The following is a 72,089-nucleotide window of genomic DNA, read 5'->3' as shown; positions in this document are numbered from 1 at the left end:
TCCAGCATCAGAGTGACACATCCGTACTTGACCTCATCTTCCTGACACCGTCTTTCCAGCATGTCCAACATCATTTTATTGAGACCAGGTCTGGCATCAAGAGAGCTCAGCCACCTTAGTAAAATTAAAAAGTAGACATTTAACCACTAACCCAAGCATCCCTATTGTGGACCCTGGACATACAAAAAATAGCTAAAATATCAACATGTATCAGCATGAGACATGAGCTGTTAGATCAGTAAGTTTAACCATTCAGGTTAATATTGTCTGGAGTGCTTAATGTAATTCAGTATAAAATTAGACATCATGTAGAATACCTTTGCAATGAACTGGGATGTGGCAAGTGAATATGCAAGGTATCTCTCAGGTAATGATATGCCTTTGGACCATGCAGATGGAGCGTAAGGGCAAAATCTCTCTGGGCCTTGGTATACTCTACACCCTGCCTTGACAGGAGATGAACCAGAAGATCTGAAATTCAATTAGCAAAAGTGAGTCAGTAGGTATCCTAGGAAGTCAACAAAGAACATAAATATTCAATATACAAAATAAAATGGAAATATACAAAATATTCAATATAATATTTTTATTTTACCTGAGTAGCATTCAAGGTTGTCTTTCAGCTCTTCGTTGATGAGATTTTTCTCCTTCAGTTCTTCCAGAAGAGCCCGCATGTTCATCTTGGCCCTCTTTTCTCTCCTCAAGGCATTACTCTTCTCCCGCTGCAGTTTCCTCACTCTCACCGAGGCTTTTTCAAGTTTGGCCTTTATAGCCTTAGGGCAAGCAGGCAATGAATACAAGTGGTCAGTGGCCTGCCGCTTGCGGTTCAAACTCCTCTCTCCCTGTTGTTTTTCCAAAAATACAAATTATATATGGAAATTAATAAGTTACTTTAACAATTCAATCTTCACTTTTAGATGATGTGAGCCTTAATACATGTTTAGGTTCTCCAATTCCCCAACAGAAAACACAACAGCATACATTTAAGAAATTAAATGTTGAAGCGACGAAGCAAGTGAGATAGCCATTAGTTCTCAAACTTTTACACAGAGTACCACCTCAAATAATATTGGGCTCTTAGACTACTAACAACATATGTCTTTCTGGGTACCACCAAGATAATGGATTTATTAAAAAAAGACACATGATGTTCTCACTTGTTTGCAACAAGCCATATGAGGATCTCATTTGTTTGACATTCCACATGCAAACACTCACAACATCAGGTTGAGGTACATCCTGAGACAAGTCCATTGGCAGGTTGTCTTCCGCTCTTCTAGAGGTGGTTGTGCTTCTTGTTGCCGCCAGCTGAAATAAAGTAAAGAAGTTTTGAGTGTCTAAAATGTGTTGTAATAAACTACACATTATATAAAAAAACTAAAGTGACATTTAATCACATATTGATATATCAATCTTATACACCTTGAATTATTGTTGGCCAATGATACACATACCCTTTGAAGATGAGCTGGAAAATCGAAAATACTTGGCACAACACCACCTTTAAGCCGGACAGTCTGCCCCGTCCTGTCAAAGTCCTCGCTCCTGAAGTGTTCTCTTAGAGGCAACAAATCCGTCCCTTCTCAGGGCAAGTTCCCATTGCCTCCTTATCTGTCCAGTTTTGGGAAACCTTAAAACGTGAGAAATGTACCCAGAAATATAAATTATTGTCTACATTTCCAACCCTTTTTCCTTCTTTCAACATTAAGGGTAAGGACAAAAATACACACCTAACTTATCATACGTTTAGGGTAATTGTATGTAGTCTATGTATGTGTGCGTGTATGTAACTTACTTAAGAATAAGAAAACCACACTAAACAAGTTATAAAAAGATGTGCAAAATAAACATTCAGCGATTGTGTAAACAAACTTTAAAAAGTTTTGGGTCAAAAACAAAACTATTATGTCATAGCCCTGATGTTACTGTGTAACAGGACCTGTATTGTACATACATCCACTAAGTAAATAACGATTATCTCAAATATAATCATAATATTGTCATATCTTACAGGTGAAAGGTGATCCCACAGGCTCTCGTTTCGATACCGCGTTCATTGGAGCATCCGTAGGCTGCACAAAAGTCTGGCATCTTCTCTAATAATCCTGTATCATAATGCAAGATGTTTTTAACTAACCAACCTGATTGAAAATCATGTGCAACTTGAGTTATATTTAAAAGAAAACGTTAGCTAAGCTTATTGTTATTGGCCAGCAACTAACTACAAACACATCAACAAATATTGTACTTTTGACAAAAGAGATTAGTAAAATCATTATTGGTGTTAGTAAATACTTTATAATCGAACAGCACGATTGTGATCTCTGCCTTGATAACTTGCGCGCAAGTAACGTTAGCCGTGATACACAACTATGCTGCACGATTAAGTCGTTTTTCGAAAAGAAAATCTGCAATTTCAACATGTTACAGCATTCAGAATTATAGCCACGTTAATAACGTTTGTAAGAAACCAAACCGTTTGTAAATCCGTCAAGATTTCAGCGAGATAAGAAGATTTATGTTCGTGCTGATCACTCATCTTACCTTAGATACCTCAGAACTTGCCAGAAAGCTTCCCTGTGGCAAGATGGCCGCCCTATGATGCCGGAAGTGACTCCGCCTTAAGAGATCTAGTGTTTATATATATATCTATGCTCAACAGTGCCATTAGATCAATGGGTTCTGTCAGTGTTTTGGCAAGGTAAGGCTTTTTTTTTTTTTTTGCCGTGCAAGTTCAAAGGCCAATTTAAAATACTGGTACTGGTACTGGTGCAAAAGTGTGCAAAATCAGTATTTTGTTTAGGCAGTCAAGAAATCATGTTTCATGTGAAACTGGTCTAAAAGGTGTGCGTTTTTGCGCAAATTGCACGCCTAAAGGTTCAGTGTGTCGTGTAATATTCCCATATACAACTTTTTCAGCCAATTAAAAAAATATTGGTGTAGTAAAATTCGCTAATTCACAAGATCAATACATACTTTATTAAACCGCTTTGTCAAAAAAAAGGGAGCCGCGACAGAGGGCAGAGCGTCACTTTATTTAAAGGGGAGTTTCACGCATCAATGAGTAATAAAAGCAGCTGCATTCTGATTACTTTTATGTCACTGATCAGGCTTTTATAGGCCTTAGTTTGGGGTAACAAACAGTTTTATATGTTTGACTGAAATAATAATGCAATAGGCCTAACTGACACAACAACAACAAAATAATTGAACAAAAAAATAGATAAAGTCAAAAAGTTGCCGTTGATAATATCTAAACATGTATCCGAATCCAAATGTAATAAAATGAATTGTATGTGTGATGACAATTTCTTAGCAACTAGGTATTGTAACATAGAGCTATACAGGCATCCAGTGCATAATGGTATCACAGATAATAAATTGTGCAAAATGTTTTAACAATCAATTTACAAATTGGCCTAATGCATTCAGATTTGTGGAACTCACAATGCGCTGAATTTCCACAAATTAGTGTCGTTATTATGACAACCAATTTGAATGTGACAAGAAACTAATGTCTGAAAAGAAATTATATATATATAATGCAGAGATTTGCGCAGGAAACTTTGCAAATTATATTTGTGTGTATATATATATATATATATATATATATATATATATATATATATATATATATATATATACATCAACCTGTCCTCCAACCAATACGCCCGTATAGGTCGTTTGTCCAAATCCCTGAAATACGACCCATCAGAGCGTATGCTACAATTGCGCCCCTATCGGCAACAGGACATTTTCATATTAATGTTTTGTACTCTTTTATCTGCGTCATCATAGTTTGGGTTTCGTGTAGCTCGGTTGGTAGAGCATTGCGTTATATGACGATATGTAATTATGTGATCATGGGTTCGATCCCAGAAAACGCACGCGCTCAGAAAATGTGCACTAAAAATCATGATTTTGCATGATTCCTGTAAGGGGTAGGTTTAGGGGTAGGGTTAGGTGTGGTCATTCGTACGAATTAGCCGCCTAGTAAAATATGTACGAATACTGTGAGATCGGTGTAAAAAGTCCACATATTGCATTTAAATAAACACGCATTTTGATTGGTAATGACAGTCATACGTAATTTCATGACGACAGACGCAACACGAGACTGTCATTATTTTTACACGCGCTAGAGGGCGCTTAACTTTAAAACGTAAATATAGGTCGTAATAAGGGCTTGCACAAACGACCTATAGGGTCGTTTTTTGTTGGAGGACAGGCTAATATATATATATATATATATATATATATATATATATATATGGGTCATTCTACAGAAACGTCCACTTTTGGTATGGCAAAATGTCTTAAAATGTATTTTTATCTTTTACATTTAAACTTAGACCACATTATTAGATTACCTTTTGACTTTATGAATACATATAAATGACAGCTTAATTATTTTAATTTTTTTTTAGCTTTTTTGTGCAATTATTTCAATACCACATGTATCATTTTTTGTCACTGGTGTTACCTTCTTTAGCAATATTAAAAGTTTTTATGAAATATTATTTCTAAAAAAAAATTTCAGCACATGTAGTCAGAGTTACAGAAAAATAATGAAAATGCAAGAAATAAGGAGATTATGTTTTATTTATTTAATGTGACAGACAAAAAAACAGTACAGTAACACAGTAACACAGCACAGTAACACCAGTGACATACATTAGGCCTGATATACCTAGTGTTTGGAGACTTTGCACACTGGCAATGGATTAGAAGTGGCATTATAATGCATTATAAATGTACCAAATCCTTGTTATTATACTAAATAAAGAGTGTAAGATTGTACCTTTTTTGCATCCTAGTCTACATTTTAATATTAGAAACAGTTAGTATTAGATGCCAGATAGCCTATTTATTAAGACTCTGGATAATTGATTTTTAGAATAGAGATCACGGTTCTCCCAAGATTCTGAAGCAAATCATTAGACAAATACAAAATAATACGTAGGCTAATTCACATAGGTTTCTTACAAAATGTTTTATTTAAATGAGTGTAAAATGTTATAAATGAGCCAATTAAAATAAAAATATGTAAAATATTATTTGAACTATATGAACTTGTTTCGTTTTTGAACGAATCTCTTGAACGAATCTCTTGATTGAATGAATTAGACATTTTGCATTACATTTTAACGGTAACTGTTCGCTACCTTCTGGCATAACGTAACATTTATAATATGCAGGTGCTCAGAGGATGCTAGATCAATGACAGGGGGAGCTGGACAATAGTAAATATGACCAAATCATGTTGTTGTTATTATTATTATTATTATTATTATTATTATTATTATTATTATTATTATTATATTAATAATAAAATCGCTGTAGGTGTATTTCAAGTGTTTATGAGGAGAGTAGTAGGCGGCAGGCCTATTGCGCTTAATTTATGACATGGGGGCGCCCGCGCAATCTTTTTTTTTTTTTCCTGCGGAAAGAACGTAAAATACTTATTAATTTTTGGATGTGCTTTCTGTCGTCTCATGCAGTGTCTGTGGATGGAGCGCGTCGCAACAATGAACCGGCTCACAGACATAAACTAAACTGAAACAAATCTATAGAAAGCTTGAAATGTCTAGGAACTAATTCAAATTAAAAAAAAAAAAATTCTTTAATTATGTAGTCCGTATGAAAATGTGCACGTTACATAGTATTCCATTGCACGAGTTATGCATGTGTAAGTAGACAAATGTTTTTGTATAATTTAATCTTTCTTAAACTATGGGGGTGCTTTGGTCTTTTTAGGGGTGCTGGAGCACCTGCTAGCCCCTCCCTAGCGCCGCCCATTAAAATCATCTGAAGCGTAATATCAGATCCAAAGGTCAGTTTCTCATTTTGAACGTGGCTGCCGCAACATCAGAGTCTATATTCGGACTATAAACTTTTATCCCAATACTTTCATTATTATTTAATGTTTGCAACACAGAAACGTAGCCTACTGTGTAGACTGTTTGTAAAGCTGTTTCAAACATAAAGTTTATGATGAGCGCTGCTCTCTCTGGATCAGCAGGTTTAAATATTCCGATGTGATTTTAATGGTTTAATAGACATGGTCTCATCAACATAGCAATAAGATTGAGTGTGTTTGAATCAAGATCGCGATCTTTTAATGAGTAATCCATGGGCCTGTAGCCTATTTACTTTTGTATGTCATAATTTGTAGGCCCGGCGCCCCGGTTCCGCGATCCATGCCTACAATCATCAAGTGTGCGGTCTTGCGGTCTGCTCGAATCATCTAGTTTGCGTGTTCAGAGGATTATAAGGCTAAAAATCGGTTGAACTGTCTTCATGTCTGTGGTCTTCCGTGGTTTTAAAATCGGTTAAGATTTTAAAATCGTCTAGTGTGCGGCTAGCCTTAGTTGTGATTCTCATGTATTTCTCATTTTAGTCTCAACAGTGTCTCAGATGTTTCTCCTAAAAATCTTTAGTAGAAATAAAAGTAGACACAACTGAGACATGAGAAAGTTCTGAAAGAAAAGAATCCAAAATGAAAATGGGAAAGAAACGTGAAAGAAACATGGGAGAGAAACTTGAAAGAAACATGGGAGATCTCTTTACTGTTTTGCTGTAATCTCTTGCAAGACTCCATTATAAAAATGTTTTACTGCTCAGAGTAAAAACATTTTTTTTTTGTGATTGAAATGGGGTTTTTCACCTTTAATGGTCAGGACAGTAGGAGTAGAGGCAGGAATCAACAGGTGAGAACTGAACAGGAGCAGGAAAGTACCTTTAGCTGGGACTCGAATTCATGCTGTTGAGATAAAAAAAAAAAAAAAAGTTTAAAATTGAAAGTTAGCTGAGTTTAAATGCCTGTTTAATTAGAAACACCACAATAAATTGTGTCGTCTGTTAGGGACTACTGAACAGTATTGAAAATCAAAATAAAATAAAAAAATGCATTTTTAAAACACTAGTGTGTCCCATCGGGTAAGGAAAAGTTCTAGACACACTTGTGATCTTCATGCCAACTTGGGCGAGGACAGCAAGTTGTTGTGCGCTTGTATCCATAGGTGGAAGGTGAACCAAATCCAGGGTAAGGCTAAAAGTAGCCTGGTGTTAGTAAATTAGTGTTTTTTTTGTTTTGTTTGTTTGTTTGTTTGTTTCCCATGCCATTTTTATTTGTATGGATTCAAAGATTTGTATGGATTATATAATATGGACAAATATAATGAAATCTACATTTGAGTATTATTTAAAAACTATAATAATTTTTATTAAAATTTATAAGTTTTTGTTTATGAAACTATAGACAACTTAGAACCTCTGCCAGCCAGTTAGAATCAGAGGTGGACAGTAACAAAGTAAATTTACTTTTTACCTATTGTACTTAAGTACACTTTTTGAGTATCTGTACTTTACTTGAGTATTATTTTTTCTGGAAACTTGCGACTTTAACTTCACTACATTTGAAAGACAAATATCGTACTTTTTACTCAACTACATTTATATCAAGGTCCCCAAGTAGAAAGTCGTTATATGTAGCAGTTTTTACAGTGCGTGTATTTTCAGATGCCAAGTGTTACAGTATTTCTAAGCCTGCAGTTTTCCGCCTCGCTTTGAATGGATATTTGGGTGATTTTTTTTTACGCAAATCTGGCAACCTCAGGATCTTCCCCGCTAAACTAATGTAAACGTCCGCGCTAATGCACAGTTAAAAGCGCTAAAAGGCATGTGTTAACTCATTAAAGCCCTTTGGAAAATTAACCATGTTTTTACTATAGTAACCACTATGGTATTTGCAGTAAAATCACAGTATCCACTAATTTACTATTATCGCACTATAGTAACCATAGTCTATTTGTAGTAAAACTTCAGTAACCACAAATTTACCATAGTTTCATTATATTAACTAGTTTGATTTTTGTAGTTAAACTATGGCAATACAAATGGTAGGCTAATATACAGTGAGGAAAATAAGTATTTGAACACCCTGCTATTTTGCAAGTTCTCCCACTTAGAAATCATGGAGGGTCTGAAATTGTCATCGTAGGTGCATGTCCACTGTGAGAGACATAATCTAAAAAAATCCAGAAATCACAATGTATGATTTTTAACTATTTATTTGTATGATACAGCTGCAAATAAGTATTTGAACACCTGTCTATCAGCTAGAATTCTGACCCTCAAAGACCTGTTAGTCTGCATTTAAAATGTCCACCTCCACTCCATTTATTATCCTAAATTAGATGCACCTGTTTGAGGTCGTTAGCTGCATAAAGACACCTGTCCACCCCATACAATCAGTAAGAATCCAACTACTAACATGGCCAAGACCAAAGAGCTGTCCAAAGACACTAGACACAAAATTGTACACCTCCACAAGGCTGGAAAGGGCTACGGGGAAATTGCCAAGCAGCTTGGTGAAAAAAGGTCCACTGTTGGAGCAATCATTAGAAAATGGAAGAAGCTAAACATGACTGTCAATCTCCCTCGGACTGGGGCTCCATGCAAGATCTCACCTCGTGGGGTCTCAATGATCCTAAGAAAGGTGAGAAATCAGCCCAGAACTACACGGGAGGAGCTGGTCAATGACCTGAAAAGAGCTGGGACCACCGTTTCCAAGGTTACTGTTGGTAATACACGAAGACGTCATGGTTTGAAATCATGCATGGCACGGAAGGTTCCCCTGCTTAAACCAGCACATGTCCAGGTCCGACTTAAGTTTGCCAATGACCATTTGGATGATCCAGAGGAGTCATGGGAGAAAGTCATGTGGTCAGATGAGACCAAAATAGAACTTTTTGGTCATAATTCCACTAAACGTGTTTGGAGGAAGAAGAATGATGAGTACCATCCCTACTGTGAAGCATGGGGGTGGTAGCATCATGCTTTGGGGGTGTTTTTCTGCACATGGGACAGGGCGACTGCACTGTATTAAGGAGAGGATGACTGGGGCCATGTATTGCGAGATTTTGGGGAACAACCTCCTTCCCTCAGTTAGAGCATTGAAGATGGGTCGAGGCTGGGTCTTCCAACATGACAATGACCCGAAGCACACAGCCAGGATAACCAAGGAGTGGCTCTGTAAGAAGCATATCAAGGTTCTGGCGTGGCCTAGCCAGTCTCCAGACCTAAACCCAATAGAGAATCTTTGGAGGGAGCTCAAACTCCGTGTTTCTCAGCGACAGGCCAGAAACCTGACTGATCTAGAGAAGATCTCTGTGGAGGAGTGGGCCAAAATCCCTCCTGCAGTGTGTGCAAACCTGGTGAAAAACTACAGGAAACGTTTGACCTCTGTAATTGCAAACAAAGGCTACTGTACCAAATATTAACATTGATTTTCTCAGGTGTTCAAATACTTATTTGCAGCTGCATCATACAAATAAATAGTTTAAAAAATCATACATTGTGATTTCTGGATTTTTTTTTTTAGATTATTTCTCTCACAGTGGACATGCACCTACGATGACAATTTCAGACCCCTCCATGATTTCTAAGTGGGAGAACTTGCAAAATAGCAGGGTGTTCAAATACTTATTTTCCTCAATGTATCTGTGAAAAATCGCTGCCCTCACTTTACTATATATATACTTAGGCCTACTGGTAAATTGCTGCTAAAAACTGGTCAGGGAAGTATATAAATCTGAACATTATTTTATTGTCAAAACACTGCACATAAATGTATATATATATATTGGCAAACAAATGATCAAAAAGTAGGCTAAATGTAAACTTTGGAATCTAAACTGGGAATCAATAAGAATTGAAATCAATAAGCAGAATCAGAATGGATAAAATTCAAACAATACCCAACCCTAGCCACATGTTGTGAAGTTCACTGATTTCTGAGCATTTTATGAACACAGAGCAGTTGATGGCAAAATTCAAAAAGACGGTTCTTTGGCGCAACCTGCTCACCCATGGCCTACTGAGAGAGTATGATCCAGTTTTCTGAAGAGACTAAAGGTTTGTTTTCTTTTCAATGTTTGCTTTGTTTGCCTAAAATGAACCATATCATAGACTTCAGTATCTCTTTGAAAAAGAACTTCGTAACTTTTAAACAAGTATTAAAATGAGTTCAATGTAGTTGTAGGAGTGTTAAATAAAAAAAAATAAAGATGATTATCTTCATTCAGTTGTTCCATTTCTATAGGTTTGGTAACATAAAAGCTCTTAATTCCAAAGATAATACAAGCTAATCAGTGTATTCAGTAGGTTGCATTAGTGGCATAAGTAAATTAAAATACTAAATAAAGGCCTCAAATTGGAAGTACAATCTAGGCTGTCTTTGTCTGTCAGTTCTTCAATAGGTAGAACTTGTAAAGGCAGAGGTCAGGGATCTTGGGTTTAAAAAGGTTGGTGACCACTGCTTTAGATAGTAGCAAATTAATATTAGGCATATTCTTTATAAACCTATAGGCTATTAATGAAATTCAAGCTTAAAGTTTCCAAAATGTCAGAATGGGTTATGGATTTATTGTAAATTAAGGTAAAGGCATTTGATAAGTTTAAAGCTACTGTAACTACTTCTCATAAAGATTTAGTTTTATAAATATTTGTTCTATAATTACAAAAGTGTAAATAATAGAGAACTGGTAATCACGAGAGGAAGTTTTGCTCATCCATGATCTCCATGAGGGGAGTTTTATGAGGAGCTAATGTCCAGGGTGGGTGTTTTAGAGTCATATTGGTATGATATAATATTGTCTCATTTTGTCCCTCTGTCTTTATTTCCTCTCTTTGCCATGTAGAAATCCTTTAAATTTTTAAGTTTTAAAGTTTTGTTTTAATACATCTAACCTGTTCCTAACAGAGCATTGTTGTCACTTCCTTCCTTTTTTGTCTTATTTCTCTTGTTTTATCAGTGACTGTTTTAGGTGTGTATACCTACAAGTGTCATTTTTACAAGCATGATTGTTTTCTCCCCTTTCCATCATAAGTTGAAGTTCACAAGTTCTCTTCCAGATGCACTCATGACCTTTTACCCAGAGACTTTTTTTTTTCACGGCACAGCTGAGCTGCAATCCTCCTCCACACTTCCTGCAGCAATCCTCCTCCACACTTCTCTTCTTGAAGTGGCTGGAAATCTTTCAATGAGTGCCAAACCGAGTAACCCTTCACCTAATTCCCAAGTAGCAAGAACGTTTGGGCCAAATGACAGTGAAAGGGTGTTGAGATTCAGTGGTCCAATAGAACTCCAATAAAAGTGCATCCATCCATCTTAAAAAAGTACTCCACATGGAGGCCTTCTGATGTGAATCGATGTGGTTTTGTAAGAAAAATCCATATTTAAGACTTTATAAACCGTAATCTCTATCTTCCGCTAACTGTTGTACTGTTCACGAGAGTGGAATTCCAGTGTATGACGCAGGATGTAGGCAAACATAGAAGTGCAGTGGAGAGAGTCAAACAAAACACCGGTCTCTATTTAGAAGTACAAACAAGGATTTGTAAAGAAAAATGTTGGAGGAGTTCGATACAAACCATGAGAAGACTGGTTTTCCTTTTCTGTGCACAAAACTTGGTTCTCACGAGACTAGCATATTCTCAATGGTGATTTTCAGTTTCTCAAATTTTCTGTGTCAGTGGGCACAGCATATATGAATATTCGTGAGTTTCCCAGACATTCTCACGCTCCTTGTATCCAAAGACTTTAGAAAACCCAAGACATGTCACTCGTATAGCTATGAATGGTGAAAAATGCAATGCTCAATATGGCCGCTATCAAAGGAAGCCCTGCCTTCTGAATGAAAGAGCCAATCGCTAATCCATAAAGTCAGCTATAGAAACAGTCAGCGTTCTGAGAGGGATTCACTAAATTCCAGGGGTTTCATTACCACAACGTAAAATGGGCGTTTCTGGAGGTGACGGGAAAACGCCCCCTTTCCAAAAAAAAAAATAAAAAATTAAGAGGTCACCGATCATGCGCAGAATGCAGATTTTTTTGTGCAGACATTTCCAATCTAGGATCAGCTCAGATGGATCATGAAGGAGAAAAGCATACCTACGATGGATAATGAAGAACAAAACAGTCATACAGGTTATTTTTTATGATTTTCAAAAACAAACTAACATTACCAGAAGAAATGTAAAACGTGCAGTAACCGTCAATAGCGTAATTTCGTTTTACTGTAAAGTTAAGTTGTAGCCAGTCTCCTTACGAAAATTAACCATGGTTTTACAACCACAAAATAATAATGGTTGTGGTAAACTAACCATAGTTTAAACGTGTTATTTGTAGTAAAACTGGATAACGTATACAATAGTAATAAATCCAGTAAAAAAAAAAAAAAATTAAATAAAAACATGGTTACCACACTTTTACTATAATAAACCATGATTAATTTTAGTACTGACTCTATCTGAATGAATTAATTGGTGTTTATATATATATATATATATATATATATATATATATCTTTCCTCAATTATTCTGAGTCAATACAAAGAATAAAAAGATTGTGTAGATGAAAGTATGAATCTCTTCAAATTAATATACTTAGTTTTTTTTTTATCAGACTGGCTCCCATCAAATTTCAAAATATGTACATCATCAAAAGAATACATCAAAGGAATTGTTTCTTCAGAAGAAGAACTGAGACATCTACTGGAAAGCCACAAGCGTGCATCTGGCACATCTTACACTGTTTGGTAATTTAGCATTCATATATTTACTGCATGTTTTCTCCTTATGGCAAATATTTCTGTACCTATTACTGTATTATGCACATATCTAGTGAATTTTATTTGCCATGATATTAGGAATTTGTCTTGTTTCAGATTCACTACAGAAAACACATTAACACAAATACAGTATAACTCTGTATAGAAAAATATGCAATGTAAGAAGATAATATGTAGCAGAGGGTAACACTTTACAGCAAGGCCTCATTTAATAACATTAGTTAAAGCATTAATTAACATGTATTTATTTATATTAATAATTACATTATTTATTAATGCTGTGCTTGTCCTAAAATTTTCAGTTTTTCTTAAATTTTTAACGTTAATTGTCTTTTTCCTTATAACAGGTCTGATGACAGTAACAAAAAACAGAAAGTGACTCCACGATGTCTATGGCAAGTGGAAGACTATTCAGAACACGTCCCACTCTCTGTGAAAAGAATATGCTTGTCAGCACGGAAAGAACTACAAGAAGACTCCCACAACAAATGATTTGGTATGTATCACTCAGAGGTCGCGTTAACCGAAAATTCTCCGTCATTGACGGATTTTTTTTAGCAGTGACGGAAAAATCTGAAGGCCGTCCGTCACTTTGGCAGATTACACACACTGAGGTTTATAACTGTAATTCCCAGCCCTGTTCAGTTGGTGGCGAGTGCGCTCCAGTGAGGCAGCAGAGCGCGCGATCGTCTCCAGAACAAAAATAAAGGTATTTTGCTGTGTCTTTGATCACAGGCGAGTATAGTAAAGCGAATCGCTTGATCTGAGGTGTCTACAGCGATCTATCACGCCACATTAAAGCCAAAACGGTATTCATTGCTTGAATTTCCTAATAAAATGGACAGAATTTGAAACCTGAGACTGCATTTCATATCAAAAGTAACAACGCACAAAATTTAGCCGATTGTCTAACGTTACTGTGCATTCATCAAATGAAAACAGCATCGATTGGGAGTTAAGAAACGATATTGGTTCATAAAAATAACAATCTATTAAAACAGAGAAATCGGTTTTATTTCATTTTTAATTTTTTTATCCAGCACTAGCATATTTTGTTGTTTTAAGTGTCCTCCGCTGTCACTGACGCAGTCTCTCTTCATAAAGAAATAAATGCATAAGCCAATATGCTCGTCCTTTAGGTTCATTATTAAAAATGAAAACGTGAACAAAAATAAAACCAATTAAATGGGTTGTTATAATTAAAATACGAAAATTAAAATGACGGTTAATAATAGATTATGAGGAATTTTTACGACCCTGTCCGTCAAAATGACGGATAATATTAAAGTCTAACGCAACCTCTGGTATCACTATCACCCTAACATTTTGCCACATATTTTAGTGGTTTTGAAGACCTTTCAATCACAGCTTAGGGCTGTAAATAAACTTCTGTAAGGTGGCCCTGCAGGTGCAGGTTTGGACACCCCTGGTTTAGTTTATGTTATGCTAAAGTAGGAAAAAAAAGTTTTACACTACCCGACAAATGTTTGAGCACACCAAAAGTGTTTTTCTTATTTCCTCTCGTGTTTAGAATAAAAGTCATAGAAATTACAGTACGAAATAACAAATGTAAGTTTGAGAATTGTTAAATGGTTAGTTTACCCAAAAATGACAATTCCGTCATTAATTACTCCAAGACTTTTGTTCATCTGAGAGATGTCTGGCCCTCCATTGAGAGCTATGTTATTATCAAGCCCCAGAAATATAGTAAAGACATCATGTAATCTATGTGACTCCAATGGTTTAATCTCGGGTGTAAATGTTTTCTTTTTTCTTTTTGGCTGTTTGCACAAAAAAAATGGCAAAATACAAAATATTAATCTATAACATGTTAACAACATGTCTTCTCTCGCATCAACACAACACCCATGCATCATTGAACTATGAGACTATGAACTAGAGATGAATTCCCTGCATATAAAGAATTTTCATTTAAAGGTACACAATGTAATTCTTGCCACTCTAGTGGTTAATAAACAAAATCGTATGTGTCTTGTAGAAGAACATTGTAGCCAGAGCTATTCCACAGCAGTTGGCGTCTCGCTTTGTCTAAAGTAGCTTGAATATATACACACTTATTACAGGAGTACTGTAGTGATTCAGGATAAGACAAAAACATGGTCTGGAAGTTGTGTTCATGGTATACTCACCCATTATATAAATGTTGTAAGTAAGGTACATGGTGTGCCTTTAAAATGTAAGAAATCCATACATTTCCACAATTCATATTTGTCTACATAACTATTCTGTACCATTTGAACGTAAAACGTTTGATGATTTTATTTTTTTCTGCAGCCAGTTTCTACAGTCATTCTGCAGAACGAGAAGCATGTCCACATTATAAATTGATATATGCCATATGAAAATTGTTTGTTCACTCACAAATGAATGCTAGTGCCTGGCACTGAAAATATGTCATTAAAGCTTTATTTTCTTTTGTTATGCAGCATACTGAACATGAATACACAAGAAGAAAAATGTTCCATATTCAAAACAGCAAGAAAGTGGATTGCCCAGCAAAACTTTACGTCCGATATGTAGTAAGGTAAGCATTACATTTGCATGGCTTTATATACAGTATACATATAGACAGGAACACATCTTTAAAAGGAATTCAGATATGCACAAATGTTAGGTGAAATAAAAGGCAGTTTCTCTTTAAAAGAATACTCCATATTTATTAATCTTTCAAATACAAATAGCTGCACAACTTAATATAGCTTTAAAATAGTGGGAATAGGGGGTCTCATTCACTAATAATTGTGTACACTATTCATATTTATTTGCACATTTTAATTTCTCACAAAAACTGTCTAATTCACAACATGTGCTTTTGTACATTAATTTATTCTTAACCTCGTTCTAATGTTGATGAATTTGGAGTATTCTAAATAAGCAACTGCGTGCCTGAGGTAAGTAATTTACATAAAACGCACCAAAACCATGTCCGTATAAGAGCATTTAGCTCACCTTTTCTTTCCTAACTCTCAGCAAACATGACATTCACTAAAAATGTGTTCTCGCCTGAGAGCACGCACATCAAGATCTGTTAGCAATGCCACAAACACCATCATTCAAACACAGTAAACACCTACTATACAGACATAACAGACCTCTGATTAGTCAGCTGTACAAACGCATGTCTGTCTTTTTGCAGAGTTGCCTCACAGCTTGAGCTATAACATACCTTTTCTTATGCTTATAAATTTTCATCTTAGCATGTTCATAAGGCCAACAAATGTTTTTGATTTTTATTTGTTCCTACATTTTTCTGTACATTTAGAATACATTTTAGATTGAAAGTTATTGATGAATCATGATTTATTTGTGAAAATGTTCCTACACAAATTTCATGCACAAATTTGTGCTTGCACATGCTTAGTAAAAGAGACCCATGTGGTTCTCAACTGTTGAGATCTGTCACATGTTGTTGTGAGTGTCTCCATATTTTTGCAGTTGTTTTGTGGTTTGATTGTTCATCTTCTTTGAATATCTGGATGTGCATGTTTTATTTAACAGAAAGTACCTCACAAAGGAGTACAGGGTCAAGAAAGGCTGTGTTTTGGAGGGTTCCAGGTGGACCGTAGCCCGAATGAGAACTAATGTATGACACCGTTTAATGATTTATATGGATCTTCTCTGAATTAAGTGTAATTTTAAGGCTACTTGTTCTGCTTAAAATTGTGTCTAGGCAATTCCTAAGCAGGTGAATGGAGATGACTGTGGTGTTTTTGCCTGTAAATATGCAGACTTCCTTTCTCAAGGAAAGCCACTCACTTTCAGAGAGGTACATGATCAAGCAGCAGTAGTTATGTTAACAACATTAATTCTCAAACATTTTATTGTATACTTTTCATTTCTGATTTGTCTCTGTTTCTCTGTAGTGTGACATTCCACTGTTCAGGAAAGTGATGGTTTGGGAGATTATACATGAGAAGATCCTGTAAGTCTTGAACCAGTTCTTCAAATATCTTCATGTCATGTTCTTTCTGTGTAAATTATATTGACTATGGAATCATGGATAATTCTAAGGTTATTTTTTTACAGGCAAGAGCTGTGGAAAATATTCTGAGATTTAGGGGTGTCGCGATATACCGGTATCGACGATAACCGTGATATTCAAAGCAACAATTATCGTTATCGTGTTAATTTAGTGTGTGACGATATACCGGTATTGGCGATAACCGCAATAGTTAAAATGAACAGGATTGATAACACCACATGTAAATACTCCAGCGCCAGTACCTGGTTGATCTCCAGGTGGCAGTATTGCGCCTTAACCCTGACACCTGTCAAACAAGAAGAAGATGCAGCGCAAGCAGCTATCCGTGAAGAGCCATGTTCATCAGAGTAAGTTGCTATTATTTTACTAGTCATTAGATTGGGAAATGTTACATTAACCTGCTAACAGAGGTTTTCTGTGTTCATATTTAAGTAAAGGGTGATTATTTTAATAAGTACCGTGTTTTCTTTACTTCTTTGACTTTGCAGTCAATATGGCCTGTGCTAGTTACACTTCATTTCTTTGTTCAAATCTGTTAACAGTTACACGATTAAAACTGATCTTGAAAAACTGAGCTACCACATTGCTACATTAAACTCTGTAAAATGTTCAGTTGGTCGCAGTGCCATGCACTTAATGCCTCATCTGCAGCCGTTCTAGATGCACATTAAAACTGAATTAGCAGCCCTCTTACTGCATGACTTCAGTGGCGCCGGCGCAACTATAGGTTAAAGAGCTTAAAATACGGGTATACAAGCTAGCTGTCACGAATCCGGTCTATGAACTTCTGTTCACTCACCACATTGACTCTCAGCACACATCACACTGGACTCAATTTCCCATCATCCATTGCACTGATTGCACACACAGCTGATTGCACTGATCACATACCCTACTTAAGCCATGGACTTTCTCTCCCTCACTGCCGAGTATTGTATTCACATATCCCTCTCCTAGTGATAGCTACTCTACAGAGCCCTTGTTAGTTATCCTAGTCTTGCCTTGCCTGTTTTCCTGTGTTCATATTCTAGCCTGTGTTTCCTGGATTAACCCTTTCTGTGCCATTCTGTGTTTCTGTTCAGTTCCTGTATTGTTCTGCGCTTTTCACTCCCCTAGTGTTAGCTACGGAACGTTTGTTGTTTTCTAGTCTGTGTTCCCTGTATTTACCCCTGTCTCACTGTTCGGATGCTGTTTATTCCCTTGCCTGGATTATAGCCCGTGTACCTGGATTATCTCTTTGCCTTGCCCTTTTGGATACTGTTCGCCCATTGTCGACCTTCGCTTGCCCTAGGATTACTCTTTGTCTTGTCCCTGCCGTACCTGTTTGCCATTGTTTCGACCCTGCCTGTATATATGACCATGCCTTTAAATAAAAGCTTGCACTTGGATCTGCACGTCTCACGTCTCGTTAGCCACGTTACAGAATACTCAGCCACACGAGGATCCAGCGGCTTTTCTAAGGAACCCTGGTCAGGTATGGATCCATTCAACCAGCTGCTCGACCTGAGACAAGGGAGTTCATCTATTGAGGAGTATGTCACTCAATTCTGTGAGATATCTTACAGGGTAAACTTTGATGAGGTCGTATTAAAAGACATTTTTCGTTTTGGATTAACTGAGCCCATTAAGTCATGTTTACCTGAAGGGAAGTTCAATTGTAGTTTAAAGGACTTTATAGACTATGCTTTGCTGTGTGCTGACTCTTTGTTTACTGTGGGTGTCGCGGAAGAGGAGCGCAACACCGCGTCTGTGACTAAAATGGCAGCGACACCGGAGTCCGTTCACAAAATGGCGGCCACAACAACACCCCGTCATGTCATTGCTGCCAGTAAAGAGCTAAGTCAAGTCACCGTTGATCTTCATGAATCAAGGCAAGTCACAGTTGATGCCAAAAAGGCAAGTCACAGCTGATGTTAAAGAGCCAAATCAAGTCAGAGTTGATGTTAAAGAGCCCAGTCAAGTCACAGTTGACCTTAAAGAGCCAACACTGCATGAAAAGACTAATTTCCGGGATAAATCGGACAATTGAAATGTCAGTGAAACTTAAGGTGTATAACAATAAATGTAAAAATATAGCCCTAACCAGTTAATATTAAAATATTATATTAGTTTAATAATAATAATATACATTTAATACTAATAATAATATACAATTAAATAAAAAGACATGATCAGTTAATAGGGTTGTGCGATTCATCGAAATCGCATCGAATTCGCGATTTGAGACGTTGCGATTTTCTAATCGCAAAGCCTGCGATGTGGACGCGATATTACTCTGTTCCAGAGCATATGCGTGACAGCCTTGAGTGGCAGTCTTACTAACTAATAGAGTGAGCACACCTCCGTCTGTTCTCCCCAATCAGCACTGCTCTATCCAACTGCGCAAACACCCACCATTATAAAAAAAAAAAAAGCGAGAGGGATTATGGCATCTACAGGGTCAGATCGATAGTTAGGCAAAAACGTATGTAACTTCAGTTTAGAAATGACAGACAACGAACAAAAAAGGTAATTTTCAAGAGCTGCGTCACAACGCATATCAAGAGCTCCTTTATCGGTTCTGCTTTCAGTACTGGAGCAGTGGCGGTTCTACATTGAATTACTCCCCGGGCGAGACCCCCTCTGAGCGAATTCTATTTATTCTATGTTAAAATTAAATAAAAACATGGCGAAAAACATTATTAGAGAAAAACATTACTTATTGCAAAAATAGTGGTAATTATCTGCACTTCTGCATTGTAACACATTATAAAATAGTATGCAATAACTTATTGAGTGTAATTTTTTAATTTTATTTGTAATTATTAAATTATTAAACCAGGGGCGGATCTAGAAAATAATATTTAGGGTGGCAAAGGGGTGGCATGGGGTCTATGAGGGGTGGCAACACCAAAGCAAGCATGCATAGATTTTGGGGATTTATTGTCTGACGTGCACAGTTATGTTCACAAATATTGCATTACCATTAAGTAATCATCTATACTGTTAAAAAATGAAAAATAAATAACAACATTTCAATATCCATCATTGCACCAAGTCAATACACAATATGAAAAACTTCAACAGGTTATAAATGTTTCTGAGCTTGTATAATTAAAGAAGACATTCTGTTATTACCAGAGGTGGGAATGTCTGTAATCACCCAGAACACTATCAATAGTCTAGCAACACCCCAGCAACTGCATAGCAAAAGCCTAGCAACCATCCAGAATATCCTAGCAACCAACTAGCAACACTTTAGCAAACATCTAGAACATCTAACTGACCAAACTATTTATGTTTCTTAAACAAGACTTTAAGACAAGCCAGCATAAAATTGTCTTTCAAACTTTTCAATCTAGTTATTACAGGTATTCTTAAATGCTTACAATTCAAATACACAGATGACTTTCCTGCCCAGTGAACACTCATGAGATCAATAACACTTAACAAAAAGCTCTTATTAGGATTCAGGAATTATTTTTGCAGCTTAATCATGTCTATTACAGTATACAACATAAATTAAATTACAGATAATAATAATAATAATTCAGCAATTAACTTTTGGGAACGGATAATTTTCATTTTACTACTCTAAAGTAATCTTGCAGTAGATGAAAAACACTAGAAAAGTTAAAATACCAAAGAATTGTATATGAACTTGGTATGCACCACAATACAGTACAGTACAAAATAAAATAAAAAAAAAAGTAAATTCAGCATCCTCTGCACATTTGGTCAATTCACGAGTTCACACTTACATATAATAAACTGAGTAAAGGTTTATGCGTATCTGGCGTGCTGTCCAGGGAGAGGGCTCCGAGCTTGGTACTTACCCCCGAGCCCAGGGTACTCCCCCTGTACGGGGAGAGGGGTCCGAGCTCTGCATTTAGCCCGGACCCAGAGCGTTCCCCCCATGCTGGGGTAGGAACAGGCTGAAGGTGAGGAGTCGGGGTGGTGGAGGGATGCTGAAAGACTAGAACTGATGGAGGTAAGACTGCTTTGATTATTTATAGGGGTTCTCTCTCGAGCTGATTGGATAGATGGTGTGATTGCTGATGATGAAGTGGCTGTGTTAATTATCTGCGCGTGCTCCTCCCGAAACTTGTTAATAAAACATCACTTCACGAGTTCACACTTACATATAATAAACTGAGTAAAGGTTTATGCGTATTTGGCGTGCTGTCCAGGGAGAGGGCCCCAAGCTCGGTACTTACCCCCGAGCCCAGGGTACTCCCCCTGTACGGGGAGAGGGGTCCGAGCTCTGCATTTAGCCCAGACCCAGCGCGTTCCCCCCAAAGATGCAATAAGCACGGGACAGCAGCCAAAGAGGTGTGTTGATACCCCCAAAATCGGCAGAGCTTAATGTTGGTGGGGTGCTGGACGTCGCTTGGAGTAACGGCACTGCTGTGGCCTTTAGAGAAGAGAGTTTAGCTACTGCGGGAGCGGACACTGCTGCGGCATCTGAAAAACAAAGGAAAGTGGCTTCTACAGAAGCGGGCACTGCTGCAACATCTGAAAAGAGAATCTTGCTTCTGCAGAAGCGGGCACTGCTGCAACATCTGAAAAGAGAATGTGGCTTCTATTGAGACGGCACTGCTACGGCATCTGAAAGAGAATGTAGCTTCTGCGGAAGCGGGCACTGCAGCGGCAGTATGAAATGAGCAGGGCACTGTTACGGCCTCTGGAAAGAGAAGGAGGCTTCTGTGGAAATGGTCACTACTGCAGGAGCCGTCACTGCTGAGGCATCTGAAAAGAGGAGGCTTCTGTGGGAGCGGTCACTGCTATGGCATCTGAAAGAGAAGGAGGCTTCTGAGGGAGCAGTCACTGCTGCGGCAGCAGAGGAATATAGAAAAGGCTCCTGCGGGAGCAATCACTGCTACGGCGTCTGAAAAGAGAAGGAGGCTTCTGAGGAAGTGGTCACTGCTACGGCATCTGAAAAGAGGAGGCTCCTGTGGAAATGGTAACTACTGCAGGAGCCGTCACTGCTGAGGCATCTGAAAAGAGGAGGCTTCTGTGGAAGTGGTCACGGCTACAGTATCTGAAAAGAGGAGGCTTCTGTGGGAGCGGTCACTGCTACAGCAGTAGGGAAATACAGATGCAAGCTCCTGCGGGAGCAGTTACCGCTACGGTACCTGAAAAGAGGAGGAGGCTTCTGTGGAAATGGTCACGGCTACGGTATCTGAAAAGAGAAGGCTTCTGTGGGAGCAGACACTGCTGTGGCAGTGGAGGAATATAGAAAAGGCTCCTGCGGGAGTGATCACTGCTATGGCATCTGGAAAGAGGAGGCTTCTGAGGAAGCGGTCGCTGCTACGGCATCTGAAGAGAGAAGGCTTCTGCGGAATCGAGTACTGCTGCGGCAGTGGAGAAAAATCAGATAAGTCTCTTGCGGGAGCGGGGTGTTGCTGGGATGGTTGAAGTGGAGATGAGCCGCTATGAGTGGATTTAGTGGTGTTAGAGAGGATGGCTATGGCGGGTCCGAGGGTCGAGTGAACAGGGATGGACTGGCGTTGAAGGGGTCTGCTGATGAGGGTTCGGTGAGCTTGTTTGATATGGATGGGTCTTCACCGCTAGCGGAGACAGCCTCACTCTAGCGTCTGCTATGGAAGCTGGAGGTCACTGAAAAGGAAAAGGATTTATTAGTGGTGGCAGGAAAAGACTAAGATATGTGGGCCTGTGTTGCCAACAGAGGCGGCCACACACTTGCTTCGGCTGCTGTGGCTCATTCATGGGAAGGGAGTGGAGTTTGTTACATCCTGAAGAGCCTGTGGTCTGTACCACTAGCGGAGGCAGCCTCACGCTAGCGTCTGCTATAGGAGCTGGAGGCAACTGAAAAGGAAAGGGGTTAGGAGTAAAGCCGCGGTCACACTAGACTTTGATCATGCGAAATTGTTTCGCATGCTGCAACGGTCGTGATATGACGTCACGCTGTGCAGCGTCTTTTCTTTAAAAACCTAAATTCAACATGTAACAAATTGTAATACATCTAAAATGTAAAAACATGCAATCTACTCCACTTTCCTGCAGCGCTGCAGTTTTAAATTCATGTTCTTTCTGAATTAAAAGGAGGTCATGCTGTTATGTATCAATCTGCCGTCTCACGGTGTCACGTGATGCGAATTCGCAGGGCAGAGTTCACCAAGCTTGAACTTTGGAACGCAGCGAAATGCGAAAACTTTTCGCACAGGCTTGCGTTCCGGTCTGACGCATTCGTGTGAATGGAAGTCAATGGAGCGAAAAGAGCAGTGTGACCACCCCTTAACAGGAGGAAAAGACAAAAAGACATGTGAGGGCCTGTGTTGCAAGCGGAGACAGCTTTGCGCTTGCTTCAGCTGCTGTAGCTGCGTGACACAGGGGTTTGTGGCATTCGGAGAGAAAAGCTGTAAAGCCTGTGCAGCCTGCACTCCTAGCAGAGGCGGCCTCGCGTTAGTAACTGCTACAGGATCTGGAGGCTGCTGAAAAGGAAAGGGTTAGGGGAAGTAGAAGGAAAGTTTGAGATGGGTCTGCAAGCGAAGGCAGCCACATGCTTGCTTCTGCAGCTGTCAGCTACGGAAAAAGGGGGAGTGGTTTGTAACTTTGGCGGGACATGCTGAAATGTCCGGGTAGTCTGCAGCATTGCCAACTTAGCAATTGTGTTGCTGGATTTAACAATTTCTCAGACTACCCTAGCAACTTGTTTTCAAAGCAACTAGCAACAAATGTAGCCATTTTAAGAATTATTTGGAACCCTTAAAAGTGATAAAAATGGTAAAAGGCATGCGGTTTTCTCTTAACCCCACAAAAGGAAAACATATTGAAACAGCTAGCCAGCTAAGCGGCACATCGGCTGGTAATGTTAGACACTGAGGGAGGTGCCTAGCATATGCACTTCATATAAATTAAGTTGCAGGTTGCACTTGTTCAGTGATTGTTTATTTATGGTACGCCTTAATTTTTTCATTTGTACTTATGATTGATCATTACTGTTGGTCTACTGAGATTAATTTTGTTTTCTGGTTAAGATCGTACAAACCCGTTTGTTTGTTCTCTGCGAGAACGGAGCGTCGGAATTCATCAGCGTTTGCCTCTGGATTAAATACTCACCACTTCCGATCGGAGGAATTTATTGGCGCAGCCGAATGATACGAGGATGCTGGGGAAGATGGAAGTTAGGCAGTGGAGGCGAGGTTAAACCTTGGTGTCTGGGGATTCTTGTGGCTGGTCGAGCAGAGCGGCGGCCGCGATGGAGCCTGGGGCTCGGCGGCGATGACTGGCGGAGGAGGAGTGGTCCTGGGGCCGGCAGATTTGCTGCAGAGGATCCGAAAATCTTGAGTATAGGTCACGTTGTTTGGATGGGAAAAAATTGGGTCTGTGATATAATGGCAAAGGAGCGAACCGAATGCTGAAAGACTAGAACTGATGGAGGTAAGACTGCTTTGATTATTTATAGGGGTTCTCTCTCGATGGTGTGATTGCTGATGATGAAGTGGCTGCGTTAATTATCTGCGCGTGCTCCTCCCAAAACTTGTTAATAAAACGTCACATTTCATTACAGTGTACAGTACTATAGCAGTTTCCTGGTCTCCTGACACAAGACTATATCTCTAGGCAGTCATTTCTCAGTTCTGCAAACATGCAGTACACATAAAAAATGGTTACAGATAAAATTTGACAGTCACACGTTTGAAGGTGTACAACACGTGCTACAGTTTACTGTACATATAGAATATTGAAATTTCCATCATGTACTGGTACTGTACTGTAATTATACTGAATGTGTAAGTATAAAACCCATGTATATTATTCGTTCAGCTCTCGCCGTTGTTAGGATGCAGAGATTCTGATTGGTGTCATCAGTTTTGCTGCCAAATCTCATTGTTAAACTTTTTGAGAAATGTGTCTTTGTTTTGAGAATTGAATTAATGGTTTGGGAAAATGGGCCAACTAAAATCACTTATATTAAATTAACAATAGAGAAAACTGCAATACAAGATTCTTACCTAACTCTGCTATTAGTTTTCGTGATCGGCTCATGTTATTGTTTCATCCGATATGGCAGAAAGGCCTCTATATCCATGATGAAAGTGGAGCGAGCGGTCGGAGAATCAGATCACCAAACAATTACGGGATGAATCTCGGAACACATCCGGACGGGATTAGATTTCTCAGAGGACTTCTGAATAAACCGAGAAGCAGTATCTGATTCACGAACAAATGGACTGCGCTTTGTATTTTTGACTAAAAAAGAACCGGTTCTTAAGAGTCATTTGTTAATGAAGCCGACCTTATGGCGTTATTTTTTAGTCAAAAGTTATGAGCGTGTAAGACATGTTCACGAGCACATTATGTTATTTCACACGCGCAAAAATGAACCTTCAGCTGGCATGATAAAAGTACTCGCGCACAAATTCAACAACCGAGAGGTGTACAGGTAGCTGCGCGCGAGCGCCTGGCATACTCTCATAGGTTAACTCTGCTTGTACAGTGGAATCCTGCTTGCGCGCAGAGGGCTTCTGCTCGCGGAGTGCTGTTTTGCTCGCGCAGTGGATTTCTGCTCGCTCAGCTGATTTCTGCTCCCTCGAGTCTACATGACTTTTGACAATTTGGGGGCGGAACCAAGGGAGGGCACTGACTCTCTTATGATTGGTCAACTTTCATCGTAATCACACCCACAGGGACATCCTTGTACCTTGATTGACAGCTCTCATTACAGGAAGCACGGAGTTGGGTTAAGTTACCACCGAAGAAGAGTGGGAATGAATTAGAATGAGTTTTCTAATATACATAAAATGTCTCTGCACGTATAAAATGCTACGCAGATCATAGTTAAATCAAAACAAAATAAGCCTGGAAGTAATCTCACGTCTGACTATTGTTACGTCCAAGGACGTATTCATTTTTGTGTCTGTTAATTAAGAGTGTTATGTGCGTTCGTATTTCTCTTTCTCTCTCTCTCTCTGTGTGTGTCTGACTGATTAGGTAAGGACCACCACCTGTGCTCGTTTACCTGTGAGCGCTGTCCGCGCAGGCGCGCACTGATTGAGTCTAATACAAAGCAGCAGAGAGAGTGCTGAGGAGGGGAGAGACATCGCGGCGTGTGAGGTTGTTCCGCTCTCCAAGCCCAGACGAGTGAGAGCTGGTCGCGCTCTTTGTTGTATGGTCACAATGGTTGTTTTAGTGTTTTGTTTTCATTTATGATTACTTAAGTATTTATGGGTAAAGTAGGGTGGAGGATACCCATAAACTTTTCTCCTGTTTAAGGGTTAGTTAGGGAGTGAAGGAAGTTATATGTTGTTTTGTTTTTGCTTTGTTTTGTATAGGTTAGTTAATATTATCTCCTTTTTAGGTAGAGGTCTCTTTGTTTTCTTTTGAATTGGGCCCTCCTCCCGAGGTAATACTTTTGTTTTGGATTTATTTGTTATTTGTGTTCCTTTTACCTCATTAATATTTTCTCTTCTGAACCTTCCACTAAAGAGGAAATAAAAGGCAGACATGCCATTTTGAAAATGTACAACGTGTTTGGTTGTTTGTGACTCTGGGACTGGAGAGCTGGAAACCCTCAAGGTCTCTTCTTTTTTTTTTATTTGTTCGTCGTTCCCTATTTACCCCTAGACTAAAGGGGAAGACGTAACAATTGGGGGCTCGTCCGTACGACATAGTTGAAGATTTTCTAGTGAAGGAAACCAGTGGTAAGTTCAAATTTACTCTCTTCTCTCTTTATTGTTGTCTGGTATGTCTTCGTAGTAGGGGAGGGGAAAGAGTGATCTCTTGTAGTTGGAGAAATGGAATTTGATTTAACAACCTTTACTCTTTCTCCTACCACAGAGGTTTTTGAACGATGCAGGAAAAAAGATCTATTATTGATAGCAGATTTTTATGATGTTCGGGTGAAGAAAGAGACTACTAAGCAAGTTATAAAAAAAGAGTTGTATGACAAGCTAGTAGAGGATGGTATTTTGGCAGGGGATTCGGAAAAGGAGAAATCTCAGGGTGGTGCGCATATGGATTTTTCAGAGGCGGAGCAGGTGCGATTTGATCCCAGATTGGAGATTAGACTTCGTGAATTAGACTTAGAAATAAAAAAACAAGAATGTGAGTCTCAAATGATTAGGCTGCGTGTGATAGAGGCGGAGAGGGAGCGTGAAGTTCAGTTGCGTACGTTAGATCGAGAAGCATTGAAGCCGGTGCCCGTACCTCGTTCTCGACTACCTGAGTCCCCAGGTTTACCTAGCTCCGTTCCAGCTTCTAATGTTTCTGCATTTGACATTAGTAAATATGTTAAACTCGTGCCTCCTTTCAGAGAAGCTGAAGTTGATGCTTATTTTGTAGCCTTTGAGCGAATAGCTGGTAAGCTCAACTGGCCGAAAGACATGTGGGCGTTATTACTTCAGTGTAGTCTCGTGGGTAAGGCACAAGAAGTTAGCTCAGCGTTAAGTCTGGAGGATTCGCTTGATTATGATGTGGTAAAGGCGACAGTGCTCCGCGTATACGAGTTAGTTCCCGAAGCGTATCGCCAGAGGTTTCGATCTCATACGAAGACATCCAGACAAACGTATGTTGAGTTTGGAAGAGAGAAGAGAGCGTTGTTTGAAAAATGGTGCCTTTCTAGTAAAACTGACTCTTTTGAACAACTTTGTGAATTGGTATTGCTAGAGGATTTTAAAAAGAGTATTCCAGAAAAAGTTGTGCAGCATTTAAATGAACAGAAAGTAATCGCGCTTGCCGAGGCCGCGGTATCCGCTGATGAATTTGTGCTTACGCATCGTAAGTTTTTTTTGCAAGAGTTACCAACTCCTAATTTTTCGGCAGGCGCTGATAAATTTATGGGGGAGGAGTCCCCTTCTCAAACTTTTTCTCGCTCGTGGAAAAACGGTGTTCGTCCAAAAATGACTGGCAAATATTCGGCGCGTCAAGGAGACAGGCGGGCTTGTTTTTACTGCTTGGATCCTGGTCATTTAATTTCCGAGTGTAGGGAATGGAATAAAAAGAATGTGAAAACAAAAAGTGTAGCACTCACGCAGACGCTGCCAGGGTTGCGAGAGGCTGAAGTGTCTGGTTATGAACCTTTTATTCTAAATGGGCAGGTGTCAATTTCTGATTCGCAGCTTACGCATGTGTCGATCTTGCGAGATACGGGATCTTTTCAGTCATTCGTATTAGAGAGTGTTTTACCTTTCTCTGAAAATTCTTATACCGGTACTGATGTGTTAGTGCGAGGTATAGAAATGGGCTGTGTACAGGTACCTTTACACGAAGTGGACTTGAAATCGGATCTTGTCTCTGGCATGGTTAAGTTAGGTGTTCGCAAACAGTTGCCTGTTGCTGGAGTACATATTATTCTAGGAAATGATCTTGCAGGGGGCAAAGTTTTTTCTAGTCCAGTAGTAATGCATAAACCCATGGTTAAGGAGCAGCCCGACCTAGGTGTTCAGTTCCCTGCTGCTTTTCCGGCATGTGCAGTGACACGGGCTCAAGTTCAAAAGTTTCCCGATGTTGTTAATCTCTCTGATTTGTTTTTAAACACAGATTCCAAGACTGAAGAGTCAGAGTCAGGTGACGTGAGCAAAGTGACAGAGACTTCACTGATTCTTGAAACTCAGCTTAATGTTGGAAAGGAGAAGTTGGCAGCTGAGCAAAAATCAGATATTTCCTTGACAGAGTGTGTTAAGGCAGCAGTCAACGTGAAAGACAGAGCGGATGCAAAAGTAGGTTATTTTTGGGAGAATGATGTGTTAATGCGAAAATGGAAACCGCGTTATGATGAAAAAGGTTTGCAGGAGACGTTTCAAATTGTCTTGCCTGCTAGCTATCGCGTTCCAGTTTTAAAATTGGCACATGAAAATCTAATGGCAGGTCATTTAGGAGTGACAAAAAGTGTTCGCCGCATTTCGAAATACTTCTTTTGGCCTGGTCTTCGATCATCCGTTGTTAACTTTTGTCGCTCGTGTGATGTGTGTCAGCGCATTGGAAAGCCTAATCAGAAAGTCCCCGTTGCCCCTCTATATCCCATACCGGTGATTGAAGAACCATTTGAACGACTTATTGTTGATTGTGTGGGCCCGCTGCCCAAGTCCAAATCGGGACACCAGTATGTGCTAACAATTATGTGTGCCGCCACTAGATTCCCTGAAGCCATTCCCTTGCGTTCGTTAAAAGCACAGACGGTAGTGAAAGACTTGGTTAAGTTTTTTACCACGTTTGGTCTACCGCGAGTAATACAGAGCGATCAAGGATCTAATTTTACTTCTAAAACTTTTACACAAGTATTGAAGGAATTAGGAATTAAGCACAGAGTATCTAGTCCTTATCACCCTGAGTCGCAAGGTGCCTTGGAAAGGTTCCATCAAACCCTTAAAACTATGATTCGTGCATATTGTTTGCAGACAGGAAAGGACTGGGTGGAGGGGCTGCCTTTTCTGTTATTCGCGGCCAGAGAAGCAGTTCAGGAGTCCTTGGGATTTAGTCCCGCCGAACTGGTGTTCGGACACACCGTGAGGGGTCCGCTTAAATTGCTGTATGAACATTTGTTGATGAAAACTCCTTCTTCTGTGTCTCTCTTGGATTATGTGAGTTCTTTCAGAGAGAGACTTCATAAAGCGTGTGATGTAGCCAAGGCTCATCTATCGGTCGCTCAGTCGAAAATGAAGACTCAGTTTGATAAAAAGAGTGTCAGGAGGAATTTGCAGGTTGGTGACTCTGTCCTTGTGCTTTTGCCAGTGCCTGGTGCTGCTTTTCAAGCAAAGTTTTCAGGACCATATGTCATAGAGCAAAAGCTCAGTGAAACTGATTACGTTATTCAAACTCCTGATCGCCGGCGAAAAACTAGAGTTTGTCATGTGAACATGCTTAAGGCATATGTGGAGAGAGAACCGAAAAATGTTCCGTCTGTGGACGTGCCGTTGGTTTCTTCAGTGGTCACTATGACCGCCTCTTGTGCTGTAGAAGATGATGGTGTTGCTCAAACTTCTACCCCGCACCTGAAGAATTCTAGCATTTTGGGTGATTTATGCAGTTATCTGGTGCATTTATCTGAAAAACAGTATGAGGATGTGTGCAATTTGATCCAGTCTTTTCCCTCACTTTTTTCGGACGTACCTAGCAGAACATCTGTATTAGTTCATGACATTGAAGTTGAAAGTGCTTCACCGGTGAAACAGCATCCATATAGGGTGAATCCAAAAAAACGTGAAATTATGAAGGGCGAGGTAGAATATCTATTAAAACATGGGTTAGCGATACCAAGTCAGAGTCCATGGAGCTCCCCATGTTTGTTAGTACCCAAATCAGATTCCACCTATCGTTTTTGTACAGACTATAGGAAAGTTAATAATCTTTCAAAACCTGACTCGTTCCCACTGCCTCGCATTGAAGATTGTATCGATCGGGTGGGAGCGGCAAGATATGTGACAAAGATAGATCTGTTGAAAGGGTACTGGCAGGTGCCTCTCACGCCACGGGCTTCAGAAATTTCCGCCTTTGTTACACCCGACAACTTTCTTCAATATACTGTCCTGGCTGCTCGATGCGAAATGCTCCCGCGACGCTTCAAAGGCTTATGCAGAAGGTTTTATCTGATGTACCGAAGTGTGATGCATATATAGATGATGTGGTGCTGTATTCAGACAGTTGGACAGAACATATGACTAATCTTGAGTTATTGTTTACTCGATTGTCAGACGCTTCTCTGACTGTAAATCTCGCAAAGTGTGAGTTTGCGAAAGCAGAGGTGACATACTTGGGAAAGAAGGTGGGTCAAGGAAGTGTGAGACCTGTAGAAGCGAAGGTTTCTGCGATAATAGCCTATCCATCTCCATCGAATAAACGTGAGCTGAGACGTTTTCTTGGAATGTGGGTATTATAGAAATTTCTGTCAAAATTTCTCCAGTGTTGTGACTCCACTTACTGATCTACTCAGTGATAAAAGGAAATTTGTATGGTCTAATGAGTGCGAGCATGCTTTTTTGTCTGCTAAAGATCTTCTGTGTTATGCACCCGTTCTTAAGGCTCCGGATTTCCGTCGCCCATTTAAGCTGCATGTGGATGCGAGTTCATCTGGGGCAGGAGCAGTATTATTACAAGAGGACCATATGGACATTGATCATCCTGTGTGCTATTTTTCCAAAAAGTTTTCAAGGTGTCAAAGTAACTACAGCACAATTGAGAAGGAGGCTCTTGCGTTAGTACTGGCGCTCCAGCACTTTGAAGTTTATTTGGGAGGTAGTAGTGTGCCCATTATTGTATTCACCGACCATAATCCTCTGACGTTTCTTTCCCGTATGTGTAATGCCAACCAGCGTTTGATGCGATGGGCGTTAATTGTACAGGAATACAACCTGGATATTAGACATCTAAAAGGGACTGAAAATGTTGTAGCGGATGCGCTGTCCAGGGTCCATGCTGAGCCGTAAGAAAGGATGTTTTATTTTTTTTTCCTAGTTGGGGGAAAATAGGAAAAATTTATTGGTGGGGGTGTTACGTCCAAGGACTAATACGCACAGCCCTCTCAGTTAAAGGATTTACAAGACTGGGAAGGATAAAAATGTTTTATCCATCTCTGATAATCCCAGGTTTCTATGGTCAGGCAGGTTTGTTTACATATAGGAGAAATCGATGTTGTTCCCTCAACATAGGATCTCGAGGCCACGACTTCATATTGCGTGGCCACGACAAAGGATATTGTTACCTCGACAAAATAATCTCGTGGCCACGACAAAACTAAGTGAAACGAACATGTTACCACCGTACATATGAGAATTTGTGAATTGCTGTAAAATTCAGCTAACAAAATAGCTGATTGTTGTCATTACATTTGTATTAACATGTTATGTTTCATGATTCTAGCTTGTGCTTAAGCAATGAAAACTGTACAATGTATTTAGAGAAAATGTGTTTTATTATATTTTATTTTTTTCACAGGATCCTCTGTTCGCAGACCCAACCATTCATCTGAAGGACTGTGAAAATGTGACAGAACCACCAGTGACAGTTTCCACAAAATAAAAAGAAAGGACATGGCAGAGGATGATAGGGGTATTGATATTTCACTGAAATTAGCCTGCTGTACTCACTGTTTCACACATGCATACGATCGTGGTCAAACGTTTACACATCACATTGCAGAATATGCATAATGTTATATAACAAAATAAGTTTTTTATTTATTTATTATTGTTTAGGACTGTCCTGATGAAGCCATTTCATTTAACAAATGTTTACGTTTAGTCTGCAAGTCAAAATAATAGCTGATAAAAAAAAAAAAAAAAAAAAGGAATCGTGGTTCATGTTTGTTTTGTGATAGTGTTTCACGAGTCCTTTGTTTCTCCTGAGCAGCTCAACTGCCTGCTTTTCTTCAGAAAACTCCTCAAGGTCCTGCACATTCTCAGGTTTTCCAGCATCTTTTGCAGATTTGAACCCTTTACAGCAGTGACTATGATTTCAGATCCATCTTTTCACACTGAGGACAATTGAGTGACTCATACATAACTATTATAAAAGGTAAACACATTTACTGATGCTCAAGAAAGCAACACAATGCATTAAGAAATGCAGGGTGTAAGGTATTTGAATTGGGTGATCGGTAAACTCCTTATTTTGTCTGAAAAGTATAAAAAAATAAGTATTTTATATAGCTTCTGAAGGGCAGTACTAAAATAACAAATATGATTTACTCATTATCATCCTGTTCAAAAGTTTACACCCCCAGCTCCTAATGTATTGTTTCCTTCTGGAGCATCAGTGAATGTTTTCACCTTTTATAATAGTTGTGTATGAGTCCTTCAGTTTTCCTCAGAGTGAAAAGATGGATCTCAAAATCATAAGTCATTATTGGACAGGGGCCAAATAGGCAGAAGATGCTGGAAAACCAAAGTATTTGCGGGACTTGGAGGATTTTTCTGAAGAACAGCAGGCAGTTGAACTGCTCTGGGCTGCATTTCCCAAAACACTTTAATCGTAAGTAGATTGTAGAACCTGCAGCCCTGGACAATCAGGGGACTCATGAAAACATAAAACATAAAAACAGCTGTGGGTCATCCAGGTAATGACACAGTATTAATAATATTTGCAGTTCTGTTAAATGTTTGCAGTCCTGCGTTTGCTGAAAAATAAAATTGAGTTTTGTTGATACTTTGCTGTGTTTGTGACTTTCTTTACTGTTTTTATGAGTGCATATGACGCATTTTTGTGTAGAAGGCCAGTAGCATTTTAAAATATATTAAGTGCATGGTAATTTACAGATGTTTACTGAGATATATGATTGGCCGTTTACAGAGATTTCACTGCTTGTGAACAGGACGATACATGGATTTAACGGTGAATGCGTCGAACATTTCCAGCTGTGTCTGGGAGTTTATTGCATTAGTGAGCGGATTGGAAAACTGCCGCACACAAAAGAGTTCGTTTCTGTTCGTGTCAAGAAATCAGAAACGCCAGCGCACTTACACTGAAACTGCCGGAAACGTGCCGTTTACGGGTTTGTGCGCTGACGTGCTCAGTCCTGAAACGCGCATTTTCACGCAGTGCAAGGCAGGTCACAGTTGATCTTAAAGAGCTATGTCTAGTTATAGTTGATCTTCGTGAATCCAGTCAAGCTACCGTTGATCTTCACGAGTCAAGCCAAGTCACAGCTGATCTTCACGAGTCAAGCCAAGTCGCATCTGATCTTCACGTCGCAGCTGATCTTCACAAGTCAAGCCAAGTCGCAGCTGATCTTCACGAGTCAAGCCAAGTCACAGCTGATCTTCACGAGTCAAGCCAAGTCACAGCTGATCTTCACGAGTCAAGCCAAGTCGCAGCTGATCTTCACGCCGCAGCTGATCTTCACGAGTCAAGACAAGTCGCAGCTGATCTTCACGAGTCAAGCCAAGTCACAGCTGATCTTCACGAGTCAAGGCAAGTCGCAGCTGATCTCCTAAAGTCAAGTCATTTCTACGCTGATCTCCCAGAGTCACAGCCCGTCACGGCTGACCTTCCAGAGTCGGGTCACGTCTCCGCTGACGCACCCAGATCATAAAGGTCAGTCTTCCATTATCCCAGTTTGATGTCTAGTTTGAGGGATGTACCGCTGGTGTCTGCATGCACGGCTGGTATCCCCAAACCAACTCACTGTAACCCTCCTGTTCCTGCGCATATTCCCCTGTCCGAAGTGCTTCCCAAGATGGGAATCGCTTTGTTGCGTTTGGGCTGCATACACCACCGCAGAACTGCCCGAGGTGACTGCACCCGCTGCAGCTTCTCCAGAGGTGGCGGCACATGCTGTAGAACCTTTAGAAGCGATGGGGCTCGCCTCAGTCCCTTGTATGGTGGTAGCGCTCAGCAATGTACTCTCAGCCTGTTGTGTTGCGGTCGAAGAGACCATTATTGAACTCTCCTTGTGTCCTGAGTTTACCACTGTAGAACCTCCAGAGGTGGCGGCAACCGCTGCAGAACCTCCAGAGGTGTCAGCGGTATCCGTCAATGAACTCTCGTCCTATCCTGTCACGGCTATGGAGGCCGTCAATGAACTCTCGTCCTGCCCTGTCACGGCTATGGAGGCCGTCTGTGATTCCTTGACCTGCCCTGTCACGGCTATGGAGGCCGCCTGTGAATTCTCTGCCTGTCCTGTCGCAGCCAAAAGGGCTGTCCCTGAATTCTCGTCCTGCACTGTCACGGCTATGGAGGCCGCCTATGAATTCTCTGCCTGTCCTGTCGCAGCCAGAAGGGCTGTCTCTGAACTCTCGTCATGTCTTGTCACGGAGGCCTCTTTTGAACATTTGCCCTGCTCTGAACCGGCCAAGGAAGCCATCTCTGAACTCTTGCCCTGTGGCTGATTGTGAACTGCCTGCCTGCTCAGTTGCCACCAGAGCTAACGTTGAGAGACTTCCCATGTTCCCTACCTCAGTCCTTGTGTCTGTGTCATGTTCTTTCTCCTCCTTGTGTCTCAGTTTTCCCTAGGTCCCAGTCTCTGCTGTGGGTTCCTGATTCGTCGTGGTGTGCTCCACCGGTCCCGTCTGATCCGCCGTGGTGGTCTTCTGCTCCGCCGTGGAGGTCTCCGGCCCTGTCTACTCCGCACTAGTGGGCTCTTGCTCTGTCTGCACCGCCGTGGAGGTCTTCTGCTCCGTCTGCTCTGCCCTGGTGGGCTCCAGCTCCATCTGCTCCACTCCGGTTCCGTCTTCTCTGCTCTGGTGGGCTCCTTCTCCGTCTGCTCTGCCCTGGTGGGCTCCTGTTCCATCCTGGTCTCCGCCTGTGTTCTCTGCTTCACCGGTTCTGCCTGGGTGTCCTGCTCTGCCTGCTCTGCCTCAGTCCCCGGTCTTCCCACTTCCACGTGGACCTGACCCTCCATCCCTCCCCCTGTTCCGCCTCCGCTCCACCACCCTCCTGGATTGTGTAATGTTTGGAGCGTCTGGAAGCCGCTCTCTGTGTTCCCAGTATTTTACCCCTGTCTCACTGTTCGGATGCTGTTTATACCCTTGCCTGGATTATAGCCCGTGTACCTGGATTATCTCTCTGCAAATTTTACCTGCGTGATAGGACACAAGATTAAAATAATATGTTTAACTTGTATAGCGCCTCTCCCAAGCTCAAGGACGCTGTACAAAAGCAGAAACACAATAGACAGTCGATTCACATAATCGTAACAGTAATTTCACAATCAATTAATCAGTTAAGTGATCAGGACAGGTATCTAAAGTTATAACAGTATGAATGTAATCTGACACGAAACACTTGAGATCAGGACAGGTATCTGAAGTTATAATATAAAAGGTATGTGACATGAAACACTTGAGATCTGGACCTGTATCTGAAGTTACTGTATATAATAAAAAAAAGTATGTGACACGAAACACCTGACATCAGGACAGGTATCTGAAGTTATAACAGTATGAATGTAATCTGACACGAAACACCTGAGATCAGGACAGGTATCTGAAGTTATAACAGTATGAATGTAATCTGGTATCTGAAGTCATAATATAAAAGGTGACACGAAACACCTGTGATCAGGACAGGTATCTGAAGTTATAATATAAAAGGTATGTGACACGAAACACTTGAAATCAGGACAGGTATCTGAAGTTACTGTATATAATATAAAAGGTATCTGAAGCTATAACAGTATGAATGTAATCTGACACGAAACACCTGTGATCAGGACAGGTATCTGAAGTTATAACAGTATGAATGTAATCTGACACAAAACACCTGTGATCAGGACAGGTATCTGAAGTTATAATATAAAAGGTATGTGACATGAAACACTTGAGATCTGGACCTGTATCTGAAGTTACTGTATATAATATAAAAGGTATCTGAAGTTATAACAGTATGAATGTAATCTGACACGAAACACCTGTGATCAGGACAGGTATCTGAAGTTATAACAGTATGAATGTAATCTGACACGAAACACCTGTGATCAGGACAGGTATCTGAAGTTATAATATAAAAGGTATGTGACACGAAACACCTGACATCAGGACAGGTATCTGAAGTTATAACAGTATGAATGTAATCTGACACGAAACACCTGAGATCAGGACAGGTATCTGAAGTTATAACAGTATGAATGTAATCTGACACGAAACACCTGAGATCAGGACAGGTATCTGAAGTTATAACAGTATGAATGTAATCTGGTATCTGAAGTTATAATATAAAAGGTGACACGAAACACCTGTGATCAGGACAGGTATCTGAAGTTATAATATAAAAGGTATGTGACACGAAACACTTGAGATCAGGACAGGTATCTGAAGTTACTGTATATAATATAAAAGGTATCTGAAGTTATAACAGTATGAATGTAATCTGACACAAAACACCTGTGATCAGGACAGGTATCTGAAGTTATAACAATATGAATGTAATCTGAGACGAAACACCTGAGATCAGGACAGGTATCTGAAGTTATAACAGTATGAATGTAATCTGACACGAAACACTTGAGATCAGGACAGGTATCTGAAGTTATAACAGTATGAATGTAATCTGACACGAAACACTTGAGATCAGGACAGGTATCTGAAGTTACTGTATGTAATAAAAAAAATATTTAACACGGAACTTAGAATTTAGGACTGCGCATGTGCACTGGCTGGTCCAGCCTGAGAAAAAAAAATATCTTTTTAACATTATTTGAGCAATTGAAACAACATTTATGAGACAGTTGTTGTCAGATTTCATTGGTAATTTCAAATATGAAATTTAATTGTAAACTTGGTGAACAGTTTTGGAGAATTTTATGTTTTTTTTTTTTCAAAATTGTATGAACAAAAGAGTAAAAAGAATATCTGGTACACTGTAAATGATAAAGAAAATACTTCAAGACATCTTATGGAATATAATAAGCAACTAATTTGATGTTAACAATGTGATTTTATTTATAAATGTTTATAAAGCTGCTTGTACTTGTTTTGAAGATATATACATTACTGTTCAAAGGTTTCAAAGAACCTTATGGTTCTTTCTTTGTGCATATTTACCAACTGCCTTTATCTGATTAAAAATATAGTCAAAAACAGTAATATTATGAAATATTTTTTAACAATTTAAAGTTAATGTTTTCTTTATTTTTCCTGTGATGTCTTCAGTGTCACACAATCCTTCCAAAATGATTCTATATGTTGATTTGCTAATCATCAAATATGCTGATTTGCTGCTCATGAAACATTTATTATTATCACAGTGGGAAATGGTTGTAGCCTACTGCTTAATGAAGTGTGGAAACCATTATACAGTGACAGGAAGTTCAGAAGAACAGCATTTATTTTGAATAGAAATCTTTTCTAAGATTATAAATCGCTTACTCTTTACTGTCATTTCTTTTTATTATTAATTTAATGCATCCTGGTTGAACAAAAGAATATCCTTAAAGTACACGGAGCTGACACCTCTGACGGTGGTGACGAAAACCTGAATTTGTCTTTTTTTAACTATCAAATACATTGAATCAATCAATTACTGTATTAAAACAAACAGTGAGTATGTTATTGTTTATAAAGCTTTTATTCAAGAGTCCCATTGAAGTATTTTGATATATCATTGGAATACAAAATCCTATGGTGGTGACATCTGATGGTGTTGACAAATTTGGCATTTCTTTCACAAAACAAATAGAGTTCATGTAGTAGCCATTTTTTTTTTTTTTTTTTCTGTTGATGCTAGATGTTAATGGAACCCGCTTCAGGATAATAAAATGATCTAAATATTTCAAATACTTTCCTAAGAAATTGGAAGATGGTGTTGTGACCAGGAAATGTTAACATTAGGATTTAAAATATTCTAAAACTATAAAACTGACCACAGCCTGTCTGACAGTGATGTACTCTGAAGAAGGATTGTGGCAAGGGGGTCCTTTAAAGTGACAGCTGCCCCTGATTTTATTACAGTTTAACAAATGTCTGACGGTGTTGACAAAAAGTGGGGACACAACTTTGAAACCTTATGAAACATGCATGTGTCACTGAAAAACAACCTTGCTTTGATGTGATATATTATTAAGTGTTGCTTTTCATAAAACAAGTTCTTTTTCATCATTAAAAATCATTTTTATCCATTTTATAGCATATGAACGATTGAACCCTTCTCTGTGGACACACTATTTTAGATGTAGTGAGAAGACAATAAGTGTCATAGATTTCACATAATAATGATAAAATTAAATTGAAGGGGATAATTGTGTTAAATACATTATTAATCCCCATAACATTTACAATTGAACAAATCTTTTATTTTTAAACCTAATAGCAGTTACAATTTCTGGACATGTTTTGTCCCATGTCTCTAGAATGACTGAGCTGTAATGTACTGTTAAATTTTAGAATTTTGTTTGATAAAAAACACAAAGCTGTGTGAAATAATGGTTTAGACCTGCGTGAGTGGGATTCGAACCCTGGTCCAAATAAATGCATGAAAAAAATCTGATTGACTGTGACATCATTTCCGCTCTTTGGCCAGCTGTTGATATGCTTCAATAGGCTTGTTTGAGATGCGCCTCGCCTCGCCTGAAATGTAGGCGAGAGTAGAGGCTGCAGTGAGGGGAGGAGTGAAATTAGCGCAGTCAAGACGGACAGTTCTGACCTCTCGAAGTGGAACAGATACCTACGAGATCAAAGGCAGATATTGCGTTATTCTCACTCATGCCCTGTGCTGCTGATGAACATGATATAATTTCAGTTCTGTTGCTTATATATGAATATAAAAATGATTAACAAGACACTCAAAGTGCTTGCTATTTAATTCCATATGAAAGGCGTATTTATCATCCATTTTTATTTTAATTCAAACATGTATTTTAGATTTTTATAGAAAATATGACAACAATCACATATCTCACACAGAGATCGCACTGTCATGGTGTTTGGGAATATACATGCACAATTTAAATACATAATAGCATGAAATCAGATTAAAAAAATAAAACATTTTGGAAGAGAAAGCAGCATCACGGTTGTCCCAATGAGCATGCTTTTGATCAGCGCAGTCGGTGGAGAGCAACTGCGCGCGACTGCTCAATCCGACACAGCCGCCTCGCCGTCGCGAGAGTTTTTTGGCATACGTCAGCATGACATCAGAGCAAGGCGGATGTAACTCGGACACTTTTCTAACCAGCATGCATCTCGCGGTGATCACTGGTGATCGGTTCTGCACAGATTTTGCTAATCTCAAACAAGCCTAAATTCATTAGCAGTGTTGCCAGATTGGGCAATTTTGAATTTTATTGTGCGGGTAAATATTAGGTGCTTTCGACTTCATGCAGCGCCGCAAAAATCGGCTGCCGCCTGACAAAAGCGATACATTCTGGTTAGAACATTTGTCTGACTTTGATCAGCGCTGCAGCCGCCTTATGATCACATGTGCCATCAAAGTACCGTGAGAACAAAACGAGACCATGCCGCCGAGGTCAGGCCCTGCAGTTGCTCAAAATTGGCTGCAAGAACCTTGATGATGACACACTTTATCCTCATTGTTTAGATTATGTGATGACAAGCACGAGGTGTGTTGCGTGTTTATTCTAACAATTAAATTCCAATAATGCTCACAAATCTGTGTTTTTTTAACAGTAAAAGCATTTTTAGTGTAGTCGCACTGTTATACTGAATCACGTTTATCAATAAAACACTGATAAAAGCATATATACCCCCACTTTATTGGTATTTAAATAGTATATATTTATGTTGAAGTTTATTCATGAACAGATGGCGCTGTATTAAGCAGTATATAAAAAGTGTTTCTGTTGCTCATAAAAACGTTTCTGTCTATTTGACAAATATTGCATTTAATTCACTTTATCTGTGATAAGAGTATGGAAACATCGTGCGAGCGTCACTACCGGGAGCAGAAGGTGTCCGACTTGAAGGCCTTCTCAATATGCATTCTTGTCTGTACTTGTGTTCTTGTGGACTTGTGAAACAGCATCAAGTACTGTTCCAATTCAAAGTTCGCATCTAGCCAAGGACAGTTCAAATCCCCGGATGTGTTCTTGCTCCACCCCCTTTATCAAGAGGGTTGTTTGAGCACATGTTTTTGTGGCACATTTATGAAAATATAAATTGTGAAATATAAAACCTTAGCACCTCAAGGTAAGCTTTTATATGTGTAGTATTTTTCATACAGTATCTGTCAGGGTTGGGGGTGAAGGGATGAGAGCGAGGACTCAAATGCAGGAGGAAAAGGGCTTTATTAGCACAAAAATATAAATAAAAACAAACAAAAACTACCCCATAGGTGAAAACAGACTGGCAAGGCTGTACAAGGCAGGGCAGAACACCAGGCACGCACACCACATTCGACGTTTGACAACGTCAAATGGGCGGCCTGACACTACCCCCCTCCAAAGGGACGCCACCTGGCACCTAATGAGGACACCAAAAACAAGACAGGAACATGACAACACAAGACTAGCACAAACATGAGAACATAACATAAGACAGACAGGGGTCAACACACAGGGACAAGGAAGGGAGGGACGGAGGGAAACCAAGCCAGTTCCAGAAAATCAGTCCAGGAAGTCTTTAGAATGGTCCAGGGTGGGACGGGAGGGTTGAGTCAGGGAGGCTCCAGCAGTGCTGAGGTCCTGGCAGATGGCCAGGGCAGGGCCAGAGAGACAGACCAGGCAGGCTCTAGCGCATCAGGGGTCCCAGAAGGAGGCCAGGGCGGGACAGGAGGGTTGAGCCAGGGAGGCTCCAGCAGTTCTGGAGTCCTGGCGGACGGCCAGGGCGAGGCCGGAGGGACAGACCAGGCAGGCTCTAGCGCATCAGGGGTCCCGGCAGGAGGCCAGGGCGGGACCAACAGCTTGGCAGGCAGCAAGGGTGGCCCCGGCAGGACAGGAAGTAAGGGCAGAGTCGTCAGAGCAAGGAGCTTGAGCTTGGGCGGAGCCTGCAGGGCAAGGAGCTTGAGCTTGGGTGGAGCCGGCAGGGCAAGGAGCTTGGAATCTGGGTGGAGCCGGCAGGGCAAGGAGCTTGGGCGGCGCTGGCATCAAGGCAAGGAGCCTGGGCGGTGCCGGCAGAGCGAGGAGCACGGGCGGAGCCGGCAGAGCGAGGAGCTCTGGGACGGCCTCCAGGCCTTGAAGGGTGGAAGAAGCGTTCTGGAGAGAGTGGAGGGTGGCGCAAGCCCTTCCTCCGCTGAGTCCTCATGGTGGCGAGTTCGTTCTGTCAGGGTTGGGGGTGAAGGGATGAGAGCGAGGACTCAAATGCAGGAGGAAAAGGGCTTTATTAGCGCAAAAATATAAATAAAAACAAACAAAAACTACCCCGTAGGGGAAAACAGACTGGCAAGGCTGGACAAGGCTTGGACAGGGCAGGGCAGGGCAGGGCACGAACACACACCACATTTGACAACGAACTCGCACGGGACTGAAAAAACAAGGAGATCATAAAGGGAGCAAATGAGGAGGGTGACGAGGTGAAACACAGGTGGGGCAAATTAACCAATAATCAGGAAACAAGGTGGGTGGGGTCAAGACAAATTGACATGAGAGCACATGGCAGACAGAAAACTAGGACAAAAGCCATGTGCTCACACAAAACAAAAACACAAGCACATGGCCAGCAATACAAATCATCAGCCATGTGCTAAACAGGACACGAACATGCAGCTAATGAGAATACTCACACAAGACATGACAGCATGAAAGCACGCAGCCAATGAAAAACACAAGCTGCGTGCCACACAGAACAAGACAAAAGAGAAAGCACGCGGCCGAACCCGAACCGCGTGCCGGACAAAACACAAGGCATACAGACAGAGGAGCGCACGTCCCGAGCGAGACAGACCTGGAACGTGAGTGTCCAAATCCCAACACGAAAACCAGAACAGAGCCTGAACAAGCCATCCGAACACCACGCTCCAACATGAAACAGTGCACGTAGACAAGAGAGCACACTCGAAGCCGCGCGCTCACCAGAAAACAAGACAAGAAGGGAGTGTCAGAGCTCTGTCACAAAACCATGAATAAACTAGACCGAAGTGACAGAACCCTGACAGTATATCGATAAATGTTTTGAAGAAAAATGACATTTGACAATGTTCAGCTACACCTTGCTGAATGTAATTGAATAAAATAGCATTCTGAATGGTCTTATATGTACATGGATCATTTTTAATGTAGTACTGAAAACAAAATTTAGTTACACAGTTCAGTTCTTTGAATAAACATGACATTTCAAATAAGATAAGCAAGATAAGTTAATTCAACAAGATGTGTAGTTCAAACTAATTTTGCTTTCGTGTTTGTACCACTCAAGATAGCAATAAAAGTTGTCCTCACTAATTTTATGTTGTTCCAACTGGGATTCAAGTTTGTTATGGCTCTTTTTTTGTTTTTTGGTATAGCCCAAAAAAAATTGGATTAAAGTTGAAATACAAAGTTGATCAGACTTCATTTTTGTCACCCCAACCATTAATTCAGGGTTTAAAGAACTATGTGCATACAATACCTTCCTTAGCTTACCTAAAACAGCATCTTAAGGCAGCCAGGTTACTTAATTATTTTAAGCTGAATCAGCTCATTTGTTTTTACAGTGCATACATTTAATTTAAAATTCACTGTCTTTATTTTCAAGGAAAACAGGCGCAAAAATTACTCATGTTGCACTCTAGAATGCTCACTAGAATGGAAATGTCATGGTCCTTGTTTGTTACAAACTAAAGGGTACTGGCTATTTAAAAAAAAAAAAAACAAGAAAAAACCTTTTGTGTCCCTCCCCTAATATCCTGTTTTAATCAGTAAAATGCCAACACAAGACAGAAAACTGCGGTTATATGGGGTCTCTAAAGGTAAACATGAGAGCACGCATAGGGTTAACTGGCAGGGCTTGGTATGGGCTGGGAAATTGTTTGCTGAGGGGGAAAATTACGGTCAGTTTCCCGTTGTCAAGCTGTCGGGAAGTTGAGCAGCAAAAACACACCCAGGCCAGAACTCATGCTGGCACCAGCAGAGAGAACAGAATGGAGAGAGAAACACAGAGACACAGAGCAAGAGAGAGGAGGAAAGAGAGAGAGATGATGAGAGGTGGGACGCAGACTAAAAATATGGACAAAAACACACCATCATTGTGGAAATAGCTGGCTCATTGGAGATTTTCTCATAGGGTGTGCATTACAGCATAATTACATTATACCCTCAGGGATTCGTCACAATCACCCGCTCACAGTCACCTGAGTACTGATCACCCGCACCTGCTGTCACCAATCAAGCCACGCTAACACACACACATCCCAGCCTCTCATTGTCCGGTCTACCGGTTCACCTACACAGACTGCTCTGGACTCCCTAAGCACAGGCCCAGCTCCACGTGGGGGCCTGGAGGGGCCAATCAGAAGCTTGGCCCACCCAATCAGAAGCTTGGCCCACCCTGGCCCCACACATAACAGCCAATCACAAAATTAATGTGATATTCAATTGAGGTTCATATATATTTTTTATTTTTCGTTTTCTTACCGCCAACACCCACATACGTGCTAATACTGTATTTTCGCGCATCAGGGAGCCGCTATCAATATGCACGGAACTGAAATCCTTTTAAATGAGCGCTCGCGCCTTTCACTTTTCGATTTGGCGATCACGTGTACAGTGCTCTGTGTAAAGGGAGAACGTCTTACAAGATCAGATATTTGTCAATGAGCTAAGAATCTGTTGAGGCATGGTTTTGTCAGTCTCAGTGGTGTAGTGCAGAGTATATTCAGGTATACGGCTTATCAGTCGGCTTTGCGTAGCCTACCTACTTCTAAATACCCTCTGATGCGCATTCAGTGGTGTCTCGCATTAGCCAAAATAATGACAGTCCACCACATGACTTGCTAATCAAATCGTCTGTGAATAAATGCAAATATTGTATATAGTGATGCGGTCAGGACGCGCCGGCTTCCCTTTAAATATGATTGATTATTGCGCCCGCACCTGCTTTGTCCCGAGATGCTGACAGAGATGCTGCCTCTTCAACAACAACAACAACTTCGAATGAAGACGTCAGCCAAAGTGAACACTCTTTAATAACAGAACCAGTGCTCGAAATGTGACGGACACTTATGGCGTCAAATCTGTGCCATTAATAAGTGGCGCGCACGGTAAATCACTTCCGCGAGAGGAAAACCGATCTACACGCGAGGAAACGAGAGCCCGCGAGCTAATTTCAAACACTCGCGGCGTCACTGCGTCCTCTGCGCACAATACAAGCCCTCGCGGCGTGATCATCCCCACATCCTCGCTCGATCTTCTCTCACCTGCTCCCGAACACTTCTATTTTTGTCAGTCGTGGGGCGGGCTTGCTGTTTTAATTGTTATCTCTAACGCCATTGGTTACTTCCCCTTTTCCGGAAGTCAGCTGTGATTGGACGCCTGTGAAAAGGCCATCCATAATTCATTTGAAAAAAGCTTATTAACATAAATTCTTCCGTTTACTAGCGTTTGAGCTTCTTCCAGTTTGAGAAGTTACCTGGAGAGTAGAACAGATTTGAAACTGCCTGCACTAAAACAAATTCTCAGAGCACACTTTGTTGAAAAAGATGCAACAGAACTGTATCATTCACTCACCCGTGCAGTCCAAGAGCCTAAGGAAACACCGATTCAGTTCCTGGTCCGAGCCATGGATCTCAGGCAAAGAATTCTGTCAGCATCTGAGAATGTAAAGACTGGATTAAAATACAATCATGAACTAATTCAAAATCAGTTTTTGCAGACCGTCTGGACAGGCCTCCAGGATGACAGCATACGACAGACCTAAAGCCCTACCTGGAAAACCCGCTGGTGGAGGATGAGGTGCTTTTGGAAAAAATTAACATGTCATACAGCCTGGAGCTTGAAAGAAAATCAAAGCTTTTAAACACGCGACCCAAGACTGCAAAGGTGGCCACAGTTTGTGAGGAGGAACAGACACATGCTGATCAAGATAAAGGTGTCAATGTAAAGAAAGAGAAATAATCTAAACCCAACAGCCTGATGGAGAAGTTGGATGAAAGGGACAAAGTGATTTGTGAAGCGATTCAGAACCTAACTTCTCAAGTGGCAAGCCTGGCTCAGACATCACGACCTCAAACACTCAGAAACAATAACCAGAGATCCAATCGGAGACAGTGTTCGCCTGCTCGAGTAAACAGGAGACACTGTATCCAGTGTGAGCAAACCAACCCCGAAGGAAGGTGTGAACACTGTTACAAGTGCGGCAGCAGTGAGCACTGGGCTGCAGGTTGTCGGAAACGAGCGGTGCTCAACGCTACGTCAAGCAAGATTGAGATTACCTCAGATATCATGGCAAGTTTATCAAGAACTCACTCACCTGGAGGGCCAGGGTCAACTAAACAAGAGAAAACGGCCAGTTTAGTGGGACGCAGGTGTCCGGTTCGGTGTTCACTGGGAGGTGTTAATACATCAGTGCTCTGGGACATGGGGTCGCAAGTTTCAATTGTGAGCTCAGAGTGGAAGAAGAAACACTTACCTGATGCAGAGGTGAGACCAGTAGGAGAACTGCTTGAGGAGAGAGAACTCCATCTGACTGCAGCAAATGAGATGAGCATCCCATATGAGGGCTGGATGAAAGTGGAGTTTTGTCTGTGGGCAAACACTGAGACTGGAGGGAGGGACCGACATCTGCTTGTACCGATCCTCATTGCATCCAATGAGTTGGAGAAACCAATCATTGGTTTTAATGTGATTGAAGAACTTGTCCAATCTAAGGCAGTCCAGCAGATTCCATTGAGTGCTCTCGTGAACACACTGAGTTCATCTCTAGAAGTTAGCCCAAGGAAAGCAAAAGCAGTACTATCACTCCTAAAGAAATGTAAAAACAGCAGCAACTGTCATACTGTAAGACTGGGACGAAGACCTGTGATCCTCCCAAGGCACGAAAGGGTGAGTGTCAGTGGTGGAAAGGGGAGGAAGACAGGTGACCTGGGAACACAGGTAATGCTGGAGCCCAATTCAGAAGCGCCATGGCCTGCAGGGATAAAGATAAACAAACAGATTATCCAGGTGCCTCTGAAGGACAGCGACAGTATCACAGTGATGGTAGAAAATACCACAAATGAAGAGGTGATTCTTCCTGCTCGGACAGTCCTGGGGTGGTTGCATGCAGTGGATAGTATACATCATATGGAAGTAAAAATACCATCTCCAACTGAGTCCCAACCTCAGCCTTCATCACTTCACAAAGACTTATCTCCAGAGACTCTGTCCAGGGATCAAGAGAGTGAAGAATGGGCAGATCTCAGTCACTTATCTGGAGACCAGCAGGAACGTGTCAGACAGCTGCTGAGGGAGAATGCAGGAGTGTTTGCCAAGGATGACTGGGATACTGGATGTATTCAGGACCTGAAGATGGACATCCATTTGAAAGATAACGTCCCTGTTCGGAAAACATATAACTCAATCCCTCGACCCCTGTATCAAGAGGTAAAGACCCACATACAGACCTTGCTGAGTCAAGGTTGGATCCAAAAATCGACGTCCTCCTACTCCTCACCAGTGGTGTGCGTGAGAAAAAAGATGGGAGCTTGCGTCTCTGTGTGGATTACCACCTGCTGAATGAGAAGACACACCCCGACCGGCATCCTATCTCACGAATTCAAGAGATTCTAGAAAACCTAGGGGGAAATTCGTGGTTCACAGTGCTGGACCAAGGAAAAGCCTACCATCAAGGATTCATGAGTGAAGACAGCAGGGCCTACACTGCCTTTATAACACCCTGGGGGCTGTACGAGTGGGTGCGGATACCCTTTGGACTCACAAATGCACCAGCTGCCTTCCAGAGGTACATGGAAGGGTGTTTAGGAGAGTTGAGAGATGATATCTGTATCCCCTACCTTGACGACGTGTTAGTTTTCAGCAAGAACTTGACCAACATCTAGAAGACTTGACGAGAGTGCTACAGCGACAGCAACAATGTGGTATTAAGCTCAGACCAAAGAAGTGCGAATTTTTCAAGCGAGAGGTATGTTACATAGGCCGCATCATCTCCGAACAAGGGTACAGGATGAACCCCAAAGAAATGGAGGTGGTGCAAGCGTTAAAATGGGAAAGGCCCAGCACTGTCCGTGAGGTGAGGAAACTCATGGGTTTCCTAGGCTATTACAGATCATACATTGCTGACTTTGCCAGAATAGCCAAGCCACTTTATGAACTGTTAAAAAAAAAACCTGGGATGGGCAGAAGGAAGGTCCCAGGAAAGAGTGGCAACCTCCCCTCACAAGCACACCCGTCACAGCCGGTAGAGTGGTCAGGGATGCATCAGGAAGCACTGGAGAGGCTGATTGCTGAGCTGTCAAGCCCACCAATTATGGCATACCCAGACTTTGAAAAGCCCTTCGTCCTTCATGTGGATGCATCCGAGGAAGGGCTGGGAGCAGTACTGTACCAACGACAAGAAGGCAAGCTCAGAGTAGTGGGTTATGGGTCACGGACACTGACCCCTGCCGAAAGGAACTACAAGCTGTACTCCGGGAAGCTGGAGTTCCTGGGGCTCAAATGGGCAATTACAGAGCGTTTCCGTGACTACTTGTTCTATGCGCCGCATTTCACTGTCTACAGTGATAATAACCCCCTGACGTATGTCATGAAAACTGCAAAACTGAACGCGGCAGGTCAGAGGTGGGTATCTGAGCTAGCAGACTACCGTTTCATGTTGAAGTACCGACCAGGTACAGCAAATCGGGACGCAGACTTCCTTTCTCGGAGACCAGTACCCATTGAAGTCACAATCAGAGAGTGTACTCAGGTTTGTGAACCAGAAGTCCTGGGATCAGTCGGGGAAGCTCTGAAAGCACAATGTCGGGGAGAGGTGGATTGGATATCCGCAATCTCTTGTAACCTAGATGTCCTGCCGGAGGAGCCAAAGGGGGGATCAGAAATCAGTCAACGGCTAACATCTCAGGATATCAGGAATGCACAAATGAGTGATTCAGCCATCAGCCGAGTACTCGAACTGAAACAGAAACAACTCTTCCTCAAACACAAAGACAAACTAAAGGAACTGGAAGCTGTGAGACAACTGCTGAAAGAGTGGCACCATCTGCAGATTGATGAGGAGGGCATCCTGCAAAGAAAAATAACGAACAGAACACAATTAGTTATCCCAGAAAGCTTGAAAAACATGGTCTACAAGTACTTACACGAAGACATGGCCCACCTTGGTGCTGATCGTATGGTCGCAGCAGCTCGTGCACGTTTCTTCTGGCCAAAAATGAGAGAGGAGATAGAACATTACATCACGAGGGTGTGTCGATGTCTCAGACAATAGAAACCAAACCGAATCACCAGAACACCAATTCAGAGTATAGAAACTACAGCTCCATTTGAGATGATTTCAATCGACTACCTGCATCTAGAGAAAAGTCGAGGGGGAGCAGAGTATATTCTTGTGGTTGTAGACCATTTTTCAAAGTTTTCCCAGGCATACGCCACCAGAAACAAGTCTGGAAAAACAGCAGCTCGGAAGATGTTTGACGACTTTGTCATGCGCTTTGGCTTCCCGGCAAAAATCCACCATGACCAGGGGAGGGAGTTCGAGAACCGCATGTTTGAAAAACTACAGAGTTATTGTGGGATTAGACATTCACGGACAACTCCCTACCACCTCAGGCGAACCCAGCAGAGAGGTTCAATAGAACATTGCTGGGGATGTTGAGAACACTAGAAGAGACAGAGAAATCAAATTGGGCAGACCATCTGAACAAAGTGGTCCACGCCTATAATGGTACGGTGCATGAATCAACCGGATTTTCTCCATTCTTCCTTCTTTTTGGCCGAGAACCAGTTCTCCCAATTGATCTGGTGTTCCCCACAAAGAAAAGCAGGAATCCCCAGTCTCATGCTGACTATGCTGAAAGATGGAAGAGGTCCATGCAAGAAGCATATGAAATTGCAATGAAGAACATGAAAAAGGCTGCTGCGAGGGGGCAGAGGAACTATAACCGGAGGGCGTGGAGTTCTGTATTGGAGCCGGGTGATCAAGTGCTGGTGAGGAACCTGTCAGAAAGGGGCGGCCCAGGCAAACTGCGAGCTTACTGGGAAAAGCAAACATATGTGGTAAAGGAAAGGAGAGGAGAGGATGGCCCCGTTTATAGAGTAGAGTCATTGGATGGAAATGGGAAGGAAAGGGTGCTACACAGGAACCTTCTCCTACCATGCCCTTACCTGATCGATGAGCCGAGGACAGTCAATGGTAGCCTGGAAAGAAAAGGAGGTGGGAGGGACAGATCAAAACAGGAAGCACAGCTTCAATTGAATACGCACCAGGAGGACACCAACAGCTCAAGCGATGAGGAGTATGGCTTGTGGACTCCAGTGAAAAAACCAGGAACTACCCTTGATCCAGGTGCAGCAGAATTCCATCCTCGAACGAAAGAGAGAAGCAGAAGCTCTGCGAGGGATTTGGACACTGACAGAGGAATTGACGAACTTACAAACTTATCTGTTCTGGAGGAGCACCCAGGGGAATCGGGTGAGGAAGTGGCCGGTGATCTCGAAGGGGAGTCAGATGAGGAATCTGTGGAAGAAAGGGAACAAGAAAATGATGAATTGACATTGGGGCTAGGGAGAAGAACTTCTGCTAGAACCAGACGCCCAAGGAACATCTACACGTACGACACCCTGGGCGAGCCGTCATTCCAACCTGGAAGATTGAGCACTGTCTGTGCAAACGCTGATGGGGAAGCTTGTCGTGCACAACCCCAGTTGAGCATCAATCCTCTGAACCTGTATCCTTCATGTTGATAAGATTAGTCAGAGTTTGAAACAATTAAGTTCAGAGTAACGTTTTGTTGTTGTTGTCTTGCTAAGTTATAAGAGATTTAAGAGAATTATGAGGCTATAGTCGTAGTAATGCTCTACAGCAGAATTATAGTTGGAAAAGGGCAGGAAATGCCAAGAGATTAATGTTCTGTTAAAGTGACAAAAAAAAATAAAAATGTGTTTATGCATTGTTGAGGTGTATGTGGTACGGTCCACTTGTCGTTACAGGACGTTCTGGGGGGCCCACCAGCGAACCTAAAGACAAGACACCTCTCAACATACGTCTGATCTAAAAAAAATTATTTAGATGATTGTAGTAATGTCACAGTGGTATAGAAACAAAGGATATGGATTATATAGTTAAGCTGTGAGGAAGCATGTACATTACACTGTTGTGGGATTTCTTTGTGTTAAATGTTTCACCCGGAAAAATTGAAAAAATGTTTTGAGACATTTTGTTTTTTTTAGTGGGGAAGGGTGTAATAGCCTTAAAAATATATATGTTATGGTTATTTTGTTTTTTTTTTTTTTTTTTTCCTCCGTGTGCAAATTGTTATTGTAGTTAATTTACAGCAATATATTCACAGCTAGGGGCGCTGTGGGAGGAGAGATTAGGGGGACGAAAAAGAGAGGAAGAGACGTTACGAGTGTGTGTTGTTATTGTTGAAGTTCGGCCCCAAATCTGTCACAGAAAAAAAAAGAAAAAAAGCTGGGGCAAATAAATCTACAGAAAAATCAAGTGGTAGTCCTGATCCTTGTCCAAGGGGGCAACACTAACAATGAACATCTGAATTTTTATTAACGTTAGCGAAAATTAGTAAATACAGTAACAAATGTATTGCTCATGGTTAGTTCATGTTAGTTAATACATTAACTAATGGTTAACTAATGAACCTTATTGTAAAGTGTTACCAAAATAAAAAATAAAAAAAAAAACAGAAAGGGGAAAAGTTTTTTTTTCTCAATAATTAAACATTGCGTCATCAGAGTTGGTATTTTGGCTTTATATATAATCAGACACTTGCACTTAATTTCTGAAAATCATACCCAAATGGAGTTAACAAGGTTTTTGATGAGCGATTGACAGAGATCTGTGTTTTCTCCATCATTAGAACGGCCGCATCGGAGGCAGTAAATTAATAGCATCACGTTTTCATCAGTTTGCAGGTTATAAAGTTTATTGTACCTAAATGGGCACTCAGTTTCTCTTGTTGTTAATGATAACGATGACCAATTGCACTGATTTAAAATAATAATAACGAAATATAATAGAGAAGGAAGTTTTTGATAATCTTCCATGGCACACCCGACAACCTGTCACGGCACACTGGTCTACACTACGGTTCAAAAGGTTGGAGTGACTAAGAATTTTTATTTTTTGGGGGGGAAGACATTAATAGCAAGGATGCATACAATTGAATTAAAGTGATAGAAAAGACTTTTATTATGTTACAAAATATTTTTTAAACCTTTTTTTTTAATGTTTTGAACTTGTATTCATAAAATAATCATGAAGAAAAATATCATGATTTACACAGAAATATTAAGTAGCAAAACAGAAATATTAAGTAGCAAAACTGTTTCCAACACAGACTACGTTTACATGTGCACAAATAATGTGATTATTTCCAATAATCAGAGTAAGGACTTAATCACATTATGATGTTTACATGTCAAGAGCAAAGCTCTTCACTCCCGTTTATATGCAATTTCCATTATTCGTATTATTTGAGTTGTGGTTATTTTTTTACCGCCATTAGTCACATAACGTAACCCCACTGCTCTGCACAAATAGGTGTGTTACTGACAGAGCTGGGTAGTACTTGTACTTATAATTAGAGTAAGTTACATTTTAAAATACTTGTAATCAGACTACAGTTACTTTTTTATGGATTACATGATTAGATACTCACACAATAGCTATAATTATTCATAATTCATTGATTCTCCCTAATTTCTCTTTTTCATCTTTTAAATTTTCCTTTCTAAAATAGCCTACCAAATATATTATATATTATACAGTGGGGCAAAAAAGTATTTAGTCAGCCACCAACTGTGCAAGTTCTCCCACTTAAAAAGATGAAAGAGGCCTGTAATTTTCATCATAGGTATACCTCAACTATGAGAGACAAAATGAGGGAAAAAAAATCCAGAAAATCACATTGTAGGATTTTTAAAGAATTTATTTGCAAATTATGGTGGAAAATAAGTATTTGGTCAATAACAAAATTTCATCTCAATGCTTTGTTATATACCCTTTGTTGGCAATGACAGAGGTCAAACGTTTTCTGTAAGTCTTCACAAGGTTTTCACACACTGTTGCTGGTATTTTGGCCCATTCCTCCATGCAGATCTCCTCTAGAGCAGTAATGTTTTGGGGCTGTCGCTGGGCAACACGGACTTTCAACTCCCTCCAAAGATTTTCGATGGGGTTGAGATCTGGAGACTGGCTAGGCCACTCCAGGACCTTGAAATGCTTCTTACGAAGCCACTCCTTCGTTGCCTGGGCGGTATGTTTGGGATCATTGTCATGCTGAAAGACCCAGCCACGTTTCATCTTCAATGCCCTTGCTGATGGAAGGAGGTTTTCACTCAAAATCTCACGATACATGGCCCCATTCATTCTTTCGTTTACACGGATCAGTCGTCCTGGTCCCTTTGCAGAAAAACAGCCCCAAAGCATAATGTTTCCACCCCCATGCTTCACAGTAGGTATGGTGTTCTTTGGATGCAACTCAGCATTCTTTCTTTTTTTACCAAATTTTTACCAAATTTTTACCAAAATTTTCTATTTAGGTTTCATCTGACCATATGACATTCCCCCAATCCTCTTCTGGATCATTCAAATGCTCTCTAGCAAACTTCAGACGGGCCCGGACATGTACTGGCTTAAGCAGGGGGACACGTCTGGCACTGCAGGATTTGAGTCCCTGGCGGCGCAGTGTGTTACTGATGGTAGCCTTTGTTACTTTGGTCCCAGCTCTCTGCAGGTCATTCACTAGGTCGCCCCGTGTGGTTCTGGGATTTTTGCTCACAATTCTTGTGATCATTTTGACCCCACGGGGTGAGATCTTGCGTGGAGCCCCAGATCGAGGGAGATTATCAGTGGTCTTGTATGTCTTCCATTTTCTAATAATTGCTCCCACAGTTGATTTCTTCACACCAAGCTGCTTACCTATTGCAGATTCAGTCTTCCCAGCCTGGTGCAGGTCTACAATTTTGTTTCTGGTGTCCTTTGACAGCTCTTTGGTCTTGGCCATGGTGGAGTTTGGAGTTGGACTGTTTGAGGTTGTGGACAGGTGTCTTTTATACTGATAACAAGTTCAAACAGATGCCATTAATACAGGTAACGAGTGGAGGACAGAGGGGCCTCTTAAAGAAGAAGTTACAGGTCTGTGAGAGCCAGAAATCTTGCTTGTTTGTAGGTGACCAAATACTTATTTTACCGAGGAATTTACCAATTAATTCTTTAAAAATCCTACAATGTGATTTTCTGGATTTTTTTTTTTCTCATTTTGTCTCTCATAGTTGAGGTATACCTATGATGAAAATTACAGGCCTCTCTCATCTTTTTAAGTGGGAGAACTTGCACAATTGGTTGCTGACTAAATACTTTTTTGCCCCACTGTATATGTATATATAGTCCAGTTTTGTGGACATTCACACAAAGATCAGTCATTAGTCAGTTGGTGACAGCATTTGAGCACTGGATTTACAAAAATCATTTCAGGTTTAAGAAGGCTTTCAACATTGGATCAACTACTGATGAACACATTAATTTTTATTTGAATTATTACTCTGTAGGTATTTTAACCATGTATTATTAATTATAACTAATTAAAATGCACATATTCATGTTATCTCTTAGTTGCATGTAATGCAGGCATTTCAAAACTTTTTCATCTAAACCTTATTCAACAAATATATTTGCTTTAAGTACCCCTGAGATTTTAAAATAAATATTTCAATAAATTAAGTATCACATCTGCATGTCCACAGTTTCTTTGATGTTGATTAATGATCAAATGACATGCAGGGAAATCAAAATATTTCATATTTTTTTAGTAAGTGTTTTATTTAAAACAAAGACTATATAAATACAAAGATGGAATGGGAGAAGCTGTAATGTGCAATATGGAGGAATAGTTCCACCTTCTAAATGAAAAAGGCAAATTTCCCATAGAAACCTGCAGCACGTTCAAGCTCAAACCGGTGCTCAACGTTTTGCTATGGTTTCTGGGTTGAACGACATGTTTTCTGGAAACAGCATGCAATAGGGTTTGAGATGTTTTCTCATTAGCAGCAACATGTATATAAACCATGCGGTATTAAAGAGACAATGAGTCCACTGCAGCTCGGTATACGCAACAATTGAAGATATTAGAAGACATGTTTGTGAGTGTGAGTTCAGCGAGCAGTTTTTGAGATTTCAGGATTCCACCATTCATTAAGATAGGTCTTGTACGAACTGCCAGGAGGCTTTGCAAATATGGGTGCCGAGTGAAGAGACTTTCCTCGATAGGGAGTTTGTTTTAAAAATGATTTATTTTCATTTAAATTTTTTATGATTTAATTAATTGTCAGTTTTTCCTTAAACTCACAAACCCCCTGCAGTTCCTTTAGAAACCCTAGTTTGGGAAACCTTGATGTAATATGTTTAATGCACTTCATGTTGTAAATTACAATGAATGGAACAAGTTTTCTCAATCTTTGCATTTTTTACATCATTATGGTACAAGATAATGCTATTTAAATCAATGTGATAAACAAGTTAAATCAAAAGTAATCTAAAAGTAATCCAAAAGTAATCTGATTATATTACCTTTATTGATGTTCGCTCACATAGCATGCATCATTTGGATTAAAACCGAATCGTAAATATAAGGCAAGTTGTGCGTGCTTTGCTTGCTTCATGAGTGTTTCTGCATTAGAAAGAAAACCAAAGAAAAACGCGACTTCTATTTCTGAAAATATCACAGTTAGGAGATTTATAACCAGTGGTTCCCTGCATTATTACAGCAAAATGCGTGATTTTAGCAGCTCTAATGCAATTGACCCAGCTAACATAAAACCAGCGGGCCACTGGCGGCAAACTGGTGGCAGAGTCGGAGGCCCACCGGCGGACGCCACCCGCGGTTCACCGGCGTTTTGCTCATCGTTATTCAAGCAGACCACCAGTGGCAGCCGCCACTTATAATACTGTTTGCTGGCGGTCCACGGTCGGTCCATGGTTCTTAATCAGTTCGATTACGCTAACCGAAATGTCCTTGCACACAATAATGGATCAAAAACAATGTACAATAGCAATTGCAAATTTATTTTCAGTGAACAGATTAAACATACAAATGCATACAGTATATTTATCAGATAGTTTTATCCAATGTGACTTTCAAATAGAAGCATTCAATTCACATATTTGTACCCGTACAAAAGTCAACCACAAAATTAACTATGGTTTAAGTAAATTCACAGTAACTACCATAACCATGGTCTTACTACAGCATAGTAGTAAACCTATAGTAACTACAAACTTCACCATGGTTTCAAAAACTATGGTTACCACAGTTTTACTCCAGCATTAAAATATTACTTTAGTAGAACCATGATATCAAAACCTTAGTTTGAGAAAAACTAAAAACCCCTGATTACTACAGTTATGATTACTAGTTTTACCATAGTAAAAACATGGTTAACTGTTGTAAGGATACACTGCTTTTCACAATCAAAGCAGCTTTAGAAAATTTCAAAGTTTCAAAATAAAATTCCTATCAACAGCCTGAGGTGACTGTGACTCAATGGGGAGCATCTTCTGGCAACAAATTAATGTCTATATGTCAATAACTCTAAGATAATACAAGTTATGTGTTCAAAGTCATGCTCAGTTAAACAGACAAACATTAAAGGGTAAGTTTGGTGAATTTAAATCCACTTTATACTGCCACAAAGTCTGTAATATGTAAATAAACAATATTCGGATAATGCAAAATATTATTTGGCTGACAAATAAATGGGAATATCTCATGGAACTCAGAGAAAGATTAAACCTTGTTCATTCACATATATTACCATCATAGTAACAATACAAAGTGGGTTGAAAATCACTCAACGTATTTAAGGCAATGATTGCAATACATAACATTTGTCAGGTTGGTATGTTCATCTATAGTTGCCGTCATCTGGAGTCTTCATCTGAAGCAACCACAAGTGAGGCTGGGTCCAAGCTGTAGTAACACTGGGATGGGAAACCTGAGAGATAGAAACAGGAAAACAAAAGGAGAAGAATTAGCATAGATGCTGTTCATATTATTTCAGGCAAAAGATGATCACGTGCATTTATTACTAGAGTACAAGGTTATGAGTTGTTATCTGAACGCTTGGCTAAAAGATGTATTTTTAATCTAGATTTAAACAGAGAGAGAGTGTGTCTGAGCCCCAAACATTATCAGAAGGCTATTTGAGAATTTAAGAGTAAAATGCGAAAAAGCTCTGCCTCCTTTACTGGACTTTGATATTCTGGGTACTATACTGGGTACTTTGTGACATTATTTAGCTTACTTTGCTATAATTTGGTTAAATCGCAATCTGATTTTATTGTATTTCCCTTAGTAAGCATATAATTTGTCCTCAGTATTCAGGGAACAGACACAGTCTACACTCTAAAAAGTAGTTTTATAGTCCATTCAAATAAAATGTTTTAATTGGTCAAACATTTAGAAGACTACAGCAAGTTATGTCATTTAAAATTTAACCATTTACTCCATGTGTTTTATATGTTACCTCAACTAAGATTTATTATTTGGGCATCATAAGAAATTGCGGGGGAACTAAAACATATATTTTTATAGTTTAACAAAATTATTAAAAAAAATGATTAACTGGTGTTTATCAATCACTAAAAACACACAATTTACAACACATAATATCCATTATTTAATAACAATCTCCATTTATAACATTTGTCATACAGACTAAACATACAGGCTTAAAGAAAAAATGTCACCTACATCTCGGATGGCCTAAGGGTCAGTAAATTAACAGCAAATATTCATTTTTGAGTGAACTATCCCTTTAAAGCTCCAGCTGACAAACATTACATCTGTAACACAACTGCAAAATTCAGTTTAAACTTTAATGAACTAAGAAAAACCTAAACAAGCTAAATAAAAAGTTAGCAAACAAACATTTACAAATATTACTACTGTTCACAATTACATCTTTAAAATGAGGGTATTACAGTAGGGCTGGGCGGTATATTGAGTTTGTACGATATATCGATATAATCTTTATAAGTGATACAGTATGATGCAATAACGTTAATATCGATATAAGTAGTTTGATACGAGCACATCTGAAAAAAATATCTAGAGAGGACATAGACTGAACTGCTGCGGATAAAGTGCATAATACAATTTGTTCTACATGTATCAGGCTTTATATGAAAGGCTTTAAAAAAAAATAGTAAGATATAGTAGCCTATAGTTTATAGTTTCAGTTTAAAGCGGCTTTTTACATCTTTGAAAGAAGTCTCTTATACTCACAATTCAAAAAACAGTTAAAACAATAACATTGTGGAAAGATATTACAATTCAAGAGAACTGTTTTTTTTTAATTATTATTATTTGAATATGTTAAAATTGTAATGTATCGCTGTGATCAAAGCTGAATTTAACATCATTACTCCAGTCTTCAGTGTCACATGATATTTCAAAAATAAATCTGATTTGCTGCTCAAGAAACATTTCTGATTATTAACAATATTTAAAAAAAGATGTGCTGATAAACATTTGTGTAAACTTTTTTTTTTTTTTTTCAGGATTCATAGGATTTAAATAGACTCCAGACCTTTAAATGGTATTGTACAATACTGTTCAAAAGTTTGCAGTCAGTGAGATTTTTAATAAATTCATTTTTATTCAGCAAGGATGTATTAAATTGATGAGAAGTTAGAGTAAATATTTTTGTTTCAAATAAACACTGTTCATTTTAAACTTTGTTCATTTAAGGAATCCTGAATAATACACACAAAACAAAATACGAATCAGGAATATTTCCTGAGCAGCAAATCAGCATATTAGAATGATTTCTGAATAATCATCATGTAAAACTGAAGAGTAATGATGCTGAAAATTCATCTTTGATCACAGAAATAAAATACATTTTAACATCACTCACTCATGTTTGGATGTCAAAACCTTCTTAAAATAACTTTAATAAAGAATTGTAAAAGATGCATGGTGATATGCATTTTTTCACTACATATTTGCATATATGAAGTGATTTAATGAGCTTTCTCATGCAGCTTACCTATGTTTCCCACATCTCTGTCAGCAGCTTCCTTCAGAAATTTAGATATCTTGGAGCTTCTCTTCTGTTGCAGAAGTGTTACTCCTGAAACCACAGAACAATTTTTTATCAATAATTGTTTGCCATTAAATATCAAATCACGTTTTAACTAGATTCAGTTAATACATGCTCCTTTAAGTGACGTCACCGATTAACAGTAAAGCTACAGCACATATTTTAGGCTAAATAAATTTGTCTAATTCCAATAACCCATTGACAAAACCTTTACAAAGCTATTAAAATCTCCCAACTACACATAAATATGATGAGTCAAAAGTCAAAACTTTGATAAATCAGAGCTCAATATACAGAGTTAGCATACAATGTCTGAAAACAGTTGAGATGCTAATGGACTTTTTTCGAAGACACTAAACCGTCTTTATGAAGTAAATATTCAACAGAAGCGTATCAATTACAAGAAAGAAAAGTGTCAGGAACAGTTGTATGTAATATTTGTGTGATTTTAGGGACTAAACTCATCTGAAAACGGTGAAAACAGCAGCGAGAGAAGCAGTGTTGCAGCTATCAGTTGGAGAGTTGCTGCCCCGTTTCCATGGTAACTCCCTCGCTGCAGCGTTTGAATGAGACTCAGAGCGTGCGTCCATCAAAACACGTCACAGTCACGCACCATTTAAATAAACATATTATATAGAACATAAACAACAACAAAAAAATTTAATTTTTAATTTTAATCGTTTTGTAGTTATATGACCCATTCATACATAGGTGTAAACTGCAACCTGCACGTGATAGTGGGACAAAGTAGCACTTTTATTTTTATAGATTTTTATTTATTTATTTTTTTTTATTAGATTTTGTATTGTTGTTTTTACGATCATTCAAACTGTTTATTTCATTTAAAAATGTGCTTGCAGTTTTTATACTAAACTTTTGTTAATAATTATAACTCTCACTATTTTTATTCAGTGCTTCAGATTCATTTTAACTGTAAAAATGTAATGTAAAACATAAATGTAATATATATATATATATATATATATAATTTATAAAACAAAGATGTCATGTAAGAGCTCAGTAGAAACACGGGACAGAACCGCTTGCCACTGGTGCACCGACGGAGGCCCAGCCGCAGCAAACCGCTGGTGGCGTGCCACCCAAAAAAAAACGCCGGCTGACCGACAGCGTTTTTAGATTGGTCGGCTCGCCGATGGTGTGCCGACGGTGGTCTGACCATATTAAGCCGCTGAATTTGTGCCTTTAATTTTGTGGGAAATTAAAGATGATGTACCATAGAGCAAAAAATAAATAAAATAAATGAAAGTAACAAAAACTTGTAAAATACATTTTAATGTGCATAATTAAGTGTGAAAATAGCCGAAGGATATACAGTCAAACCAAAAATTATTGACGAATGATGAATATGGGAATCACAAAGTTACGTCGCTGGTAAGTTATTTGGTACGTCGCTACGACCAATATGGTATGATAGAGTGACGTCCTCACGACGTGCCAGTTTAGTCGTTAGGACGTAGGGTAGACTGAGTACATTTGAGACATACAGTTGAAACACCTTAAATAACGTGTGTACACAAGAAACCCGAGCCGTGATTTTTGCTCCACACATGTGTATTAGTGTTCTCTTTGATCGTGGGAAATTTGAAATGTGTGCGTCTTTCCACTCCGAAGATATCGGCAAAAGTTTTTTTTCCAAGGTCAGATTTACATTTCACCATGTCCCTTCCACAATGAATATCTTAGTATTCTTTCATGATTGTTAAACTTAACATATATAATTGCAAACGTTACTCTGTGCTCTAAAAATAGACATATTGTATGACATTGTGCCATGCAAGGTATTTTCATAATCTAGAGAAATGTGCGAGTATGTCAGTGGGGTACAGTGAGACACAGTGTATTAACTGTACCCGGATTGGTCTCCTATTGCTTCACATGCTGTTTAGTTGTACAGTCAGTGTAATTATAATAGGATAAAAGTCACATTTACACATACGCAAATTCTGTACAAAAAAGAAAAAAAAAAGATATTTGTGATATTTCAACTGTCTATTCTTAATGGACATATATTCTAACATGAATATTAAAAGGATTACACAGCATTTTAAGAAATATACAAGGTGGTAAAGTGGGTATAGTTGAGACACCCTTCATAGGTTGCTATGTACTGTATACAGTAACAGTTCAATCATAGAAAATAAAATGCATACAGAGGCCGTGTGTGTTTGTGTACTGGTATTACCCGGACCCCACAACTATAGTAATACCAGTAAATTCACCTTATGGTAATATTTTTTAGGTCCCCATGAAACAAGCTTATAAATCATACAAAATGATTGAAAATGTAAAAATGCAGAAAGATCCGAGTGATGCGTAGGTTTAGGGGTGGGGTTAAATAATATACGGGTATGTATATTGTTATTTTTACTGTTATGTTTACATTTATACTGTTTGCCATATATTTTTGTTGTGTTAAATATTTGTTCCTGTTTTGTTTAACTGAATCTGAATTAAATAAACTAAATAAATACATTTATTTTAAACTGTAATTATTTAAAACTGTAATTTTGTAATTTATTACATTTGCTATAAATGGTTAGCCAGCTTTACAGCATTAAGAATGGGTGTCTCAACTGTACCATGCTACTGTTTCAACTGTACACCATATGAGTACAGTTGAGACAAAAATGCACCTCATGTTTATGAGCTAATTGTGGAAAATATGAACTACTTATGGCTATTATCAATTTATGATAATTTAGTACACAAGCAAAAGAAATATGATGTGAAAAATCACTTCATTTCAGCATCTAGTTTTTGTGTAGTGATGAAAAAATAACAAATAACGTCGCCACGACGAATATGCGAATATGAATCACAAAGTTACGTCGCAGGAATGTTATTTGGTACGTCACTGCGACGAATATGGTCCGGTCCAGTTACGTCGTCACGATGTAACTGTGTTAGCCGGGAAGTTAAAAATGGCTTTTATCAACCTTGATTTACATTCTAACACATTATTTTGACAGTTAAAGTTTTGGGCGGGGTTTTGTGAGCTTTTGGGCTGGAAATCGTCCATCCAATCTGGCAACACTGTTCATTGTCTGTCGCTGAATTCCAGCCATCCTCGACTGACCTTGACGGGTGTGCCGTGGAAAATTATATAAAACTTCCTTATCTCTATTATATTTTGTTATTATTTTAAATCAGTGCTATTGGTCATTGTTATGTCGGTTTGTGGGTTTTACAAATATTTAACCAAAGAAAAGCATTCAAAAGAGCTTGTGACTAATCCTCAAATTGTCAGTCAAACCTCATAACTCCACCCCGCCTCCATTCAGAATGAAGCTGTCGCATAGCTACGGGTGGGCCTGGGTGGGCCCGGGCCCACCCACTTTCATCTGTGGCCCACCCAATGAGAAGGTTGTAATTTTCCAAATGGATGTAATTTATTAAATGATACTAAACGTCTTATTTCACTGTTATTAAAAATATTAAACGCTTGTTTTCATGGTCAATTACAGGTCGTTTCTTAGTTTTCCCTTTTCCTATAGGTGCATATACGCTTGTCAAAATGATGATTCGTCCATTTCTGTTAGTCCCACCCACAATGTTTACGACGTAAGGATATAATAGTAAAATACGTGCGTTTGTGAAGTTAAATTTGAAATTAGCCTAGTGAAGCAAACATAAATCAGATCAGTTCTTTAAAAAGTAAAAGTTTTAGCAATAAATCCAGACCGTCTACAAATGAAACCCAACCTTGAGAGTGCTGGATTTATGATCGGAAACTTCTGAACCAGTGTTTGAAACATCATATTAGCATAGGTACAGTGTTTGATCTGCTAAACAGATGCGTCCTTTGTGGAAAGAAACACATAAATATTGTGCTAGATCCTGGTCGCCACTCGCCACAACAAACTGCATAATTTGCAGCTGTACGCATTTCTGCGGTCCTCGAAGTGCGTGAACTGACAGAGACGTTTGATTATGAAATCATCAGCGAAGCCCCGTTGTTTCATTCTGAGGTAATGCTTTTTAATAAACTTCCTTTAGTTAACGTTAGTTAATGCATTAACTAACATTAGCAATACATACCATGTTTATTCATCTTTGTTAACAATGTTAACTTTGTAAATGTTAACTTTTAATTTTAATAATGTCCTATTAGTAAATTTTGAAATGAACATTAACATAACAAATTACTAATGTTAATGCATACTGTGTAATGAACCTTGGTGCTGTATTTTTTGTTGGTAATTTGGCATGCAGTTTCCATATGCTACACACCTGGCCCACCCAGTTTTATGTAGGCCCACCCACTTAAACATTTCTGGCTACGCTAGTGGAATAAAGGACATGGTCCTCACTGCAGAACACAAGATCCAGGGGGTGGAGTTGGATCTAGATCCAACTCCTCCCACCTTACATAGACCTAAACCTACCCGTCTCCACCCCCTGATCCATAAACCCACCCATCCCCACCCCTAAACCTACCAATCTCCACCCCCTGGATGTGGATCCAACTCCGCCCCCTGGATCTTTTGTTCTGCAGTGAGGGGCTACTGGAATAAAGTGCCGCGCTGCGCAGTTTGAAGACAGTCTACTTCTTCGCAATACAAGTGTAAATAAAGAACTGATGTTTGAATAAGTACAGCGTTTTCTTTACTCAAGAAACACTGTCTATAAAGGCTAATGTTTTTGTGTGTATAAAGAGCAGAGAATAGTCTTAGCATTTGCTGTCTAGTTGTGGATACACTTTTGTACGTTTTAAATATCATCGCTGTTCGTCTTTTATATCGTGAGATTTTGGCCAAATGTATTAACAACAAGAGAAACTGAGCACCAATATAGCTACAATAAACTTTATAACCTGCAAACTGGTGAAAACGTGATGCTATTAATTTACTGCCTCAGAGGCGGCCGTTCTAATGATGGGCAAAACACAGATCTCTGTCACTCGCTTGTCAAAAACCTCATTAACTCCATTTGAGTAAGATTTTCAGAAAGTAAGTGCAAGTGTCTGATCATATATAAAGCCAAAATACCAGCTCTGAACACTTTTAATAAGTTTGCAAGGTCGCTAAATGATGCCTGTGTTATTTTTTTTATCAAGTACTGTACACTTTTTACTTTACATTTAAGTACAGTGCAATTAAAAAAAATAATAATAAAAAAAGTCTAGTACAGTGCAGTTTTTATTTAACTTTTAGGTACAGTACATTTTAATTTAATCATTTAAGTTTTTTTATGTACCTGTATGTAAGCACAGTGCAGTGTTAATGTTCAAACTGTACTTACAATGTTTAAAGTGGCCAACAATAATACATATTCTTATTAGGAATAAAACTGCCTTGTTTTTGAACTGTGCATAGCTGTAGCTGAATAATTAGTCCTACTACGCTACTGTATTTTAATGTTGGTCATTATGGTGGTACTTGGAGAGCCAATATTTTCTGAGGTGGTACTTGGTGTAAAAAGTTTGAGAGCCACTGATCTAAACAATTTTTTTCTTCCCCCTATACTTCTATTTCTGTATATAGTACATTATTTAATTTTTTTTAATTTTTTTTTTTTTTATTATATTAGTGTTATATTCCGTCCCTACTGTGTTATTCCTATGTATGTCTTCACTATCATGTGTGTCTGCACTATGTCTGTACTTTCTTCTGCACTGGAAGCTCCTGTTGTCAAGTCAAATACCTTGTGTGTGTAAATATTTGGTAATAAAGCTCTTCTGATTCTGATTCTATAGTGCGTAAACATGAGATATAATGAATTGTGGGTAAATCTAACAGGCCGTGTTTGGTCTCATTGATCTATTATTTGTTCCAGAGCAAATAGTTTTGGTTGAGGGCAAAATTTCATCACATTATATTTTATGTAACTTAATGCTGTATATCAGAACGCTGACTTTGTACTTTCGACTGAATTTCATAGCTACTTTTATGCTGGCTGTTGTTGTTTATTAAATGTTATCATTTAATAAATAGGTCTACATTTTTAAAAATTACTCTGATTGTATTTGTCTGAAAGAAGAATGTCGTATAGGATGGCTTGAGGGTGAGTAAATCATGGAGTTTTCATTTTTGGGTGAACTATCGCTTTAATGTCAGTCTGATAACACACAGGAGACATTGGTGTAAAAACAACACAGAAGCCAGGAAGTCCAGGAGAAAACTTTTTTTTTATGCCGCTGGACTTTATTGGGGAGTAAAATAGAATATATTCATTCTGGCCTGGTCAGAGTTGAAAAGGCCCCTGACCATTCAATGAAAGGTCAAAACTGTCAAGTGTTTTGGTTATAAGGTAAAGGATCCATCCAGGGTGTTTCCCTGTCTTTGTCACAAGATGTGCCAGCATCCCTGCAACCTTAAATAAGACAGGCAGTTCAAACATAATGGTGTTGTTTGATAACGCCTTTGCTGCCATCTGCTGATCTAGTGAAATCGTACAGTCACTCTTAAACATCTCAGGATATTATTATGTCGCATTTAATATCACGGCTGGTAGTAAGAGCATTGTTTTTAATTAAAATTTAACTTAGTTCTACTTTTTAACCATTTTAAATTTGTGGCTTATATGATAAGTTGGTTTGACCAATTCCCTAAGAGGCCTAGAAGTGTGGCAGGAACTGAGAAATGTCAACATTTTACTCAATATTTGAAAGTGAAATTGTACTAAATTATTTATTATAAGTATTTTTTTTTTTTCATCTAGCTTTTGAATGTCATCAGTTTTCAACTAATAAAATTGAGAGACACCCTATTGAAGTAACTTTAATGTACAAAAACGTTAATGAAAATGTTCTGTGTTCTGACTAAATAGGGCTTTAAAAACAAACAAAAAAAAATTTGTAATGACACCAATATCCTATAATGTGTTACCTGACAATCGACAAATATTAAATAAACTGTAACAGCAGCTGATTTTACAGTCATTTTACACTTATAATGTATGATTCATGTATGTATGAACCATGTCATGTACGATATGGTCACATTCATTAACAATGGATATAACATTACTAAAAATGCATCGCTTTGGGTCAAAGACTGTTGTGCTGACTGAAGTAACGTCGCTTCACAAACACAAATGATCACAGTAACATCAGTCACATTCAAATGGATTTCACTGACTGTTTAAATGTATTGATTAAATTCATACATGGAAATATGATTTGACTTATCTCAGTAAAACAATATATATTGTCTTATATTGTCTCAATGTCTATGAAATTTACAACATGATGATAAAGTACTTTACACTCCTGAAATGCAGGATATACTGTCTAGAACCATAAATATTAAAACGCAGATGTCACATTAGTGAATGCCGCATGATATACATATGAAAAGATGATGCGCCTGTAAACATGAATGTTGACATTTTGAAAATGTTTGGTTCCTTTTAACCAATTATCTATCACAGGTTTGATTTGTTATAACATCAAACAATGGTGCATATCACAGATGATATAAAGATAAAATTAAAAGAATATTGGTCTACATTTTAAATATCAGTATACAGTTATACATTTGCATAAACAGTTTTGTTTGTTTGTTTTCGTTTTTTTTTTTGGGCAGAAGGAAAAAAAAGAGGTACTGCAGAAATGTACAGTATAAGGAAAAGTAGGATATGATCAGGAAAGGATGGTTACTTTTGCCCCAAAACATCTGAAATCTGGTCATTTTCATCTGCATTCTGAAAACATGTCAGAGATTGTTTGAACATGCTCCAGCAATTGTACTGCTGATGGCAGACCTTGAAAGGTTGAGCAATCACATGTGCAAGCAGACACTCTCACAATAGCCTACTGTACAGACAGCATTAACAGGATGTAGCTGCTATAGTCTGAGAATTCAGACATGTGGGACAAAGATATATTCAGAGCAGACATCATGTCTCATAAATTTCATGTAACAGACAAAGCTCTAACTTGGCACAAAAGCGTTTTGGGAAACAGATTCCATTTAGTGAACATGGTGAATGTGTGTGTTTTTACTGATACTGACACTGAAATAAATAATTAAATAAATAATTTTAATATAGAAAAAAATATATTATTACAATTAATATAATATTTAATATTACATATTTTATTACATGAAAACAACATCAGTGTTTCTACTCACTCAACATATATAACGTAAACCAATAACTGCACTTCAGCATTATCTGTGCTCTCATCAATTTGGAGAGAAAAAAATGAACTTGGTTATATTTTCGTATCTTCTCTTTCACATCCATTGTCATTCACCTAATACGATTAGTCACCGTATCATTTGACACTGGAATCAATGCTAAATCGATCAGCAGCACACATAACAGAAACAGTCTCTTTAGCACAGGGTAGGAAAAAAGTCTCACCTAAACTGTGAGGTTTCCCAGTGTTGACAATCCAATGAGAGATAATGAAGGAGGTGCAAAAAGCTCTCTTAATCACTTTAGCGGCTTTCTGTAGCAGTGAATTTTTGACCACGTGCTCCTGTAGTTTTTGCTGAAAAAACTTGACCAGTTTTGGCTGCAGTGATTTGTGTTTAGTTGTCAAGTGTCTTAGCATTTTTATGTTCATATCAAAGCGTAAACAACGTATCCGTGTACATGTTGCATATGTTGTTTACGCATATGTGATACTCTCCAAAATGGTGTGACGTGGAAAAGATTAATTTTATTTGTTTTTGTTATTTTTGTTTTCTTTGTTCACAAAAAGTATTCTCGTAGCTCCGTAAAATTACGTTTGAACAGTCATGTCACATGAATTATTTTAACAATGTCCTTACTACGTTTCTGGACCTTGATCGTGTTAGGATCCTTGCTGTGTGGTCAGAGAGCTCTCAGATTTCATCAAAAATATCTTAATTTGTGTTCCAAAGATGAATGAAAGTTTTACAGGTTTGGAATGACATGAGGGTGAGTAATTCAAAACATTCAAAACATCATTTTTGGGTGAATTATCCCTTTAAGACTCTCCTTCGCTGGCACCTCGCTGCAAACCACACACTTTTTGGCAATCCCCCTGATTTCTGGTCTAAGTGAAGCTGCATTCCATCATATTTTTTTGCTTTTGGCCTTCTTTCCCTTTGATTCATTCTCAGTTGGATACTTTTTTATTGTCAGCACCAATTATAAACCGCTCCATGTCTAATCAGCAGTCCTATGAACCACAAATTGTTATTTGGTACTTCCAATCGACAGTTAATTCGTTATATCATGTCGCCGGTAGGTGGTGGTACATTATTAGGCGAGAATTTTATACACATTAAAAATAAAAGTTTTCCCACAACCCCCCGGTTAAGAACTGCTTCCGTATAGTACAATAAGGGCTAGCCAACATGGTGGTTCCTAGAGAACCACTTTCCCCCTTGGGCCGTTCTCCTGGTTGCATATGCACCGGCAGCAGGAACTCTGAAGCGGCCGACAGTGACGTCTTTATTCATGGTATTTACAAACGTCAACAACTGGTGAATGTATGATGCCGGAGCTGTATTTGTTGTGAGTCATCATGTGTTTCATAATAATAAAGATGAAATGTAATGCCACGTTCCAAATGAGGTCAGAAATTGGAGCATCCAAGTTGAAATATCCCACTTCCAACCTCAGTGAGTTACAGTCATTATCATGTCGCTTTCATAAAATGTTGCTATGACACAACGAGAGCATTTTGTATTTTTGTGTCAATTATGGCCAAATTCAGAAAAAAATTACTACAAAATGCTGCTGTTCGTTTGACAAAAAGCAAAAATTACGGTATCGTTTTATAAACATGATGTGTAATGTTTTTAAGTTTGACAAGGTAGCTCCACACAATATTTTTTGGAAGCAGTGGCATCAAATGACGTCTCACTGAAGTCAGGGTTGATCGATCTGCCTTGAGTTCACAGATCGGATGCCCAGTTTCAAGCGGCGTTGTAGATGTTATTTCCAAGTAATTGTGAAAAATCTGAATTTTGAGTTGTCTGGAATGCAGCATTTACGCACAATTTACGTGATTGAAAGATATGGTCAAGTCAGACACATTACATTCCTGATGGGCAAAAATGTAATCTAACAGCTGGGGGGACAATAAACATAACATTTCTCAATTTTTGAAGGGGAAACAAATAATACAGCTAAAATTGTACTTGTAAGGATATGTATACACAGATTTGCTACTATTAGTGTAGCAGGAGACCGTGCCAAATTAGATAAGCTGTTGTGGTCATGCCGTGACAGTAATCGTGTCCATTGTAGACGTTACTATCCGTCAAGCAGGTAATATTATTATTGCTAACATAGCGGACTCTTAAAAAATACATTGGCATCATCTGTATTAAAGAGAAAATAATCACTTCATCCAATGTTTAAGTGAATAAAATAGTCTTGACAGCCTTACTTACTGGAGTTCCACAACTATTGACTTTGTTCTCTCTCACCAAATTTGTGTGTGTAGGTGATGTAAAAGAGGAAAGGAGGCATTTAGACCAAAGCACTGTGAAGCAAGGGAGGGGGAGACTCAAAATGTTTCTAAAATGAAAACGCATTTTTGCCCAGTTTGCGTTTGTGTTGTTTTACCACTTACACAGTTATTTAAAGTATAAAACATTATTTACAATACACATGGTTTGTAATCAAGCGCAGCGACGGCAGCGTATATAAGAAATGTATTTAAAAAATGAATACATTTAAAAGATGTATGCATAGTTATTTCTAAACTAGGTATGTCACACCTGATACATACCTCGTCTCTATGTACGTCACCTTACAAGATGTCAGATACATACTGTGCGTCGTCTCCATGTATATAACCTAAAGGTTGATTTATACTTGACACGTCCGCAAGTTCACTTGGGTGCATGTGGCAAAAATTATGTCATAGCAGTGTTGGCGGAAGTTTGCATTGAGTGCACACGGTGGTGTGCACCATTGATATGTATAGCTAGATGACCTATTAGTTTCTATGGGCTGCTATACCTAAGCCATCCGCAATATTGGAATTGTCAAAGCTTGTCCGCGAACGCTCGAGAGCAAGAGCATCAGCAAAGCGTCAGTTTGATTCACTTCTCGTGAGAGTCAGCGCAATTCACTTTTCTGCTGAAGATTAAGAGATGTCATTATTAAAAATGTAATCAATTTAAAAGCATTTACAGGCAGGAATAAACACTTCTGCTGCAGCAAATGTTTGGCCACAGAAAGAAAATATATGACTATGCAAAGGAATCAACTGAATTTAATTATTTATATATAGTTTCACACACTGAAAAAAAGAAGTTTTTTTCAAGGTAAATGGTTGAAAACAATTTATTTTAGCTACATTTAAAAGTTAGTCAACTAAATTTGTTTATTTAAATGTAGCTAAAATAAATTGATTGCAACCACTTACCTTAAAAAAAATTATAAATTCAATTAATAATTTTTTTTCTGTACAGAGCTCAAAAGGAAAACATATAAGTTTAGTCGGACGGGAGGGATATATTAAAGTTATATTAAGTATATTCAGTTGGATATATTAAAGCTTATCTATATGTGTATATAATTTAATTGAACTTAATTTAAATAAATTAATTGCCACTTCATATAATAATTTATATTATTTGTTTCTTCAGTAGAACAAAAACAAAGATTTTTAACTCAAACCGTTGCAGTTTGTCAGTCCTATAATGCTAGTCAATGGGCACAGAATCTTTGAGAGAAAAAAAAAACATGCACAGACAAATTCAAATTAAACCTTGCAGCTCATGACCATACATTGATGTCCTAAGACACGAAACGATCAGTTTGTGCGAGAAACTGAACAGCATTTATATCATTTTTTACCTCTGATACAGGCAATGTCCAACTCTCCTGAGCTCATCCACAACATCCGGCGCGTGATGCGTCAATGGCTCTGGAACATAGATATATACGTAGATCCTTATGTATCGCAGGCCATAGAAACATTCGCTAATGAGGCATCTATGTCAGACTCAGACTCAGACTCAACTTTATTGTCCCGTAGGGAAACTAAGATTGCAGCAAAGTGCCAATACACTAACCATTTCCATGCACACATAACCATTACCCCATAAAAGTATACAATGTACACATACAATTTCCCAAACATTAAAATCCAACCAAGCGTTGGGTACCAATTTTGGGTATCAATACATTCTCCTCCCTTCCAGACTTATTCAATAACTTAATAGCCACAGTAACAAATGAATCTTTAGTTCTTTTCGTCCTGCATACAGGAACTCTAAAACGACGGCCAGATGGCAACATCTGAAACTCAGTATGTAGTGGGTGGTCAATAGTACAACGAATGACCTGGGCTTTCTTAACAACAGAATTCTGGTAGATTTCAGTAGGCACAGTTTGATTAAGACCGATAATCTTGCCTGCCACCTTAACAAGGCTACCTAACCTATTTTAACCATGCCCCAAATCCTGTTCGTGAAGAAGACTCACAATCACTGAATCATCTGCGTATTTTATGATATAGCTATTCTCATGCATGCTCCGACAATCATTTGTATACATAATAAACAAGAGAGGTGAAAGACAACAACAACTGAGCCTTGAGAGGTCCCAGTAGAACAATACTGAAAGTCAGAAAGAACACCATTGGCTCTAACACACTGAAGACGTCCTACTAAAAAATCCAAAATCCATCCAGAAATATTAAGATCCAAATTAAAATTAGAAATTAATTTCTCTACCAACAAATGTGGCTTCATAGTGTTAAAAGCAGAAGAGAAATCAATAAACAACAATCTAGCATGTGTCTTAGGCCTTTCCAAGTGACTAGACAGATAATTCAACAATGTAAGATTAGCATCCTCGACTCCCCTGCCCTGTCTAAATGGAAACTGCAGTGGATCAAGTCTATCTTTTGATTACTGTAAAATTTCATCTTTAACTACTTTCTCAAGACACTTCATAACTAACGAAGTAAGAGCTACCGGCCTGAAATCATTTAGCTCCTGTGGAGACCTTGTCTTAGCTACAGGGACTATAATAGATTTTTTCCAAATTTCAGGAACTCTTTGTAACATAAGAGACTGGGGAAAAATGTATTGAAATATTTCACACAGCTGTTCAGCGCATGTACGTAACACCCTACCTCCGATGTTATCAGGACCGGGACTTTTTTTAGTATTAACTCTCTGGAAAAGACCTCTAACCTGAATCATACTAATATTAAAAAATTGGCTACATGCTAGATCTCGTTTTAAAAAGTCCATTTCTGACTTAGAATCATTATCATCAAACCTTAAATAAAATGTGTTAAGTTCCTCAGCAAACTGTTTTGCAGAACTGAATCCCTTCAATTTAATATCTCTATCCCCTCTATCTTCTTTACACCCCACCATTGCCTTCATGCCTTGCCAGGCTATTCTTAAGTTATTGCCACTTAACTGTTTCTCAATTTTATCCTTATTTATTTGAACTCTCACAGCCTTTTTTAACTCCTTAACAGTATTCATATCACCCTGTTTAAAGGCTATTTGTTTACTGTGCAGAAGGACTTTTGTGTGACTAGACAACCATGGTTTGTTGTTTGGAAAATCCATAACAATTTTGTTAGGAATAATCATATCTGTACAAAAACACACATAGTCACACACCACTTCTGTAAGTTCATCGATACTTTCTGATACATCTTGAAAAACAGACCAATCTGTACAGTCAAAACAACCCTGTAAGGCCAGAGAGCTATCCTCTGACCACACCTGCACCTTCCTTTCCAGCGTCTTCTCCCGCCGTAACACAGATTTATAAGATGGAAGGAGGTGTATCACGTTGTTGTCTGAGAATCCAATTGGAGGGCCTGCTACAGCTTTCATTGCCCCCTTTATCGATCCATAACAAAGGTCCAAAGTCTTATCATATCTCGTGTGGCAGTTTACATACTGATAAAAATCACATAGTGTCTTAGATCACTATTATTAAAATCCCCGAGAACAAAATTCGGAGCATCCGGTGAAATTAGTTTCAACTTTGATAAAACTTTAC

The 72,089-nt window shown here is 39.2% G+C and overlaps 1 protein-coding gene across 2 annotated transcripts; it reads left to right on the top strand.

Annotated features, from left to right (window-relative positions):
• Nucleotides 1–26,239: 26,239 nt before the first annotated feature.
• On the top strand, nt 26,240–31,858 carry LOC131523953 (uncharacterized). Of its 2 annotated transcripts, none has more exons than XM_058750616.1 (2): nt 26,240–28,302; nt 31,514–31,858. In XM_058750616.1, the coding sequence occupies exons 1-2, from the start codon at nt 26,380–26,382 to the stop codon at nt 31,595–31,597; spliced, it is 2,007 nt and encodes a 668-aa protein (XP_058606599.1). In that variant the 5' UTR covers nt 26,240–26,379; the 3' UTR covers nt 31,598–31,858. The 2 variants fall into 2 exon arrangements, with proteins under 2 accessions (XP_058606599.1, XP_058606598.1); XM_058750615.1 differs by lacking the exon at nt 31,514–31,858 and adding an exon at nt 30,601–31,057 and having other exon boundaries at nt 26,240–29,283.
• Nucleotides 31,859–72,089: the final 40,231 nt, after the last annotated feature.

The sequence above is a fragment of the Onychostoma macrolepis genome, chromosome 18 (genome assembly GCF_012432095.1).
Source record: "Onychostoma macrolepis isolate SWU-2019 chromosome 18, ASM1243209v1, whole genome shotgun sequence".
NCBI classification, from domain to species: domain Eukaryota; kingdom Metazoa; phylum Chordata; class Actinopteri; order Cypriniformes; family Cyprinidae; genus Onychostoma; species Onychostoma macrolepis.
Note: the sequence above shows the minus strand (reverse complement) of the source record. Positions and strands in the feature narration are given on the sequence as shown.

Coding starts and splice junctions, on each gene's coding strand:
- LOC131523953 (XM_058750615.1), top strand. CDS start 26,380: ATGGAATTTGATTTAACAACCTTTACTCTTTCTCCTACCACAGAGGTT. Junction 29,284..30,600: donor GTGTCAGGAGGAATTTGCAG/GTTGGTGACTCT, acceptor CCCGTTCTTAAG/GCTCCGGATTTCCGTCGCCC.